This window comes from Physella acuta, unplaced genomic scaffold (assembly GCF_028476545.2).
Source record: "Physella acuta isolate Inbredline_101_S28 unplaced genomic scaffold, ASM2847654v3 ptg001685l, whole genome shotgun sequence".
In the NCBI taxonomy this organism is placed as follows: Eukaryota; Metazoa; Mollusca; class Gastropoda; family Physidae; genus Physella; species Physella acuta.
Window position 1 is genome coordinate 83 of NW_026733198.1, and position 72089 is coordinate 72171.

The following is a 72089-nucleotide window of genomic DNA, read 5'->3' on the forward strand; positions in this document are numbered from 1 at the left end:
GGTGCAAATCGAAAGTTTGAGGGGGGGGGGGGTGCAAATCGAAAATTTGAAAGTTTGTCCCCGGGAAGGTCGTTACGCCTCTGGGGGGTACACCATTAAATGTCGCAACGGCACCCGACCTCGCTACGCTACTGATTAGGACGGTGATAATGATATTTTGTAAGCAACCTCTTGAAGCTGAGCATCATTTCCACAACGTGCTGAGTTTCTTCCAGTCTACCCCCCCCCCCACCCCCGAACAAAATGGAATTTATATAGAAAATGTATATTATTACCAGTGGTCGCCTCCACCCCCCGAAAATATCAACGGTAGATAAAAGTATGAAAGAAACACTTCCAACGTGGTTTATGATCGTGCCATCATTCAGGTCACTTAAATTTAAAACATCGGTTTCTATTGACTTTATGTGTAAAAGATCTTTGCAATCGATTCTTGGTGTATCTCAGGTTTGAGAATGATCTCTTACATGCTACTAGGGTAGACGATAGTCATATTTTAGGCTACGTGCATTAAACAGATGTTTGACCAAATATGTTGTAGCCTATATTTATGCAAACCGGAAAATAACAAAACAGGTTATTTTTTGTGCAAAATTTGCATTTTATAATTTCCTCACTTTTATCCACAGCAACTGGGATTTTGCAGAGCTATGTGGCAAATATTTAGCAATTTAGTAGTTAACATTACTTCTTGTACCGCAGTTGGCATGCACATCTCTAGATTCTGGACATAAGCCGTGTATTTTTTTTAGTCAGTATAGATCAGCCAATCGCCAGCTAAAGTGGGAAATGGCCAGCCAAAGCGTGAACTAGCCAGCCAAGATTTCCTCACATTGACCGACCAATGTCTTATTTATTTTTAAGTTGAAACTGGGCCAGCCAGTTCACGAAATGATGTAAAGCGATCTGCCAAAATTAGGATAAGAGGGTCATCCATAAATGACGTCACGCTTTTTTTTGACGATTTTTACCTACCCCCCCCCCCCCCTCCCCGATGAACGGAAAAAAGTCACAGGAAAAAAAAAACAGAAAAAAAGTCAGTTTTTGCTAGGAAAAAAAGTCACAGAAAAAGTCAAAATGGAAAATATTTATCGGAAAAAAAGTCACAGAAAAAAGTAACAAAAATATATTTAGAAATATTTTGATTTATTTGTTAAGAATTGTAAAATTTTGTATGTTTATTGTTGTGGGTTGTATTTTTTATAGCATAAATTATTTATAGACGTTAAAAGCATTATGGTTTATATCAATTGTAAGTAAAAATACTCTAATTTACACAACAATCTCAACTTTTGTTACGTATTTAGTCAAATACGCGGTAGAAAAGTTAATTCTAAAAGAAATTTAGGCGCAACATGTTTTGCATATGTTTTGCCATGGCTATTCTCTGGTCGGTCTCTCCTCAATAGGCATTGTCCGAACATATTTTGTGTTGGTGACGTTTTGTGTCAATGACAGCCTTTGAACCTTGTCGGCCTCTCTGTTTGGATCTTAAGTTTTGTTATGTAATGAGCATGATAAATGTGGGCAGTAAAGGTGGTTGAACTAAACATAACTATTGTTGCGATGAGCAGAGGGCAGCCAGTGTTTCTTCCAGACTTTTTTCTCCGTGGGGGAGGGGGGCGGTAGACTTTCTTCGGGGGGGGGGGGGGGGGCGGACACTGTTATATATATTTTCTATATAAATTATATAAATTTCATTTCGTTCGGGGGGGGGGGGCGGTAAAATTTTTTCGGGGGGGGGGGGGGGGGGGGGGTGTGCCTGGAAGAAACTCAGAGGGCAGCAAGTCAGATGAACTAAGCATTTCACTGTAATTTAATGTTGGTATTTAAAAAAAAAACACGATGAAAACCGTGGACTTTGGCGCACTCTATTAAATGCTAGTAATATTATGTTTAACATAATTACAATCTACATACTTCACACTAGATAATTTTAGATGAATTATAAAAATTACTATTCTTATACACCCTACACACATTACATTTCATTAATCCTAAATTAATTTGCACTCTCTAAATATTTGATACATAAAAGTATTGACAAATTTCATGCAAATATATATTTGTGACTTTTTAATTTGACTTTTTTTCCTGTGACTATTTTTCCTGTGACATTTTTTCTACAATCCCCTCCTCTCCGTCACACATCGTCACAAAAAGACAGACCCCCCCTACCTAAAATGACGTCACATCTCAGCCTACTATCCCCTCAAAATTGCAGTTGAATTTTTTTAAAAAACATCAATACATTTCCAAAGATCTTGTCTGAACTCTGCCAACATAGAGTATTTTAAACAATTCCTATTACGAATTTTAAAAAAAGTTTTCTAAAACGCGAAATAACGTCAAAAATTTGTTTTCTAAAATTGCTTTTTTATAATGCAAAAATGTGATGTCGCATCATCTGACCCCCCCCCCCTCCTCACAAAATTAGGGACCCCCTCCCCACTACGAGTGTGACGTCATTTATGGACGACCCCTAAGAAGGTGATGCAGTTGCATCGATAATCGAGTGTAGCCCATTTCCTTTTAGGAGTAAAAAAAACTAGTGTGAAACATGTATTTTGTGTGCAGGGTGTTCCAAAAGTTCCTCACAACTTAGACTACATTGGTTGTTGGTAGTGGGTTTTCTTTCAAAATCAACTAGTGCCAATGTGAGGAGCAGATTCTCCCAGAGTTTCTTCCAGGCATCTCTTCGGGGGGGGGGGGGGGGGGGGGCGAAATTTTTTTTACCGCCCCCCCCCCCCCCCCCCTTCCGAACGAAATTTATATAATTTATATAGAAAAAATATATACTTTTAACAGTGTCCGCCACTCCGAAGAAAGCCTACCCCCCCCCCCCCCCGAGAAAAAAGTCTAGAAGAAACACAGGATTTTCCTCAAAAACTCAGTTCTAGAAGACACTCCTGTGAGATCACAAAGTTCTATTGCTATCTAGCTTGTAGAATGCACCCTGTGTTCACGTCATTGGCAGGAAGTTTCATGGATAACCATGACTACCGTCTGGTAGAGGGATGTGTACATTGTGTACAACTTTGGTCCTTTGAGTTTGCAAATTAACAAGAGCTGCTCACCTCCTTCTTCTAATTTGTTTATTATCACCTTGTGTAGCCTAGTTTTCCCCTACTTGATGTAAATGTGTGCAACTCAAGGAAACTAAATGGAAAAATTCAATTTTACACAACTGGGCGTGAAGGGAGGGAAAAAGTATTACTGAAAAAATAGTCACCTGAAAGGTTAATTAATCAGCAATTTGTTTTTAATATTACAGCACTGATTCTGGAGGGGGGGGGAGGGGCGGGGACACTAGGAGAGAGAAACAAGATATCAAGGTCAGGGTACACAACAGGAAAAGCACTGATAAATACCAAAAGGAAACAGCACATTTTATAATCATTCTTTATTAATGCATCACATCAGATCATAACAATAACAAACCTTGATCCACGTCAATAAAGAGTCTGTCTTTATAAAATTTTACTGCATCACATCACAACAAATCTACCTACAGGGAAACTATAAATTTATTCATTTAAAAAAAAAAAAAAAAGTCTGTTAGTGGTATAGGGTGTCAAGTAATAGGGAAGACTTCTTGTTAATAGTGCACTCACCCACCTTCCAATTAAAAATATTTCTTTACACTACATGAAAAATAATACATTAATTTCACACATACAAAGCTAGTCCACTGTTATCTTCTTATGCTTTCATCTAACATTTTACTACACAACAATACTGTTAACATTGGGCTTCCATAATTATAATCTCAGGTTTTCACAAGCTAGGCATTAGATCATCATGTTCTTATAGATGCATTTTGGCAACTCTTTTATTTATTTCAATATCTGAAAGCCAGGTAAACTGGAATAACTAATGCTGAATTACATTTTTAAAATATTCTCAGCAATAGTCAACATCATTGTAAGGGAGGTAAGAGCTGAAATTTTACAACTGAATTGATTTTCTCCCTTATGTAGTTGTCCAGATTCTTTTCACTGTGAAGTTCCATGGATAACAAGTCTTTATGAGAAATCTGAAGGTGTAAGAAATAAAGGTACTGCATAACCTTGTAGGATACATTAATATCATATTTTTAAGTTCGCGAAAAACAATACTCTTTTACTTTACATTGTGATGAATACTCAAAATGCGTCTGGTAATTAGTAATCATTTTCAAAAGACCTAATTATCCAAAGTAAGAAGTAGATAGTATTGATTATAATGCAAGGTCAGGAAGTGTTATTTATTATTTTTAATATAACATATACAAATGTTACGACTTACTACCCCAATGTTATATTAAATACTGCCCCATCTAACAAAAATAATATTTACCTCATCCAACCCCCACCTACCAAAATGACAATTGACCTTTGCCCTCCCTACAACCCCACCCTAACCAAAATGACCTTTACGCTCCCTACAACCCCACCCTAACCAAAGTGACCTTTACCCTTCCCACCCTACCAAAGTGACCTTTACCCTCCCTACAACCACACCCTAACCAAAGTGACCTTTACCCTCCCTACAACCCCACCCTAACCAAAGTGACCTTTACCCTTCCTACTACCTCATCCTACCAAAGTGACCTTTACCCTCCCTACAACCCCACCCTACCAAAATGGCCTTTACCCTCCCTACAACCCCACCCTAACAAAGTGACCTTTACCCTCCCTACAAGCCCACCCTAACCAAAATGACCTTCACCCTCCCTACAACCCCACCCTAACAAAGTGACCTTTACCCTCCCTACAACCCCACCCTAACCAAAATGACCTTCACCCTCCCTACAATCCCACCATAACAAAGTGACCTTTACCCTCCCTACAACCCCACCCTAACTGAAGTGACCTTTAACCTCCCTACAACCCCACCCTAACAAAGTGACCTTTACCCTTCCTACAACCCCACCCTAACAAAGTGACCTTTACCCTCCCTACAACCCCAACCCACCAAAGTGACCTTACCATTATCACATAATATCCCAATATCTCCAGTTGGCGGATGGAACTCAACCTGAATCCAGTGATGTGCTCATTATCCAAACAGAAATCACTTGGGGCAAGGTAGATCACTGCTATCCTGTGGAGAGAAGTATTTCAGAGTTACTCCTTGAGACAGAATTTAAAACAGAGCTGGAATCATTGTTTCACCCATAGCACTTGTTACATAAGTTGTGTTCAAGTCACATGTACATAATGACGTAATAGACAACAAAAAAAAGTATGCCCCATTAAAAAAAAAATCATTAGTTATTAAATTTTAAATCTAATATTAATAAGTATTATTGCTGATGTTTGAAAAAATGTTTCTAGTTTTCAGATATTTTACTACTGTTCTAAAAGCAGCTGTATAGACAAAATACCAAGGGAGATAATTTCGTTACATGTTAATTTCAGGGGAGAAAATTCTAACAATCTTCTGAAAATTGTTTAATTTTTATACATTTAGCTATACTATACCTTTCAACATTCAAGAGCCCATGTGGTTCTTGCAACACATCAGCTGGCTTAACCAAAGTCTTGTTGGAGTCAAAGCACAGGAGAGCATCTATAAGGAGCACACACAAAATATTTTCCCCTTTACATGGGATTTATATATAAAGCTAGGCATGCTGCCCAGCTTCGCTTAGGCTTTCGAAAACATTGAGAATTTGAATGCTTAATTAATTCGCCCGACCTCAGGAGTTATGAAGAGGTTCCTCCGTGGACATTTTTTTTCGATTCATAGCTCATATAAGGCGCCGGTCAGTCGAGGTCAGTTTTGACCCCATCATCGTAGACTTTTCGGCCAACCAGCCCCCATGTTCTGTCGCCCCAAGGCAAGATCCTGCCAAATTTGAAGCGCTTGCGGCGCCGGGAAGTGCCCTATCGGGCACCTGACAACTTTGCTTTATATATTATAGACATTAGCAAATTGCATAGATAAACAAAGATTTCAATAAAGTAATTAAGCCCTGAAATACTTTAGTATAGAAATGTATTATTTGAATAGATTCTAGATCTAGGTAGGGTCTACATCTGTGTAAGTCTAGTTTTTCCGTAGATCTAGATCATCTAGATCTAGATGATCTAGAATCTCTAGATCTAGATGATCTAGAATCTCTAGATCTAGATGATCTAGAATCTCTAGATCTAGATGATTTAGATGATCTAGAATCTCTAGATCTAGATGATCTAGAATATCTAGATCTAGAATCCTAATAGAATTTTTTTTTAAGTTTAGCCCGAGCAAAATAAAAAAAATAAAAAACCAAGTATGACTTGGTGTGTGTCAAACCCGCACCACCTGCGTGGTTTTAAGTACACTATCATCTCAGCTATTAAGGCATCTTACAAAACTCGGAGAATGAAAGACGTATTTTAAAATCTTAACTTAAGCGAATATGCCTATTCTTTCAAATTAATTTTTTTATCCCAAATAAGCCAGTTCCAAACAAAGATTTTGTATAACATAATTAAGTCTTGAAATAGTTTAGTCCTAATATAGAAATTTATTTTTGGAATAGTTCTAGAGTAATTAGAGTCTAAATCTAGATCTTTGCGTCTACGTCTAGTTATTGCTTAGATTTAGATCTAGTCTAGATCTAGAATATCTAGATCTAGAATCCAAATAAATAAAATAAATTTTATGAGTTTAGGCCAGAAAAATTGTATTGTATACATTTCATAGTGTTCGTAGATCTAAATCAAATTTGAATGAAATAGTTCATTTCTTTTTATTCTAAACACAGCAGATGTCGTCATTAGTTAATGTATAAGCAATAGTGACGTCACAGTTTTATGCGTTCTTTTTCACATCTATTAATGCTTTTCCGATTGCATAAATAAAATTGTTTTTCTACATTCGAATACGCCTTTATTTTCTTCTTTAAATAAAATTGTGGTTATACATTTAAAACATCTAACATATTATTTTCAACAAAAGTCAGTATAAAGTTCTCCATATATCGCTGACGTTTCTGACGTGATGTCCGGCGAAAATATTTTGCGGACAGACAGAGAGAGAGAGAGAAGAGCGCACATGGCCTTTTATATATTAGGATAATGAATTAAATTTAAAGAAATTAGTTATATCTTAAGCATTTTGTATAATATGGACATTGGATGAAGTTAACACTTTAAAACAAAAACATATAACTAACAAACAAAAAAAATGAAATTAAAAGTGCAAGGGAGCAAAATAAAACAAGGTCCAGGTAATCCAATAAAAAACATGTTTAAAATATAGTCTGTGATGTAGTAATCTCAAGATTAACAATAGACTTTAAACCCTAAACAACAACAAAGTTCACAGTCACTGATTATTTTATCAGTCAATAAAATATTTGGTTTTGTTCAACATATATGAGGTAAAAAGGTGGAAACATAATGTTACTTCCACAGTGTATGGGGAAAGCTCACCAGTATCCAGATGAAACACAGAAAAAAATGTACATCAAAGTAGAGTAATAATCTATAATCAAACAAAATTTACAGACCTATGTTGTGACCATACGGACTTGTGGTAGGAGACTTGACAAACTCTTTTCCCTCACACACTCTGTGAAGACTGGCTATGATTTTTCCTTCCCTTACAACAGGAGCTTCTTCAACTTCTACAGAGACAAAAACAAAATGTCTGTTACATAGTCTGAATGAAGTGGGGGTCGGCGTGGTCGAGTCGGTAAAGCTCATGGTTGCTAAACCGAAAAGTCTCGAGTTCGAACCCTCGGGCAGATGAGACTCGTTAGCTGGGGACAGCCACTCTTCTAGGAGAGACAACTCCAAAATTAAACAACTGCTGCCTTGTAGTTTGTTCTTAGTTGGACAAAAGCTATGGAAGCAAATCCAAAAAAAAAGCAGGCTGAAATCGGAGTCAATGGCCTCAATGGCGCACAACCAGTTGAACGTACCGCTTAATTGTGTTGAAGGCGTGGTCGAGTCAGCAAAAAGCTCATGGTTGATAAATTCTAACAAAGTCTCGAGTTCAAACCCACTGGCAGATAAATCTCGATCCCCTTCAACACTAATAATTAAGAACGAAGAAGAAGTCTGAATGAAAAGGTAAAAAGTGCACTTTTGGTAATCTTTTGAGTGACGTATATTATGTGATGTAGCAGAACACCATCCCTGTGAATGTGGTTTAAATATACAATTATTTAGGAATTCAGGTTTCAAAGTAACAAAGTACTGTGAATTAATTATGGTAAAACAAAAAAATAAAATAACCTCTGACCTTTTGGTGTTAATAGTTTACTAAAGACTGGGAAGGACAGCTGTGGACATTCTATGGCAATACTAGAACTCAGCTCAATCAGGTGCGACCTTATCTTGTTGGCTTTTACAGTTGTTAATACTGAAAAATTGTCAAAATCATATCATCGAGGTGGAAGTTTTTTTTAAAAAAACCAATGACATAATAAATAAAAAATTCACCATCTCTATATTTCAATTAAAAAAATCCTTGAGCCATGTAGAATGGCATGGTCATGTGGTAAAGCATGTATTGCTATCACAAAGGTTTGAAGTTAATTTTCCAGGTTAGAGCGCATATGATGTACAGGTGGCTGAGCAAGCAGTCGCTTCAAATGCCAAATTCAACTTAAGGGCTGAAAGACTGTTTTACTTACTAATATATTTACCACCCAGGTTTAAGCCCCCCACCATTTTTGCAATTACTATTAACACACGCCAGGTCACATTTGTTTCAGATTTTAGCTTTCTGGTACACATATATGTAAATTTATGTTGTTTAGGATGTCATAAAAAGAGTGGTATCTATAATAAAAATTGGATCAACAGCATTAATTATAATTAAAAAGTCACTTTTCTTCAAGCATGTCTGAAAATAATGTCAACATCTAAACAACTAAATCATGTTACAACAAAAAAATTAAAATATTTTGGCTTACCTAACAAATCTTTCTCCAGTTCAGAAATAAAGTTCAGAGTAAAAACATTGCTGAGAAGGTCATCAAAATATATCCCCATGATTGAAAGACAGTAGATCAGTTCCAGCTAAAAAACAGAAATTATAACTTTATATTTACAACCTCTTTTGAAATGCATATAATACAAGCAATTGTAAAAAAAAAAAAACCAAAAAAAAGTTCAGAAATTTAATATTTTTAGAATCCATGTTATAAAAGTTGCAAATCAAAAGAATATGAAAATTACTTTTTGAGTTTAAGATTGCATTTCTATTGATCTTTATCAAGCCTAACTAAGTTATAACCTAAAGTTACACTTCCAGAAGACAAACATTGATTGGCTGTACATCAACTCGGTGATATTCTGAAATCACACTTCATAAAAAGCTCACCACAGTAACTCAGCTAATACAGTTTTTAAATAAAATTCTTTTTTTTTAAAGCCACATAACCTAGAGCAGCCATTTATTTTGTGCGATAAAATGTAGGCGACTAAAGTGTTTTTGGCTTTTATAAAAAAATGGTGTTTAGTTACAGAAAATACTATTACATTAAATACATTCAACCTTACAATTTAAAGTCCGTCAAAAACCAAACAGTCAGGTTTTAATAACCATATTTATTTTAATAACATCACACCAGATTTAAAAAATATTTTATACATCATTTTGAGACTCCATTAGCACCATAATTATTTATTCATTTGTGGTTAATTTTAATACTGCACCTCCCTCCCCCCAATCCCCTTAATTGAATTATTTAAAAAAATCCTGACCAGACTCTAGCTTTATCTCTCCATTGTCAGTTCTCAAGTATGAATCCAGATCACCCTATTGATCATTTTTTAATTAATATTTTTATCTTCCCTTTTGTTAATGAATATGGTAACCTTAAAATTAATTTTTATTGACTTAAATATTTAATACCTAGATTTGAAATTTTTGCATTGTCGTCAGATTTGAATTAATATTGATGAAAAAGTAGGTCAAATTTGGGTAACAAGATTTACACAAACCAACAAAGTCTCAGACATTGTAACCTAAGTAAAAGCTTCTTCTTTGTTCTTAATTTGTAGTATTGGAAGGGATTGAACCTTTTCTGCCAGAGGCAGAGGGTTCGAACTGGTGACTTTTAAAAATGTTAACAACCATGAGCTTTGCCGAATCGTCCACGCCTCCAACCCAATTAAGTTTACGTGTCAACTTGTTATGAGCCATTGACTCCGATTTCAGCCTGCTTTTCTTTTTGGATTTGTTTTCATAGCCTTTGTCCAACCAAGAACAAACTACAAGGCAGCAGTTGTGTGATTTTGGAGTTGTCTCTCCTAGAAGAGTGGCTGTCCACAGCTAACGAGCCTCATCTGCCCGAGAGTTCGAACTTGTGACTATTCGGTTTAGTAACCATGAGCTTTACCGGCTCAACCACGTCGACCCCTAAGTAAAAGCTTATAAAATAGATTTCAGTTTAAAAAGTTATAGAAAATAAAACAAAAAGAACAAAGCACTTTGATGATAACTTACAGGTTGTGTCTGCCCTGTAACAATTTGAGAATCTAATCTAAAACACAAAAGAGTGCTTAACCATTTCCAGGGAAAAAAACCAATAGAAACAATGCATTTCAAACATTCCAACTATGTAAAAAAAATTCTTAGCTTGTTGCATCAAAGCTTTATTTTTGTAAATTTTGCTGCTCTGACCATATCTCTAAACCTACAAAATCCATGTTAAAATACTGTAGGTCAATCAAACTTCTGTAAAAAAAAAACAAAAAAAAAAAAAAAAACAACAAATAAATAAATAAAAAACTATTTACTTGTATGTATTTAAAACCAAGGTCTTGTTGAAAAACTTGAGTCAAGAGCTTGTGGATCCACAGCTTGAAAGGATCTATGTTTTCTGGGGTGTATCCAGAATAACTCAGTGTTTTCAGTAGCTGAAGGCTTGGCAGGACAAAACATTTGGGGCAGTTCATTAGGAAGTTGATGAGGTTCTCAAACATTTCTTTCTGAATGAAGAAAAAGTTTAGTATAGGCTATTGAAATAAAACAAAGACAAGGTTTATGATAAGTTAGGCGTAAAGACAAGCTTCACATTTAGTTTTCAGATACATGCTTAATCTCTACCATGACAGCCATAATAAAGATGCTAGACCAAGCATTTGGATGATGTGTCATTCTTTCTTGTGATATACGGTTGCTGGCCTTCTGTTAAACTCCCAACCACAAGGACCAGGGTGCTAGATTTTGTCAGAGTACACAAGCTGCCAAGCCACAGTAAGGCTCAAACAACAAAGGCCAGTTCATAATCTAGATTTGAACTCGCTAAATGGTTGCTCAAAAATATAAAACAGGTCTTTAAAGAGCGACAAATGTTTTTATTAAAGAAAGTCAATAAGCTTATTTTCTTATTTTCAGTGCATTTTTAAGCTTATTATTATCATTAAGATTCTTATATATATTTTACTTTCCACTTTTTAGTAATTCATTCAATAAAGTTGACACCACTTAGGCTACAGGTAACAAAATTGGCGGTAAACCTGATCAGTAGCTTGCAACCTCTAAAAGACAGTTATCTCCCCTTCCTAACATCCGTTGTTACAACCAGCCCTCATTGACTAACAGTTCATCATTGTAAATAGGCTGATTGAGTAATCAGTCGAGATTAATTTGGTTGTTATTTCTCTTTAATTACTGAGTGAAGCAATCTTTATGTTAACCTTTTACTACTCATGTAGTAACTAATTAAATAAAAAATTAGATAATCTTGCATTGTTATCGTATTTCTCAAACCTTCCTAAATACCATCAAATAATCAAGTTAGAGCAGCCTTACTAGTTAATATTCTCATTCTCTTTATTACTTTCTATCTATTACTTGTATGAAACGCAAGCACATTTGCTATTTATCCTAAAATTGTGTGTGGCTTTAATGATTTTGCTAAATATTTTGTACATAAATATTTTATGACTTAAGTAAGAGCAGCTGAACACAATAATAATAGTATTTTTAACTCCAAATAGATGATTAAAAAAAAAATCACACATACGTGATAAAAATGAATTTTTTCTGTTGAAAGTTCTAGAATCCTCAGCACCTTGAGGACCTTGGTCTCATCCATGTCTGTGGTAAACTTATCCAGGTGCAGCACGAGGTCCTTCAGCAGATACAGCTTACCAGGCGGTATCAAGCTCAGGATTTTCAGGGATGTCAGCGATTTGGGCAGGTGAGGTGAAGAGGTCAGGCGCTCATTGAAGATTGCTTTGGCTTTAGCTTGCATCAGCATGGTTCCTTGTTTCACTGTGTAGTGCTGACCGGGCTGGGTAGTTTCAACAGGAAAAAATCAAGTAAAATATAAATTAATTATAATAAAACACCTTGGTCGCATGATAGAGCTTACAATTGAAGGGCTCAGTGGAAAAAGTACTTAAGTGTATTTTGAGAGTTTTGAGAAAAATGAGTGCAAAGTTTTTAAATTGAAGCTGAAATACCAAAACAGCTGATGGAAAGTATTCGAATTATCTACTTCGGTACTTTTTCCATGGCCCAAATTTACAGGGATGGTTAAGGGGAGGTAATCAAATAATATACAGGTCTTAACTCATTTTTGAAAAAATGTAACTTTAGTGCTTTTTCCACTGAGCCCTTCAATTGCTAACCTGATAGTCTCGAGTTTGAATCCTGGATTAAAGTTGAGGTGAACCCAGCTCTAATGGGAGCCTCACTCACTTTAGGGAAACAAAGACAGTCGGGTGTAGTACTGACCACGCTATCCCCTCAAATGCTGACGTCAGTGAAACAGATGAACTCTACTTAATTTGCCCCATTTTCTTGGGCACAGATGATAAATTAATTTAGATTTGTTGCAAACAACCCAACAACCACAACATACGGTGGTAAAACAATAGTTGTCCACTTTTCTACTTTTGAGAAAAAGGAAATCCATTTTTGGGTGATGTTAAAATTCTCAATACTGTGTCATAATTGTGTGTTTTTGCTTGCATAATGTCATAAGTAATAATAAAAAAAAAAAGCATTTGTGTACTACTATACAGGGTGAATAGAACTCAATCTTGTGTAAGTAGAATGGAAGTCTTCACTTAAAATTATTTCAAAACAAGTAAACAGCATATTTATCCAAAGAATTGCATGATTTTTACTTTCTCGTATATACGAAGTATAGAGAAAGTCTTGTAATCGTGCAAAAAAAAAAAATCGAGATTTTTGCAAATCTCGACGTTTTACATCTCACTCATGATACGGAAAAACATAATTTTGCAATCTTGTCCATACGTCTGTCTGTGTGTGTGTGTGTGTGTCCGTGTGTAAACACGATAACTTGAGTACCATTACAGCTAGGTTGATGAAATTTCATATATAAGTATTTTATCAAAATCGTAGATCCGTATCAACTTTTGAGCGATTTCCGATAACCGGAAGTGGTACTTTTTCTACTTTGAATTTTTCAAAAGCCTATAACTTTAGTACTATTTCAGATAGATAAATGAAATTTGATATGTAAGTAGAAGATCTAATTCTCTACCTTCTGTCAAATTTTGAGTAATTTCCGTTGACCGGAAGTACTTATTTACGCTATTTCCAATTTCTCAAAAAACGCATGTAAATTTATAAATGACTAATAATATTGCGCACTATTATGCACATCTTTATTTAGCGTTCACTTGGTGTGTATTTCTTTTTTCTACGAGATTATATTCTATTTTTTCAAATTTGAGTATTTAAAATGGATTAAAAATCATGTCTAGAAGTCTATATCCCGAGTTGCCATCCCCCGTAGTGTTATATTAGAATATTCGAGAAAGTTTAGGGGAGATCACTCCCGGTTTATTTTATTATAAACATCAATGTAATTCAACAAGAAATACTCACAATAAAAAAGAGGGATGCGAGACTTCCATATAAGGACATGAGATCATCAGCGCCCAGACGACCAAGAAACTTCAGAATAAAGTGGATGTTACTCCCAGACTTGCTGCCGGCTCTGACCAGGTCAGCGTAGCGGATAACTGCTAATTGAACTTTGACCCTTGGCACGTCCCATTCATCGCCTCTAACACTGCACAGCTTATCACAAAGAGCAGACAAGCTTTTGTGCAATGGAATTTTGAGATATGAAATCTGATTTATGAAAAACAGAGAAAAAAATTTACTATTGATACACAGTTTTTTTCACTTAAAATAGGTTCTGAAATTTGTTTTCAAATTAAATTTTGTGTAAGGAATTTCTTTTTTTTTTTTTGACAAAAAAAAAAAGCCAATAGTAGTCAAAATCAAGTAACAGCTGATACAAAAAAATATTCATTATTCATTGATACAAATTATTATAGCATTACTCAGCAACTATAGCTAAAAGGAGTTATGCCAGACATAATATACTACAAAACAATTCAGTATATAAACAAGATATTGCAAGGTATTCAATAAACAGTATTTGCGTTTATCATCTATACCCAAAGACAAATGCCAATTAAAACTATTTCACAAATACATCTTAATTCTAAGTAACAGTTAAGTATATTCTGAAACTTTGGATCAAATACAACACTTACTCGTCTGATATAGACATAGATTAAAAAAGCTAAATCGCCATCATCATGCAACAACAGAAGCTTGTTCAACTGCTCAGAGTCTAGCTGGGCTACCAGTCTGGACAATCTTTCCTGATAGCTTGCCATCACTGTTGGGTTTAAGTTCACTTGTTTTACATGGGCTAGCAACAGCTGCATAATGAGAAACATGTCTTTTTCAGATATAGGAGTTGTAGGTCATGGTTATTATAATTATCCTCAAATAGTATCTTTGTCTAAAAATCAAAAGGTTGAAGTCCATTAGAACAGGGGTCGGCAACCTGCGGCTCGCGAGCTGCACTCTTTTGATATCAAGATGCGGCTCTCCAGCTCCTTGAACAAATACTAATAATCTTAATAAAAAAATAAAATATTTGAAATAAAAAAATGTTAGTGACTCTTTAAAACCAGGGAAATTTTGAAAATTGTAACTTTTGGCTCTTCCGCTTCAAAAAGTTGCCGACCCCTGCATTAGAATAAAAAGGCTGTCAATAAAGGTATGCAAATTGCAAGTCAATTTAAAAATTAAAGGAAAATCTTAATTTAATTCATAAGAGAAAATCATATTTATACTTAATCCTTAGACATCTTTGCTTTGATTTTATGAATAATATTTAACGCAGAAATCTTGTAAATGTGATTAAAAATTATACAAATTGCAAGTAGAATAACATTATCAAACACTATCCTATCATTTTGTTGATTAGAATTTTTTTTGTTTTTTAAATTAAACACAGTATACAAATGGACCATTATTTGATGAATATTGATAGGCCTGATATTAGAGGAAACAAAATAAGTAGATAAATCAATGAGATGCTAAATGAAACAGTTCTTATTCGTCTTACCTCTTTAAGCAGCACTGTATCAGACTCCTCTATGCATTGGCAGATGGCCGGAAGCATCATCTGCTGCTCTTCTGGTGAGAACTTAGTGTTGATGATGACCATTTTCGCGACTTCGTGATTGGATAATTTGTCCACATGTTGAAGGCCCTCGGAACAAAATGCTTGTATTTCTTTAAGAATAGGACAAATCCAGGTGGCAGAGCCAATTGCTGTTGCCACATCAAAAGTGAATGTTGATTTGTCAATAATAACATGCTGACATGAGTTTTTTGGTAAGCTCATGATCCAGTTTGACAAAATCTCTAGTGAATCGTTGCCTGGTATACTAGCAAAAAAACATATTTTGCTAATGTCATCCAGGGTCATGTGTTCCGCATCCATTTCAAATTTTGCAAGCAATACTTCTGCACTAAGCCTAAACATATCAGAACTAATAACATGTTTCAGATTGTACAAAATCTCACATAAGTCAGATAAATCTATGTTTTCAACATGCTGTGTTGTTAATAATATTTTAGTTCTGTTAGTTACTTTACCCATGGTTAAATAATCTGGAGGGCTTGTTGGAATACATTCAGTAAATAAAGCTAGTTGATGAAAATCGAAGTCTCCAATTTTCTCTGCACAAATGCAATAAAGTTTTTCATTAAGCGGGTGGGAAGCAGACAGCAGTAAGAAATTTAAATCATAGAAAACTTGAAGGCAATCATCTAGAGAAAGGTTATTAATATTCTCTTCTGTTAATGCAAGAATATTTTCAAATCTTGGGTCAGAAATGTATGAACCTAGCAATTGGTGAGATAAAAAATTGAATTCCAACTGCTTTTTCTTCCATTTTTCTTCAGCAATCATCCATGGCATATCCAAACTTTTGTAAACTAGCTTTTTAAATTTTGCAATGACAAATGGTAGTTGGTTAAAAGAAAAGTTACCACTGTTCAAATTTGCCTCGACTTCATTTAGAAGATGACCAGGCGTGACGCAGCAATCAATTTGTTCAACAAATTGATCTGGTTTTGAATGTGCATCACTGTTATTTAGCTGGATGTTATTTGATTTGATAACAATAGACTGTTCACAATCACTATGAAAGCACAAGGATGAAAGACGTGACATCTGATTACAGACACTCATCATTTGTGGTTTAGTAAACAAAGAATTTCTAACAGGTTGGTCTGAATAACTTGTTAAAGAATGACAGAGTTGCCTCCTTTGTTTTGAGTTTTTTGTTAACACATTACAGATCACACTAGAAGGTTTGTTTTTGTTTATCAAGCTACAACATGTAGATACTGGTTTAAGCAGGGGCCACTCACATTTTATAAGGCTTGCACTTGCATCTGTATGAGGCTGATGAGGTCCTGACTGAGATAAACTTTTTGAATATTTAAAAGAACGTGGCTTGGCATTTCTCAGCATTGTTGATGGTTTATGCACTTGCGAACATTACGACAGGAAACATTTTCTGTAAAGGAGAAAAGAATCAGCGTCTTGAAAAATAAAGTATGCATAGTATGCTAAATTAAATTATACTAAAACAATATATTGATTACAAAGTTGATTTGAATTTAGAAAATATGACGATAAAAAGAAAATGAGATTATTCTTTTTTCATAACAAAATAGCAGTTTTTTTAAACAACTGTGATAAACCTTGTATAAGAAAAAATATTGGCAGTTTATGGACCAAATTTTAAAGTGTTTATCACTAAAACTAGTATAAAAGCAAGCCGATTCCATTATTTAAAATTTAGCAAGGATATCAATTATCATTAACTGATAGGCCTAGGCCTATATAATAATATATCATGCAACTGGTTGATTTTAGAGGTGGGAGTAAATTTAATGATTTATCAAGCAACCTCGATAAGTTATAACTTAGGGCTAATTATTACTAATTAATAATTAAAAAATAACAATAATATACAACTATAGGATTAGGCCTATTTGGATGATTATAGATACCGATGTCCGATAATGGAATCTTCTTTTAAAAAAGATGTGTTGGGTTGTTAGTAGTATTGACAGTATTTTAATCTCGACTAATTTTATGGTTAGAAATTAGGGTTAGGCGTATATGGTAGGACCAGGGTTGGGGTCAGGTTAGCATTGACATTAGCCAGCCATGCGTGTATTTATTTAACTACCAGTCAGTAACCTAACAAACACCCCTTTTTTAAAAGAAGATTCCATTATCGGACACCGGTATAAAAATTCTCCCTAATGTTTAAATACAGTTTTTAATATAGTATATTATAGCCAATGGGTAATTATTATAATTAATGGCAATAGGCCATAGCTATGCGGCTAAGTATTTTAAAGTAATTTCTACAATATGACCATCAATCATGAATCATTCATTGATGATTGTCACTAAATTATAAAGTAAAAAAAAATCATTAAAAATCATAAAATGTCACATTGACCATGAGCAATTCATGGCATGCATGATGTCATAGTCATTGATGATGAATATTTTATTATGATGATGATCAAAAAAACTTTAACATAGGGTTAAACTTGCGGAAAATCTCAGCGGACTTTCATGGGATATATTCTGCATATTAATCAAAGATACATTTTACACTTGCAAAGCTTTTGAAGGAAAACTGCAAAGATATTACTACATTTGTTCGTAGAACTAGAATCTAGATTTATAATATATATTTCGTTTTTTGTATATTTCTATGTTGCGAATTTTGTTTCGATTAGCCTAATTTGTCAAAATTAACAAAAAAAAGCATGAATTACTTAGCCCTAAAATCACACAGTATATATTTTATTTCAACACTTTCCAAGTATGCGAAATATTTTATAGATCTAGATTATTCTAGATCTAGAATCCTGGTGTTTTTTAAGCACATTTTAACTTATGTTGATTACTTTCTCCATTTTAAAATTAAGTGTAGATCTAGATCTAGGCCTATTTAAAAAATTTCAGAGTACCTTCACCAGTCATTCCGTAGTTTGTTCATTTTCGGTTTTAGATTTTTTCAGAGTAGCTGCCCTTATTCGCTTTTTCATCATTAGGCCTACAGTACCGAGATAGTGTATTAAATTATTATTAATAATATAATAGGCATAAGCCTATTAAGATTATTAATATAATATGGCAAATATGCTCTTATCGGTTTTAAGAAAGGCATTCAAATGGTCTGTTATAATTTTAATATTTATTTGTTCTATAAATTATTGGCTAAATAATAAAAGTTACGTTTTTGATGAGAAAAGTATTGCCGCAATTTCCCGCAAACATGTTGGTAAGTCTTTAATTTAAGTCTTTAACTTTAATACTACTTTAACTTTTTTAGTTCTTGTGAATGACCTTACTCTTTAATTATAATTAAGATCTAGATTTCTAGAACTTTATTATCTAAATTCTAAACTAGCTCTTGGCGTCTTGGTCTTAGAGTTAGTCTTAGTATCTTAGTTAGAATTAAGTTTGGCTCTTACATTGAATGACATTGCCTTTCTTAACTAATACTAGTTATATTAAGTTTATAGTTAATAAGTTATTTAAGTAGTCTTAAGTCTTAATATTGTAATAATAATATAATGTTTTTAAATGAAATGCTTATAAACTAATATGAACTCCTTGCTAATTCAGAATAATAGCAATAATCCATTATTTTAAAAGCCTATAATAAAATCAAAACATTTGCTTGTTTCTTTCAGATAATGCTTTGAACAAGAACATTTCTTATGCCTACTCAAAAGTTTTGGCTGATCTCAGGGCAAAGTATGCAGGGCACATCCTTCCTGATGACGGTTTGCAGTGGGTGTTTATGAATGCTGGTGGGTGGATGGGAAGTATGTGTCTACTTCACGCATCACTGACAGAATATGTTCTGTTCTTTGGCACAGCTGTTGACACAAGTGGACACTCAGGTGAATGATCAAGCTAAACTGTCTAGCTCAATGTTAGGCATGCTGGGTTCTCATCTAAATATAGAATCTGGGTTGATTTGTTTTGCTTGTAATACTTGTATAACTGATAAAAATACATATTGTATAGGCCTACACACAGAAACATACAAACTCAAACACACTGGAACTAACTGTGAGAGCAATTTTTTATTTCAACATTTTTCATTTCAAGCTTTTATATTTGTGCACATTTTTATGTGTGCAAAAATCTCTCTTTGCTCATCTTTCTGTGTATGCAACTTTCTGTTTGAGCACTTTTTTTGCTAAATTTTCTGCTCACCAATAACAAATCGTAGACCATATACTACTTAACAGTATGCCGTATTTGTACAATTACTTTTTCAAGGTTTAATGTGTTATCAAGATTTTTAAACCAAATTTAAATTTAAAATTGAGTGAACACTCTTAGTTATGTTAAGTGAATTTTTTTTGGTTGTATGGTTTAGGGTTTAAGTATTATTTGCAATACTAGATAGAGCAATGCATGTATGGATAATATACAATCAGTAAATTGTGCCAAATCTATGCATCATATAGTTTAATAATATCTCTAAATAGGTCGCTACTGGGCTAATATATCGGATACAATTCTGACTGGAAACTTCTATCAATGGCAAGAAGGGGCCTTGAATAGAGTGGTCTATAAACCAGGTGAGATCTTTACCCGTGTTAAACTTTATACTAAAATGCTTAGAATCTATAAACTTTACTTTAAAGTGTAGAAATTACTCATCAGTTAAAGTTTGTACTCAAAACTTGGAGTTTTAGACCATTTAGACTCTTAAAAGTATTTTGGAAGTTAAAAGTGCTCACAGCAGTACTTTATAAAGCCAAAAAATAGATAATTGCAAAAGTTTGTTCAAATAAAATATAATGCACATCAAAAGAATCTGTAACATACTAAAGAGAATTTTTATTTCAACTTTAAAATGTTATAAAAATTAAACAAGCTTATTGTCATAAAGATAAAAGATTTAATTTGCACAACATAATTTTTAAAGTGGTATTACATGCAGAAACTTGAAGATGAATTACAATCTAATAATATGTCAGTGTCTAATTGTAAATGGTTCAAACCTTCCATGTTGGAAACGGCATCAATTTTTAAATGGGCATTTTGTTTGTAAATAATTGTCACAATTTAAATTTAATTTTTTTTTCCCAGCAGATTAGAAATCAAAATATAAAAGCATCTATTTCATTATTAGATGGGCATTTTGTTTGCATAATTTGTAAATAATGTCTCAAATTAAATTTAAACATTTTTTTTCAGCCGTAGAGAAGTCAAAATATAAAAGCATTTCTCCGAGAAGTCAAAATATAAAAGCATTTCTCCATTTCTTGTAACAATCTAAATCTCTGTGGCATCATTGTTGTATAGTTTTCTATTGAATGCCATTATTTATGTAGCTATATATTTTTTAGTCAAATGTTTGCTCAATTTTACATTTTGTCCTGACATATTATAAAGACAAATGTTCTTCTAAATTATTTTTCTGTCCAGGTGACACTGTATTTCATGGTGTGGGTGAAGCCACTGCTGTGTCCTGGACCTCTGGGACGTGGATGGTGGAGTACGGCAGAGGTTTTATTCCATCGACTTTGTTTTTTGCACTGGCGGACTCCATCACCAGCACCACCGACTTCATCACTGTGTTCTACATCTTCAGGGTTTACATGAAGGCTATGTGGCAGGAGGTGCTCTTCTATGCTGGAGACTTCTCCAGTATTGTTAAACAAAATTTATGATGAATGTTGTTCTAGGATAATTTACATCTTACTGACATTAGTTTAAATTCATTGTTCCTAAGGATAAATTTTACATCCTATGTATTTTTACTATCCCAAAGTGTTAGGCTACAATTATTAATATGATTTATTCTTTTGCTATCCCAAAAGATAAATTTGTGTACAGAAGTTTTTTTTTAAACATTTCATCCTTTTTTATCAATATTGATTCAATGATTTTCTAAATTTGATGACAAAAATGTAAGGTATCAATATTTTTAAATATTTCAAAATCTTTGCCCAGTGATAAACAAATATCTTATAATTTAAGAATCAGAATTATTTTATATAATTTTAGTGACAAAATAAAAACTCAAAAGCATGAGACAACATTTATTTTTACTTCTGAAATGATTTTAGTTTTTAAAAATAATGTTATAGTTCACTGTAATCAAAAGATTGTAAAGTTAGCAGGTGTCTGTTTCAACAGTTATGTACAAAAAGTATTTTTTATAGATGTGTTTCAATTTCTCACTGGCTAGTTAAAAATTTCACCCTTCATTGTTGAAAGTTATTGTCGGTCTTATTGAGCAATTCATCTGTCTCTGGTCAGCTTCATTGTGTGTCAGGTGTCTGTTTAAATATTTATCTTTGTTTTTTACCTTTGTTCAGAAAATATGTACTTGTAAAATTATGTTGATTGTTATGATTTACTCCATATTCTACATTCCAAGTTTTTTATTATATTTCTTAGTAGTATTATCCCTCTTAATGTAATTTTTGTAAGAGCTATAGATTTTGGATTTTTATAATTATCATAATATATGTTTCAAATAGAGCAGTTTAAAACCTATTTTCCTTTGTAAGATTTCTATATGTAATCAAATGTTATAATTTGTTTTAAAATTCATGTGTAGCAATTTTAATATTGTGTGTGTGTGTGTGAAATACAGGTAATGATTAGGTTTTAAAAGTGAAAAGTAGTAGTCTGTGAGATGTTGCATTATGATTTTGTCTAGCTTTTATGTAAGCTCAATAGATTAAAAATTAGGTATGTTTTGAACAATGTTTGGCCTGTGAGGAAGTAGATTTTTCTCAGTGGCTACATTACAGTTCCTGTATAATAATTACATATTGTCGACAGATACATGAATACATGTGTTAATTATGCCATTCATTACACATTACAGAACTATTGTTTTGTTTAGAGCTGACTTAAAAGTATTACATAAAACTTTGTTTTTCATTGATGAGCATTTTAGACATTTTTACACAATGCATATATTTAAGTACATTTATGTTAACAGTTCAATGTTAAAAAATTTGTAATTTAACAACCAAGTGTATCAAGTTTTTGATGTTTAAAAGTTAATGTATACTTGATTGATAATCCACTGTTTTTAAAGTATTTGTTTTTGATCATCTTGATTTAGCCAACTATTCTTATAAGAAATTATTTCTGCATTTTATACTTGTATTAGTACTGAAAGAGCGGTTTCTACAAGTAGTCGTTGGTGTGATTGTGCTGCTTTTTAATGTAAGGTCTAAAGCTTGTGTTGAGTGTGGAAGCAATGGTTGGCATAATGTTTTTTTTTTTTAAATCTCAATCTGCTTCTTGTTCTATTTAATTGTTTTTCCATGATTTTCCCGTGTACTTCATCTCTAGAAAAATAAAGTTGGAGTGATCTCCCTTAAACGTTTTGGTATAGTATAGTTTTGGTATACTAAGTTATACAACAGTAAAGTTATGACACTTCCCGTTCAGTGCATTTGGACAATATACATGTTTTTTTAATTATTTTGTTAAATACCTGGTTGTTTAAATTAGAATAGAATCGCAAATAATAAAAATTGCACACCAAATGAACGCAAACCATATGTGTATACTAGATCTATAGTGCAAAACTAGTAGGCCTACTTTGTAATGGAAACAATATATTTTTTAAGGTCAGTTTAGCCCAAGTACTACTTCTGGTCACCGGAAATCATTCTAAATTTAACAGCAACCAATGAATTAGACCATTTACCTATTTCTGAAATTTAGTCCAGCTAATTGAAACGGTACTCTAGTTATCAGTATTTTAGAAACCAGAAATTAAGTTAACTACTACTTCCGGAGGTCACTCAAAAATTGAAAGTGATCCAAGTATAAGATCTAATAATTATATGAAATTCCGTCTACCAGGTAGACGAAATTTCATGTAGACTTAGACTCTACCTAACTGAAACAGTGCTCGTTATCATGTTCACGTGGAAATAAAGTACCAGGTAATTCCCCAGTAGGACTTAACTTGACTTAGTCATTTTGCTCGATATGGAACATAGGGCCTCCGCCATTTCCTTCTATTTCTTCCGATCCCCGGCTCTTAATTTTGCCAGTATAGTGTCGGGAATTATCCGGTTTTTAACTTTGTTTTAAAAATAAAAGATGACGACAAATAAAGTATGGTTTACGGTACTTCCGGTGGGTTCCGGAACGGCGTGATTACGCCATTGTTTTTCTGCTGTTTTTTTTTTTTAACTGAGCGCTATACCATTCTGGAATAATAACCGACGCTTTACTGGGGGATTACCAAGTACCACTTCCGGTCCGGTTACCGGAAATCGTTGATAGAAACATGAACATTCAGTTTAATACATATATGTAAAATTTCGTCCACCTAACTTAAATTGTACTCAAATTATCAGGTTTTGAGAAACCGAATACAGTGAACTCACTACTTCCGGTTACTAGAAATCGCTCAAACGTTGATAGAAAACTAACAATTTTATATGCTTGTGATGCATTGTTGCTGCGGATATGGCTCCCATGTACGTACGCCGAGATGTGGAGCACGTTTAACTATGTATTAATTAATTAATTAATTAATTAGAAACCACTCGGGCGTTCGCACTGGGTCTATTACTGTGAAATTGAAGACTCATTCGTTAGAAAATCGAGGCCATGAGCAGAAACTGAAACTGCTGGAATGACTCTTGTGTATCTGTGAGATAAGTATTAAGTGTTCCATCCTAAGAATTGTAAAGGCATATTTACGCCGTTGACTAGTAATTCCCATTTTGCCTTAGGTGTACAAAGGAATTTCGTGACTATCTCACAGAGCCATGAACACGTCCATCAAGTAGATGTGAACTCTAACCTCGATATGTTATTGGTGTACCTTCACTGTTTTTTTTTGTGGCGGTACGCCGCCTAGAAGTGATGGGATGCCTTGTGTGTCCCAGTGAGCCCCAGAGCTATGCCGGCGGGGGGCTGGTGCTCCAGGCAGGTCTAACCAAGTCGGACAGATCTGCGCGGGTGGGGGTCAGACCAAACGTTGTGCCCTGGTCCTCCTGGTTGGGGGTTGTTCGATGGGCTAGCTACTCGTCCACGTAAAACAGTAGTTACAGAAACCGAAGCCAAATCTGAAGTTAACAGTTTACCGGAAGAACAAGAACTCCAACTAGAAGAAGTATTACTCAATACAACTAAACCACCACAGAAGCTACAGAACCGACGCCCATTCTTCAAACGAGGAAAACCAAGATTGAAGCCACAAGAGAAAGCTATGCTCTTTGTAACAACGAACCTCAGAACACTATGGGAAGCAGGGAGTTGTGCACAGAGAATGAAAGAAATACAGCCCTGGATCCAGGACGAAACAATGCAGCGGGTCGAAAAAAGAAAGCCTAAAGAGCCAGCTAAATCAAGGAAATATCCGGCACCAAGCAGACATCCTAGAGCAGACGATCGCATCCAACATTGTGGAACAGACGCTAATCTGATTAGCCTAATCTTGACTCTGAAACAAGGTCCTTTTCAGGGCCAGTTAATTTTTTTTTACCGTTCAAAAGGATTGTGTTCATTGTTTTACTAATTTAGTGAGAAGGTAAAATAAGTTTGAAGTGAGAAATATGTTGCTATGTTTAAAATTTTACAGTAGGTTCAGTGTCTACAGTCAGTGTAGTTGAACCAGGGGCGGAACTACCATACCGCCAGACCCCGCAATGCGGGGGGGCCCATGACGTTTAGGGGCCCAGTTCCGACCAAAAAACAATGAATTTTTTTTTTCAAAAATTATGTTTTTCATGCATCTTGAAAGTGGTTTTGTAAAAAAAAAAAAAAAAAAAAAAACAGGTCTACTATAGCAGAGATTGTTGCGTAGAAAAATATTTTAAAATCTACAAGAGCTACAGTTTGAAAGGTAGGTAAACATTCACACTACTTCCATGACTTACTGCCCTTCTTTAAAATAGGGATGCCCACGAAGCTCATTTAAATAGTTTTGTACTATGTACATTAAAAAGCAATTAAATCTCTGAATTGTTATTTAAATAAGACGTACTATACAATAGTATAGCTATAAAAATCAATGTTTTCAAAATTGATATTACAAAAGCCAAAAATGAAAAAAATAAACATAACGCGAGAAACCATTCACGAATCAAGTTAATGTCTTTATATATTTCTGACCAGCATGTTTGGAAACATTTATAACTCAAAAAGAGTTTGGACTAAATGTTTTCTGTTTTGATATCTCAGAATGGTTATATATTGCAATGAAGTAGACTAAATTACTCAGTTAGGATATAGCTTTTATATATATATATATATGTATATAAATATACATATATATATATATATATATATATATATATATATATATATATATATATATATATATGGGGCCCTAGCTTTTTTCTTTGCGGGGGAGCCTTTGATTTCTAGTTCCGCCACTGAGTTGAACAGGTGTAAACGCAAGGCCTGTAACTCGTGTTGGTACTGGACGTCAATCTCGACATTTCAATGTTTTCAGGCCAGATCTTCAAAGGTTTATACTATAGGCCTACTCTTTTTTTTAAACAGTGGCGTCACTAGGTCGGCTGAAACTCGGTGCGGTAAACCAGGATGTCAACCCCCTCCCCTAATTATGTACTCACACTTTAGTATAGGCAATATGTGGTCATCCTTGTGACAAATAGGGGACGGAGTGGTCTAGCGGTTGAGAGCTGGACTGCTAACGTAATGTTTGAGTTCGAATCCGGATTCAAATCAGTAGACCGTCTATGAGTCCACCCTATCTCTTCATATGCCGAGGTCACAGAAAAAAAGTGAACTCTACTTCACTTGCCCTAGACCGTCAGCTTTGAAAAGGGAACTTTACTGTGACAAATGGGTATGTAGCGATGAGTAATTGACTTATTTTTTGCCATCTCAAAACTGTAATTTGTCAAAGGAAAATGATAAGTTTAATCTCTTTTTCAATAAATATTGTTTCACTGATTTTCAAAATTAGATAGCATACTTCACTGCAACTGAAGAGTTGGCAGGTATTAGTTTTAACAGTTAGACCTACATATAAATCACATTTTTAAAGATGTTTCATTTTCTTTCATGGGTGTTACAAAACTATCACTTAATAATTCCCATCACCTTTGGTCAGCTGCGTTGTGAGTCAGGTGCGAGTAAATATTTCTTTTTGCTTTGTGATCAGCTGTTTTACTTTTTGCTCAGAAGTGTAATTGTAAAGTTGTTATCAACATCATTATTTCTATGCTTTATATTCCAAGTGTTTTTTTTATCTAAATGTTAACAACCCATTATGTTTTATCACATAACCCCTTCGTATTAGATTTTATTAAATTATCATTGTTTTCAATAGAACAGTGTAAACGTTTTATCTCAACTGTATAATCAATAATTTATATTAAAAAAATGTGTGGCATATTTGCATAGTATGTGTTTTTTATGTAATTTTTATGCGTAACATGTTTTGTTATGTGTGTTAATAATAATTTTGGTGTAACACATTTTTTTCTTCATAAATTATTTAAATGTTTTGTGTGTGTGTAAAATGTATTGATTCATTTTCAAAATTAAAGGTTACTTTGTCTGATGTGAATGGCCAATAGCAGTATGATTCTTAACAAAAACTTTGGTGTTTTAGACAATGTTTGTCCTGTAAAGAACCATCTATCAAAATGGTATTCCTTTGTAAGCTTTTACCAGTAATTGCTTTCATCTACAAGTATGTGAATACACCTGTTATTTAAGACATTCATTAACATTTACAAGACTATTATTATTTATAGTTTAGAGCTACTTTGAAGTTCTTATAAGTTTACTTTTTTAAAATTTATGTACACTTTTGAAATCTTAACATAATGTAATGTATGCATTATGTAAACTGTTTCTGTTCAATGTTATAAAAAAAAGTACTTCAATAGCCAGCTGTATCACATCTTATCTCTAATCCTTGTGTTTGATTTATAGATAGTTTTTTAAAAACGTCTTTGTATTTAACAAACTATTCACATCAAAAACTTTTTGTGAAAATTCATACTTATATTAAGTGTTAACAACAGGTAGCTAAGGGAATAAAAAAACTTAAAACTCCCAATCGGCTCTTTTCATCAATCTCTAGAAAAATATAAACGATAATTTTTTGTTTCATTTTTTATTAAACCACCAGATTATAAAGGTTACATAAAAAAATTAGTACATAGTATTCTACAGAACAGAATAATACTTTAGAGACACATGATCAGAACAGTAAGCAGCCCAGAAGGCTGGTCAATAAGGGTAGTTTAGTTTTGTAGGGGACAACAAACTTCCATCATATATTCCATCTAAGAGGTTTTTAACATAACTAGGACTTAGTTCCATCATTAATTGATGTGCCTATAAAATAAATCCAAACAATATGAGTGCTAAAATATCTTTCAGCTCAGGTCTTTCATAACATTTTAAATTGAATGCCTGTGAATAATTACTGTTCAAATAATACTCAATGTTGTAAGCTGGTTCATCAGTATAATAACATCTATCTATCCAAGCATTTAGGTTTTTCCTTTTAAAATTTAAGGAATATTATATATTGGACACTAAATTACAGATTAACAATAATAAGAATAATTAGTGCATTATAAAAATAATCTAAGTAAATAAATAAATAAATAAATAAATAAATAATATATATATATATATATATATATATATATATATATATATATATATATATATATATAATGATAATTTAAACACAGCCAAATGTTCAGATGTAGCTTTTTGTGTGTCAGAAATAAATACATTTAATAGCTTAATTTCTTCATAGCTTGTTTTTAAAAAAAAATATACCAATAAAACTTGAGCAACTACGATTATTATTTTTTTAAAATTCAAAATATTTTTTAACAACTTCCTGCATAATGCTTAGATACTAATACTACTAATACCAAGTAGTTAAGTTATAAAGGTTATACCAAAATGTCTTCTAGGGTAACTCAAATTAATAAAATATCCATTTTAAAAAATGAAACGCTTTAAAGAAAGAATACACAATTTTTGTAGCAGTAATGTGAATTTGTTTATAAGCTGTTAACAGCTGACTTCTGCAATATGAATCTGTGGCATTATAACTACCTTAAATACAATAACACAGAGCTACTTAGAATTGATATGGTAGAAAAAGACAAAATGTGATGGAAAAATTACAGCAACATAATGAAAAATGTCATTTATATATAAAGCTCCTTTGCTGGATATAATGTTTTCTAGTGACTCTTTAATCGAATGGCATGGAACTGCTAACCCTGACTTGTGTTAGGGTGAGTAAAAGTGGTTGGATATAGTGCTGACCACACAATCCTTTTATATGCAGAGATCACACACACGTGAACTCAAATAGCCCTATGGACCCTCAGGTTCAAAAGGGAACTTTAATTACCTGTCAATCAAGATTTAAAGAACATTACAAAATTGGTATAAAGAGGAGGCTAAGATTTTCTTAGCAATGTTTAGCCTAGCTTTACTAGAGTTGGTGACCAAGCATGGTTTGATAATACAATTGGGCAGATAGATCAGTGAATGGTTTGGTGGCTCTGGATCAATACAGCTGATATCTTACCTGCCTTCAGGGCTCCCAATAAATTGTCAAGTGTCCAACGTTGTGTTGACCAGAACAGGTGTTGGCTTTTATTTTTTCAGATCTATGTTGATCAGCTTGCAAGTTAGACTAGTCAGGAAACCAGAGTTTCTAACCAAGTATGTTATTCAATAACCATAAGATAGTCTCATGACATTTTAAATTATGAGCAACACAAAACAAAGAGTCCCATGAAGCTGTGCGGTTGCACATTGGTTTTGAACCTGCCTCAGTCATTTTGTAAATTCTGTATATACCTTGTATAAGACGTTTAGAGGGAACGTTGCACAACATGACCAAAGCCAAAATTTCCAAGGTTTCTATTCACAACTTCTGTTCCACAAATTCATATTGGCTTTCAGAAGCCCCACTTGCTTTCCTCTACTGCTTGCAAACCTGAACAGAAAATTTTAAACATTAGGCTAATGAAACAGTAACAATTTAACCGATTCATTTTAAAAAGTCAAGAGTTATAAATTTTTAAAGAACAGACTGGTCTAGATATATTCAGCAATATTTTTTTAGCATGAAAATTTTCACCTAAGTAAATTTAGAGTTAGTTTTTATTTGTCAGAGAAAATATAACACGGCTTGTTCCAAACTGCATTTCGTTGAGGCTCTTTTCCTTTCGGGTTTTCTTGACATGATGGAAAATTTTAGGCGGTTGATATTTATTAATTTAGTTTTTCTTTCTTTGGAAAATCGCAGTCAAATCTTGACGTTATCTAAGCATATTTTTCTATTTGATTTAGATTCTTGTTAAAATTTTGGTAGTTCAACAGATTTCTGCAAATTTTCTATAAATTAAGTCTGAAAAAGGATTATTTCCCACAAACAAGGCGTTTAGGTGTACCTACTAAGTCTGAATCGATAGCTTTGTAACCGCCATTTTTCTTAAAAAAACATTCAAAAAATAATAAATATCTTATGTGTATTAATTTAAAAAAAAAAGCATTATTAAAAAACATTTTATGAGAAAAAAGTAATTTGTAGAGTTCTAGTCTAGACTAAACAAAAGGCCTAGCAAATTAGCTAGATCTAGGTCGACTAGACAAGATCTTAGATCCACAGGATTGTCTAGATCAATTTGTGAAACAGGTAGATCTAGGTCTAGTACTATTACATCTAGAATCTAGATCTACTATAGAATACTTTTTTGTCAATTTCAGTCAGTGGTCTTGCAGCTCTATGAATGAAATAGATCTGAGCAGTGGGGTAGCTAGGATTTTTGGGCCCCTATGCAAAAGTTATCAGTGGGCCCTTTGCTAATGTTGTCTAAGTATTTTTCAATACTAGATCTAGGTACTAGCTCCAGAGCTCTTTGAGCGATATTAGAGTTTTCTAGCCAGTGATGTTTGCAAAAGCAAAGAGGAAATATAGAAGATCCAGTTGTTTGTTAAATCTTCCCTCCTAGCTGGGTGTCTTCAAAAAGTTTGTGCAGGTTTTTAGCCTAAATAGCTGCTTTACCATCTCCATGAACCTTGTGTAACCCACAACTTGCAACACTTCTTGGTCATTTTGCATTAAAACATTCTACTTATCATGAAATGGCCAATTGACATAAGCAGGGATGCCTACCCCAAAAAATTTTTTTCAGTAACTAGAACAATAGATTTTCCGTAATAATTGGATACTGTCTGTAACTTTCAGTATTTGTTCTCATTTTTTATACAATGTAAATAAGTACAATTTTATTTTATCGCACAAATTCTCAGCGTAATGATGGTAATGGGCTGCGTTACTCATACTCATACTACTTTTTTTTTTTTTAATTGACTAATTAAAAAAAAAACGCCGCGAAATTATGTGTGTAAGTGTAAGGCGACAAGGGAAAAATCTCATATAGGAAGTGTTCTTTGCTTTGATATAGTCCTACACTGCCCAATGTGAACTCAGTGACCCATCGACCATGTCAGGATTCCCTACCCCCGCTTTCAAGAAAACGTGAGAGGCCGATCACATTAGAGACAATCCTTAGAATTAGCATATTTCTTGAATATTTTTAAAAAATCTAGATTTTATCTGGGTAATATTTAGAAGAAATTTTGTTTTTAATACGACCGGTGATTGATTTATAGGTTCGTAAAAACGTGTCTTATTGCACATCTAAAACAACAGAACACAATTAGATCTATCTGATAAATTTGAAATCATAGAACCAGATAGGCCTAATACAGAAATTTACCACAAGAAAAATATGTCGACACTAAATCTATTTTGAAGTTTACTGTAGGCTAAAGCATAACCTATTTGTGTGGTATAATTCCGCAACATGGGTGTAAAAATTGAAAAACTACAGACAAAACCGTACAAGATGCTAAATTTAGCCCTTGGCTATCGTTTACGTCATGATCTAGGTTAGGCAGAGCCTATGCAAAACTGGTCAGGATGAGGTCACACTGTGCAGCACAGTGAAGGAGAGGGTTGGAAATAATAGACTTTACGAAGTTAACGCAGACTCATGGCAACAACAAAAAAGGCCAGAAAAATAAATTTTAGATTAATCAAAATTGAATTAAAAAGAAATTCAATTTATGCACGGTTTTCAAGGTTTACCTATAAAATTCAAGGTTTTTGTCCATTTTTGGTGAAATTCAAGGTTTTTTCAATGCCTTGAAATGTTTTTCTTCTCTTCTTCGTTCTTAATGTTTGTGTTGGAAGGGATCCCCTCCAACACAATTAAGGATACGTGTCAACTGGTTATGCGCCATTGACTCCTATTTCAGCCTGCTTTTCTTTTTGGATTTGCTTCCATAGCCTTTGTCCAACCAAGAACAAACTACAGGGCAGCAGTTGTTTGATTTTGCAGTTTTCTCTCCTAGAGGAGTGGCTGTCCCCAGCTAACGAGCCTCATCTGCCTGAGGGATCGAACTTGAGACTTTTTGGTTTGGCAGCCTTGAGCTTTACTGACTCGACCACGCTACGGACCCTGCGGTAAGTAGGGATAGACCTAGAAAACAATCTAAGGTGGCAGTGACTGAAACGTCCTCTAATGTCGGGTAGACAAAGGCCATTAAAGTGACGGCGTTATAATTATGTTTATTCTAGGTTTACGCAGCAGTGGATATTGTAATGTTGACGCATGCTCGAAAGGGCCCTTAGCGGGAGTATGACGATAAAAACTATTGTGATAACGCCAAAATAAAATTTTCAAGCTTAAAACGATCTTATTTTTACATCTCTTGAAGAGTGTGGCCCGTAACGAAGTGACTACGCGTCTCACAGGTTGGATTTGCCATCTTGTTATTGGAAATGCTTATTTTTTCCTTTTCCAACACATTCAGTGTGATTGAGTCAACAGTGTGCCAGCTGTAGAATGCTCCAAGTTCGAACCAGAGGTTAGCACGACCGATACTGGTTTCTTTTTTACATTTTATGTTTTTTCATATCGAAAACATGACATTATTTTTTTTAAAATAAAATTTCTAAACATTGTCGCTGGCGTGATTGCTTGCATACGTTTACAATCGCATGATTGAAAAATCCCACCATGGCAGTGGCGTGCAGGGGGGGGGGGGGGGCACCCGCCACTGCCATTGTGAATCTGTGTAGTAACTTTCAACACAACTTACTTGTTTTTTTTGTGGGCACCTAATTAAGCAATATATAGCCTATATATATATATATATATATATATATATATATATATATATAGTATGGGGGCATCTTCCCCATGAGTTGGCCCCGGCATCTACATAGGTCTGCACGCCACTGCACCACGGCCCACTGTAAGTTCAGCCTAAAGAATACGTCATAGAATAAACACTAGTTCACAAGATCATCTGTGTCTTCACTTCTCCCTTAGCTGTTGAATACACTTAAACTAGATCTAGATCTATGTCAACATAAAATTGCAAAAACATGGGGGAAAAAAATCGGGCAGTCCTGATATCTATTTGTTTTAGATCGCGTGCCACCTAGGGTAAAGATTTAGCATAACGCGGAGCGAACCACACAAATGCGGCTTTTTTTTAAAACTGCAAACCCTGAAATTTTCAAACTCAAATCTTGCGAATCCGGAAAGAAATATGATTCTCGAATCCGGAAATCCTGAATATCCCGGAAAAGTGGCACCCCTGTAGACGTGAGGTTAGAGTTCACATATATTTGTTAGACGTGTTCATGGCAAAATGGGAATTACTGATCAATAGTGTAAGCCCTTTACATCGTTAGGAAAGAAATGTAAAACTAAAAACATACTCTCCAATACATGAATCATTCCAGCAATATCAGTTTCTGCTCATACTCTCGACTACAGAGACGTGAATTTCACAGGGAAGCTTCAGATAAACTTCAGAAGAAAGTGCGGTAAAATCACGATATAGCGTCGGAAATTATTGGGTAATGTTCGTTGAGTTTCGGTAACATTCGTTACTGTAAACCATAGTTTATTTGACCGTTGAAAGAAAAATAAAGTCAAGTGCATTAAATTAATGTTTTAACTTAATTTAATGTTTGACTGACAAAAAATTAGCAACAATTAGTAAATCTAAATATTATTATTAAAGTCGAGTGTAGTAATTAATGTTTTTTTTTTAAGAAACAGAAAAAAACTTGCAGAAGATTTGCGACAACCAGCTCTAGTTATGTTAGTAAATAAGAGTATTAGATTTTCTAAAGTTAAAAGTAGTAAGAATAACTAGAATAATGTTTAGTAGCAGCAATAATTAGCACATACACTTAAAATAATTAGAAATACAAAATAATTAGCAAAACAATATTTAAATTGCAACTAAAATCAATCCTTGCACATTTTTCAACATTGCGTATTAAAAATAATATGGCGGCAAATAAATGATGGTTTACAGTATTTCCGGTGGTTTCCGGAACGGCTCGACAGACTACGCCATGGTTTTACTGTTTTTTACTGCTGTACAGTTCCGGAATAATAACCGACGCTATATCGTGATTTTACCGAAAGTGCGAACGGCAGGGAAAGCACGACAATCACTGTCACTCACTGTGACTGGTCACTGATTGAATCAGCTGACATTGGCTGACAATAATTTGTCAATAACTTGTGGTTCCTAATTTAATAATTTTAATAGTATTTATCAACAAACAACATTGAATTGTAGACTCTAGACCTATGGTCTAGATTGATCTAGATTTTAGATCTAATAACTAGATCTAGATCTAAATCAAATCTTAGAAAATTATTAGAAGACCCAATACTAGATTCTAATTCACGTCAGTAGGTATTTCGAACTTACACTCTGCTCCGAAGTTTGCTTTAATCTTACTTCCGGATTTACGGACAATTCATTATTCATTCATATAGCCTTTAATTAATTATAATAAAATAATAATAATAATGATTTCTCACTAGATTTGTATTATATACAGTATATACATGCTGCAAGTGTAACAACAATTATTGAATTATTTGACACCAAATAAATATTAAAATTAGGGTGAATAAGGATCCTAGTGTGAGATAATGGTTGCATTAATTCAGTATCGTAGCGAGGGGGGGGGGGGACATATGTCCCTGGGCGCCGACCTTAGGGGGCGCCAAAATGGGTTGGAAAAATAAATTGAAAGGTTGAGGGGGTGTAAATCGAAAGTTTGAGGGCGGGGGTGCAAATGAAAATCTCGAGGGGGGGGGGGGGTGCAAATCGAAAGTTTGAGGGGGGGGGGTGCAAATCGAAATCTTGAGGGGGGGGGGGGGTGCAAATCGAAAAGTTTGTCCCCGGGCGGGAAGGGTCGCTACGCCTCTGCATTAATTAGTTAATATTAGATCTAGATCTAGTATCACTAGCTTAACTTAACAGAAGAATTTGTATCACTTGCTATACTTTAATCATGTCGTATTCAGGCCAGGTTAGTATTAATAATCGATAGGCCTAAGTAGTAGCTGACACCTTTGTTAACCCTCTTAAGACGTAGCTTTATTTTTCTTAATTACCTCCCATGGCAGAATTATTACCCTACAAATGTATTCATTTGACGTCATAAAGGAATGACCCCAAAGTTAGGGGGATATCACTCTCGATTTATTTTCTTACTTATATCTTGGAAGCTATGCTATCTTTCAATCTTTTTTTCAAACTTTCTAAAAGTTTGTAATAAAATGTTGCTACATATATGCTCTCGTGTACGCCCGCCAAGATTTTAAGCTTTTTTTTTTATTAAAAAAAAACATGATTAAATTAAGTAATTAATTAAGTAGGAATCACTTGGACGCTCGCCATTAGACTAAGTATCACTGTGAAATTTATTTTATGTCTTATTCGTTAGAAAATCGAGGCCAAGAGCAGAAACTGAATTGCTGGAATGATTCGTGTACCTCTGAGAAACGTTTTAGTGTTCTATCCTAAGGATTGTAAAGGGTTTTTATGCATTTGACTAGTTAATTCCCATTTTGCCTTAGGTGTACAAGGGATGCTAGGACTATCTCACTGACACATGAACACATCCATCAAGTTAATGTGAACTCTAACCTCGATATGTTATTGGTGTACCTTCACTGTTTTTTTTTGTGGCGGTACGCCGCCTAGAAGTGATGGGATGCCTTGTGTGTCCCAGTGAGCCCCAGAGCTATGCCGGCGGGGGGCTGGTGTCCAGGCAGGTTTAACCAAGCCGGACAGGTCTGGAGGGGGGGGAGGGGTCAGACCAAACGTTGTGCCCTGGTCCTCCTGGTTGGGGGTTGTGCGATGGGCTAACTACTCGTCCACGTAAAATAGTAGTTACATAAACCTAAGCCAAATCTGAAGTTAACAGTTTACCGGAAGAACAAGAACTCCAACTAGAAGAAGTATGACTCAATACAACTAAACCACCACAGAAGCTACAGAACCGACGCCCATTCTTCAAACGAGGAAAACCAAGATTGAAGCCCCAAGAAAAAGCACTATAGGAAGCAGGGAGTTATGCACAGACAATGAAGAAAATACAGCTCTGGATCACGGATGAAACAAGGCGGCAGGTGGAAAAAAGAAAGCCTAAAGAGCCAGCTAACTCAAAGAAATATACGACAGCAGCACCAAGCAGACATCCTAGAGCAGACGATCGCATCCAACATTGTGGAACAGACGCTAATCTGATTAGCCTAATCTTGACTCTGAAACAAGGTCCTTTTCAGGGCCAGTTAATTTTTTTTTACCGTTCAAACGGATTGTGCTCATTGTTTTATTTTATTTAATGATAAGGTAAAATAAGTTTGAAGTGAGAAATGTGTTGCTACGTTTAAAACTTTTTATTTTAGGCTCAGTGAGTGTCTACAGTCAGTGATGTTGTTGCAGGTGTAAACGTAAGGCCTGCGAATTGTGGTAGTACCGGATGTCAATATTGACACGCCAATGTTTTAAAGCCAGAAGTTCGTCAAGAGTTCTTACTCTTTAAACAGTGACGTCATTAGGTCAACCCCCTCCCCCAATGATGTACTCACGCTTTAGTATAGGCACTATGGGGTCAGCCTGTGACAAATAGGTAACGGAGTGGTCTAGCGGTAGAGAGCTGGACTGCTAACCTGTAAGTCTCGAGTTCGAATCCGGGTTCAAGTCAGTAGACCGTCCCTGAGTCCACCCAACTCTGATGGGTACCTAACTCACGTTAGGAAAAGTAAAGGCGGCTGGGCATATTGCTGACCACACTATCTCTTCATATGCCGAGGTCACAGAAACAAGTGAACTCTACTTCACTTGCCCAATATTAGTATAGACCATCAGCCTTGAAAAGAGAACTTTACTGTGACAAATGGTGTATGTAGCGAAGAGTACTTGACTTTTAACTAACCGGTAAATGCAAACTTTCTTGTTATAATTTTCGTTTTGATGTCGTCCCCCCCCCCCCCTTACTCACGGTGCGAACCCTCCGATCCCACCTTGTGAATGTACAATCTAGGTCATTTAATCTCTGGATGCATTTAACAACTGAATGTTTGGTTTGCAAGATATTTTATATGATAACAAATTAACATTTTTGTTGAATATTTTAAATTTAAAAAGCAGTCACATACAGTTTATAAAAAAAAAAAAGTTATTTATTGGCTTAAAATAATTGTTTTTTAAAAAGTACATTTTAAAAAGTATGCAAAAACAACTTTTATGTGTACGAACGCTAACTTAAATATTGAATTCAGATCCCTGACTCTTATAAGAAGAATATCCCCTAGTCCACCCAGCTCTGATGGGTACCTGACTGACGTTAGGGAAAGTAAAATCAGCTGGACATAAAACTAACCAAACTGTCAGGGACTTTGTGCTGAATCTGCTCCAGCGCTTCCAACATCTTTTAGCCTTGGTAGGATGAAGGTTAAATTATGTTCATATTCAGAGATTAGCGTCAAGATTAGCGTCAAGATCATGTGCTGTAGATGACATCGTGATCTGGTATTAGCGTCAAGATCATATGCGATAGATACAATCAAGATCTTTTGATTAGCGTGAAGATCATGTGTGATAGATGACACCAGTTAGCTTCAAAATCCTATGAGATAGATGACATCAGGATCTGATATTAGCGTCAAGATCCTATGAGATAGATGACATCAGGATATTTGGATTAGCGTGAAGATCATATGAGATAGATGACATCAGGATCTGATATTAGCGTCAAGATCATGTGAGATAGATGTCATTAGGATCTTTTGATTAGCGTGAACATCATATGAGATAGGTGACATCAGTATATGGTACTAGCGTCAAGATCATATGAGATAGATGTCATCAGGATCTTTTGATCAGTGTGAAGATCATGTGAGATAGATGACATCAGTATCTGGTATTAGCTTCAAGGTCATATGAGATAGATGACATCAGGATCTGGTATTACCATCAAGATCACGTTATATAGATGTCATCAGGATCTTTTGATCAGTGTGAAGATCATGTGACATATATGACATCAGGATCTGGTTTTAATTTTAAGATCATATGAGATAGATGTCATCAGGATCTTTTGATCAGCGTGAAGATCATATGAGATAGATGACATCAGGATGTGGTATTAACTTTGAGATCATGAGATAGATGACATCAGGATCTAACACATTATCTTCACTCGCTGGGGAAGAAAAAAAAACAAATATTTTTGCGGATTTTTCAGATAAGAAAAAAATATACATACTTTCGTTTTAGTTTTCAAAACTCTTAGACTGTGTTTTAATTATATACTTGCATTAATATTCTTATAGGCACAATTATTTATGCAAATTTTAAATAAATAGTAGAAGAGTCGGCCCACAAATTGCATTGACGGCCCACCCTGTTTTGCCAGCCCACAAGATTGTAATGTGGCCCACCTAATGGTATTGTGGCCCACCAAATTGTATTGCTGGCCCACCTAAATGTATTGCCATTCCACCAAATTGTACTGTGGCCCACCTAATTGTATTGCTGGCCCACCAACTTGTATTGCCGGCCCACCTAAATGTATTGCCGGTCCACCAAATTGTACTGTGGCCCACCTTATTGTACTGTGGCCCACCAACTTGTATTGCTGGCCCACCTAAATGTATTGCCGGTCCACCATATTGTACTGTGGCCCACCAAAAACGTATTGCTGGCCCACCTAAATGTATTGCCGGTCCACCATATTGTACTGTGGCCCACCAAATTGTATTGCTGGCCCACCTAAATGTATTGCCGGTCCACCATATTGTACTGTGGCCCACCAAAAACGTATTGCTGGCCCACCTAAATGTATTGCCGGTCCACCATATTGTACTGTGGCCCACCAAATTGTATTGCTGGCCCACCTAAATGTATTGCCGGTCCACCAAATTGTACTGTGGCCCACCTTATTGTACTGTGGCCCACCAAATTGTGTTGTGGCCCACCTAAATGTATTGCCGGTCCACCAAATTGTACTGTGGCCCACCTTATTGTACTGTGGCCCACCTTATTGTACTGTGGCCCACCAAATTGTGTTGTGGCCCACCTAAATGTATTGCCGGTCCACCATATTGTACCGTGGCCCACCAAATTGTGTTGTGGCCCACCTAAATGTATTGCCGGTCCACCAAATTGTACTGTGGCCCACCTTATTGTACTGTGGCCCACCAAATTGTATTGCTGGCCCACCTAAATGTATTGCCGGTCCACCATATTGTACTGTGGCCCACCTTATTGTACTGTGGCGCACCAAATTGTATTGCTGGCCCACCTAAATGTATTGCCGGTCCACCAAATTGTGTTGTGGCCCACCTACTTGTATCGTCGGTCCACCCTCTCTAGGTCGCACCCAAGAGATCCTCGTCACTTGCTTCACAAGAAGAGTCAGAGTCGCCACTGTCCTCACTTAGAGTCAGGTCTGTATTCGTCTGACTGCCCACACACACATAGGTTGCGTTGTTAACGTTGATTCTGTACATTGAAAAAAAAATATGTGGAAAATATGTAGATTTCAAGGTCTTAGTCCTTGTATAAGTTCATTGGAATATTGACACAAAAACTGTATATTTGGCATGTTTTAAGTGGTTCCAATTTTTGAGACAATGAAATTTGTACCTTCGTTTGATCTAGTGGTTTTGGAAGGGTAAATAAGGTACCGCATACAACGGTCTGGTCGAAAGTATAGACTAAAGGCGTATCTGAGTTCACCCAGCTCTAATGGGTACCTGACTCAAGTTTACGAAAGTAAAGCCGGCTGGGCATAAAAACAGATGAAATCTACTTCATTTACCATACACGATGAAAAGTGTAAACCAGTGCTTCCGAACATTTTTGTGGGTAGCAAAACCCATTATATTTCATCTGCACATTATCCGAACCGTTCTTAATAGTTGTTTTATCGTTCTTACTTACAAGTTCCAATACTGAAATATATAGGTCTATGTCTTGACCCCGTCGAACCCCAAAACTGACTCGCCGAACCCCTGGGGTTCAGTCGAACCCAAGTTAAGAACCACTAGTGCAAACATTCTCTATGCAAATTGTATAGTTCACTCCGATGTACGCAGTGACATAAGCAGGCTGTGGCAACTCAACAACTGAATAACTTCCGCTCCACCCTTTCGCGGCCCCTGAACGAGCATTCAAAGACAAAAAACACTTACGTGACTTTACTAGTATCCTGCGTCAATACATACACTCTGGAAAAAAAAAGATGGTTTATGGGATCCAGTGGCGTAGGCAGGTTGGGGTTAGGGGGGTCATAACCCCCCATAGACCCCTCGGTATATAGAAAAAGTATGAGGGGGGGGGGTGCAAATCGAAAGTTTGAGGGGGGTGCAAATCGAAAGTTTGAGGGGGGGGTGCAAATCGAAAGTTTGTCCCCGGGTAAAAATTGGAACCCCCCCCCCCCTTGAGACGATCCTGGCTACGCCACTGATGGGATCAACACATACGGGACTATTAGGATATTAAAAAAAATTACACTCCTTTAAAACGGAGATTTGTTGAAGTGTGTGTACCTAAATATATTTCAAATGAAACAAAAAAAAAATTAGTTTTAACTAAGCAAGCTAACACAGTGGTTCTAAAAATAGTCAACCAAACAATGTCTTACTTACTTCTTCGTTTTACATTTATTTTTGCACTTCCTTTTTTTTCTTGGTTTTTTCTCTTTACTTTGCCTGCAATATTCGAATATTTGTAGATTTTTTTAAAAAAGTCTAAATACGATTAAAATAGGGTATGACCAAATTTTGAATTGAAAATTGGACACTGCTAAGATGTAGTCAAAAATGTCACGCTGTTGAAGTCAATTATTACCCCCCCCCCATCCCCCCCCCACAAAAACACACACACAAACACACATTTCAAAGCTTACACCACACTCAATCACTATACTTCTAGGGAGAATCAACAAAGTGAAAGCTAAGTATCATATAAACACCAGAGAGGAACAATGTGTATCCTCTTTTCCTAAGCTGTATCAGCTGTAACAATACTGTTTTTTAAATTATTATACTAATGAAAGTAGATCTACATACCATTATGAATTTTTGCTTAGATTTTGTGGTTTATAGTTTTTTTTTTAATTAATTAAAAAAAAATAATTTGAAAAGTCAAAGTGTAATAATTTACTCATGTATACGTGTCTTGAATTGAATATATTTAGATTTACCACCACTGTTAAATTATATATTTTAATAGCAATTACAATTTTGTTCGGGGGGGGGGGGGGCAGTAGACTGAATTCGGGGGGGGGGGGGGGTGTTTAAAATTGGATTTAAAGATTACTAAATTCAATTAGAAAAGGAGAGATAACTAGGTAGTGCGACCACCCAATCAGTCTGGTGAGCTGTGGTTCACGTTGAATGTTTGGTCACGGTTGGTTGCATGAGCATCGACCACGACATAGGGCCTATAACTTTTTTTTAGTGCTATTGGTGGGTTTTCAACGCAAATATTTTTAGTCATTTAAAACGAATGACAAAAAAAAGTGGAAAATTAAAAAAAAAAAATGGAAATCTTTGATCGATAAAAGATGTAAGAGATCTCATGAGCGACAAAATCATTTATTAAAAATAACAACTTTGCTTAATTTTCATATTTTCAGTGCATTTAAAAGCTTGTTATTAATATAAAGGTTTTTATATTTATTTTTAGCAGTGTTACCATTTAGTATTTATTGAATATTCCATCTTAGCTGAAAAATTTTTTTCAAATTTTAAACTTACTTTGCGCCAAACTCATTATCGTCGCTGCCAATTAGCGGTGTCGTCTGCTGTGCCTTATCCTCTTTTCTTGCCTGTGACGATGGTGCTGTGACTGGCTCGTCTGCCCATTTCGGCAACGACCTCGCCGGGAACGTCTTAGGGTACCGCCAATCTAACAGCAAGATATAACGTGGATTATGGAAGTTTCAGACATAAGTTGCAGGTACAAGACATGCCGGATGTAGTTTATTATTTGTACAGGGGGGTGGGGGGGGGGGGGGGGGGGGTGGGTAAACAGTGGGTTGTACAGTGGCGTAGCTAGGATTTTTGGGGCCCCTATGCAAAAAGTGTTAGTGGGCCCCTCAGAGGCGTAGCGACCCTTCCCGGCGACCGGGGACAAACTTTCGATTTGCCCCCCACCCCCCTCAGACTTTCGATTTGCACCCCCACTCAGACTTTCGATTTGCAACCCCCCCCCCTCTCAGACTTTCGATTTACACCCCCACTCAGACTTTCGATTTGCACCCCCCCCCCCTCAAACTTTCGAAAAAGGGCCCCTATTTGCCTTGGGCCCCTATGCCTTGCTTACGCTAGTTTAACGGTAGCTACGCCACTGGGGTTGTATAGAAAATAGAAGCACAGAAGTGACGTAATGGTATCGTACAGAGCCATCTTTCTTCCTGTATCGATACTACTGTCTATTTATAGTTGGGGGCTCGACTTCTAGGATTAGTTAGAGTTAAAATCCAGACTAGGGTTATGGAGAAGGTTTGCGTTTCAATTTAACCATAGTTAATATACAATTTAATTTACATGCGACTATCAAAAAAATTAAAGCAGTAAAACTTGTTTTCCCGCTTTTAGTTTGTAAAGCTATTTGGTTTCAGTATTTGGATTTCGCTAAAAAAATTTGCAATAATTTTTTTAGCGAAAACTTGCAATTAATAATAGCAGTGATTAAGGCCATAATGATAGTGTACGTTGATTTTTAACTGATTCCTATTAAAAACATAGTAAAAAAATAATAAAGTATTGAACTGACCTTTGAGCTCTATAGTTTTCTTCTGTTTACATTGCTCGTTGCCTTCTTCCGACTCCTGACCGCAGACGTCAATCTCCGCATCCGTGCTGGTATCAACCGGAAGTGCCAAGAGACGTTCGGTGTCCGACGCTTGAGATTCTTTGAACTGCTGACCAACGTTGTCACCTGCACTGGTAGTATCTACTTGACCATTGGTCAGTATATCATTAGATTGGTCGCACGCTGATGACTTGTTAATGATGTTACTGCTATTGACGTGACATGGAGATGGGACCCTTTCAATGGTTTGATTGACTAGAGTGGTGACGGGGTCACGATGTGGGTGGGGATCTGCGATAGGCTCTGGATGCTGGAGGGGTAGGTCAAGGTTGTGTTGGACACTACTAGTGAGCACTGTATTGAGCTGGTGAGTTGAATTAGATTCAACGCATGTGTGTGAGTCAGCGTTGTTTTCTAACTTGGGACTTGCGTCATCCACATGGGCAGGGATAGCGCATAATCCATCAGATGATTTTATATCAGGGTTTGATACACCAGTGGATGCCGTTGGGTCACATAATCCACAGACAGATGAATTCCTTCGGGAACATGATCCACCAGACGTTGCAAGGCTGTGATTTGATCCACCAGTGGATGCCGTTGGGTCACATAATCCACCGACAGATGAATTCCTGCGGGAACACGATCCACCAGACGTACCAAGGCTGTGATTTGATCCACCAGTGGATGCCGCTGGGTCACATAATCCACTAACAGATGAATTCCTGCGGGAACACGATCCACCAGACGTACCAAGGCTGTGATTTGATCCACCAGTGGATGCCGCTGGGTCACATAATCCACAGACAGATGAATTCCTGCGGGAACATGATCCACCAGACGTACCAAGGCTGTGATTTGATCCACCAGTGGATGCCGCTGGGTCACATAATCCACAGACAGATGAATTCCTGCGGGAACATGATCCACCAGACGTACCAAGGCTGTGATTTGATCCACCAGTGGATGCCGCTGGGTCACATAATCCACAGACAGATGAATTCCTGCGGGAACATGATCCACCAGACGTAGCAAGGCTGTGATTAGATCCTCCAGTGGATGCGACATGCTGGTATAATCCACCAACATTTTCCCCGCCGTGGTTTGCTCCACCAGCACACACAGCCACGGAACAAACTCCACCAACGGACGCAGTCCTAGCAGACGATCCACAAACCGACGCGGTCCTTCGCATTAATCCACCGACTGACGCACGCTGCTCATATTCACTAATCCGCTTAGCGATCCCCTTATGTCCACGCCGGCTTGCCCTTATCACAGCCGAGTCTCCTAAACCATCAACAGCGTTCACATCGCATCCATTCTCCAACAGCACACCAACCACCTCTTCATGCCCGCACTCACTAGCTCTCATCAACGGAGTTTCCCGTTGGCTATTTCCGGCGTTGACGTCACACGTCGAACTCCGACACAAAACCTCCGCGACTTTACTGTCGCCTCTCTCCGTGGCGATCATCAACGCATTGACGCCATTACTGTCCGCCTTACCGACATCAGCGCCGGCTTGAACGAGGATTTCAACAATGTCGTGTCGACCTAGCCTCGACGCTTCCATGAGCGGCGTCACCTCTGAAGCGTCAGCGAGATCTACGTTTGGAGTGTACGCAAGTAGGAACTTCACAGCAGGTATATCACGCTTATGAACCGCCCACCACAATGCTGTTCTTCCTTTCTCATCCGTGCAATCAACTCCCACATACCTCATGATGTAGTTCATCACATCGTCATTCCCTCTGCTAACCACAGCTAAAATGAATCGAACTCTCTTTTTGCTGGTTCTATGGCATTTTCTGTTCAGCCAGGCCTCAATTTTGTGACTCTGTCTTTTGGTGATTAGTCTCTCCAGACGTGTGACGTCAGAACATGACGTAGTACACGCGTTTCCCATCTGCGAGGTCTATATCCTTGTTGCTATGGTGGTGCTTTTTAAAGAGGAGATAAGCAAATCTACAAAGGGTGTTTTGTATACAGCCACTGCAAAGAAGGGAATGAAAACGATAGAATGTGTCAGGAAACCAGTTTTTTTCAGACCTCTCTCTGGGTAGGGTGGGTTGAAGGGAGGCGCTACCCCCTGAGCACGTTGACCCCCCCTTCCCCCACCTTCCAGACGAAATACAAAATATATAACATTTATGAAGAAAATATATTTTTTTAACCAGTGTTCGCTCCACCCCCACCCCTACACCCCCTAAGTGCGCCTCACAGATATTTAAAGTCCCCGCCACCCCGGAGATGATGTTTCAAAGAAACCCTGAAATAAACTCTAAATATCCTCCTCAACGTCACAACAACGTTGCCCTGCGTGTTGGACTCACATGCGTGCTCGTGGATTCAAGATGTACTCAACATATTAAGACAACTTGGTGTTATCGGGTCGGTAACGAAATAAATTTTAAAATGTGTTAAACCTATGAAACTGATGATTCGGCGGTCGAACGGCGTCATGGACGTGGTAAAGTTCGTTAAACGAGACATCACTGTAAGCTGCTGGACGATGACTCAGTATACGTGGTTGTGGTGAAAGCTTCAGACAGACAAGCATGGGTAAACAGCAACAAAAATAGAGGGAAATGGCTTCAGTCAATCTCGGGCAGATGAGGCTCGTTAGCTGGGGACAGCCACTCTTCTAGGAGAGACAACTCCAAAATTAAACAACTGCTGCCTTGTAGTTTGTTCTTGGTTGGACAAAGGCTATGGAAGCAAATCCAAAAAGAAAAGCAGGCTGAAATCGGAGTCAATGGCCTCAATGGCGCATAACCAGTTGACACGTAACGCTTAATTGTGTTGGAGGTGTGGTCGAGTCGGCGAAAAGCTCATGGTTGATAAATTCGAACAAAAGTCTCGAGTTCAAACCCACTGGCAGATAAATATCGATCCCCTTCAACACTAATAATTAAGAACGAAGAAGAAGCTTCAGTCAATGTCCTATGTAACTGTAACGCAACTATGTTGGAAGCTTCAGTCATTGGCCTAATTCTACGTCTTTGTGTACGTGTCTGCGTCTGTGTCTGGCTGTCTGTCTATTTGTTTATATATATATATATATATATATATATATATATATATATATATATATATATATATATATATATATATATATATATATATATATATACGTGTGTGTGTGTTCGTATTCATACAGCAACAAATATCCGACTAGATTAAAATGTGACCCCTGGATGTGTTGCCCAAGATTTCAGTCTATCCCCTACTGCCCCCCCCCCCCCCCCACCTAAATCCAGTTAATATATTTAACACACAAAGTGACAAACCCGCCTAGGTGTGGTTTAGCTACATTATCAAATATTGACTGCGCGCGACAAGCAACAATAAATTTAAAAGTGGGCTCGTGACTGCTGTACAAATACGGAAGTAAAATAACAAACTACATGTGAGAAAGGTAAAGGTGTGGTGACCGATTTAAATCCTTGATTTACAAACGGCATTTCGCTAAAACCTATTCAACAAAAAATTAGCTATTGTAAAATGTTATAAAATAGTTTTGTGTTATTATATATTGAGGAAAGTTATTTATTTTCTTGTTTTAAGGAATATTTTAAAAGCTTGTTATTATAAACTTTATTTTTTTGTGTGCTAATTTTTCACATGAAACGGGGAACAAAAACAAAAGTGAAAGATTTTTAGCTGCCTATTCTAGCCTTCAAGTTTTTAACGATTTCCTAACACAGGACTTAGAATAAAATCAGCTATATTGTTGTATAGCAGATCAATCCATATCGATTGTATCGATTTTATTTATTAACCTGCCTGACGATGACTTATTAATAATGTTAAAAAAAATCAATACTGCATTTTTTTTTCCAAGTTCTAAAAAAAATGGCAGTTATTGAAGATTGTACTATACCCTAGCCAAGTGATGTCTACTTAACTTAATCTTGACCACTGGATGATACACTATCTAGGTCCATCATTTACCTTGTTACTGCCAGTGGCGTCACAGTGTGTGTGTGGGAGAGGGGTGCGGGGCGCACGGGTGACGCCATCCAAATGAACCGAAACGAACAATGGCTAATATAAATAAGAAACCCGTTTTTTTTGTATTTTGTTTAATGGATTTTTCAAGATATCCTCATTATTAGGCAAGGAGTTATACCATTCGAGAAGGGGGGGGGGTGACAAAAATAGACAAGTTGTAGTAGACCTACATCATACATGAGACATATAGTCACATCATGGAAGGGAGGTGACACACTGGGTTACGGCCAGAGGCGTGGCGTCGGGGGAGGTGGGGAGGTTCGTATGTCCCCGGGTGCCAACCCTAGGGGCGCCAAATTGAAAGTTTGTCCCCGGGCGCCGGTAGGGGTCGCTACGCCTCTGGTTGCGGCACCGACATAGTGACGCCACTTATTATCAGAGCTATGCGATAAGAATTAGGAGCTGAAAATATTAAAAAATCTGGCATCACAGACTAGACCCGGCGAGCCTCTTTTATATCCGCCCCACTCAAGGGGTGGGGGGGCGGGGGGGGGGACATATGTCCCCGGGCGCCGACTTTAGGGGGGGGCGCCAAAATGGGTTGGAAAAACAAATTGAAAGTTCGAGGGGGGGGGGGGTGCGCAAATCGAAAGTTTGTCCCCGGGCGCCGGGAAGGGTCGCTACGCCTCTGGCCCCATCCAGAGGCGTAGCGACCCTTCCCGGCGCCCGGGGACGAACTTTCGATTTGCACCCCCCCTCGAACTTTTCATTTGCATCCCCCCTCAAACTTTCAATTTTGCGCCTACCCCCCCCCCCCCCCCCCCCCAAGGTCGGCGCCCGGGGACATATGTCCCCCCCCCCCCCGCCGTCCCCTCCCCCCTCGCTACGCCTCTGGCCCCACCCACAGTATTTCAGCAAGTTTAACAGGTTACAGTTGATACCCTGTTTACTAAAGACTACACCCCCCCACACACACACACTCACTCAACAACATCGCTGTAAAAGGCTGTATTAAAAATGTTGGCCCTTCCACCCCCCCCTATTTTTGCGAATACAGTCATTCTTATAGTATACAAGACTTCACACAATCTTTGCTGACTTTATTTCCCTTACAAAAAGTAGGCTATATAACCCCCTCTTCCTATTTAACTAAACTGCAAAGTGTTTCAAAGCTGTTTTTGTTTTCAGACACTCCCCCCCCCCCGCCACTATCTGTTAAACGTTAAGTTCCCGCTATGGTTCGATAAATGACGGTTTAGCCCCCAACCTCACCCTTGCCCTCAAAGCCGTTGTCATTCTAATATTAGTAATTATTTAAGCCAGGGGTCTCCAAACTTTTCAGTCCGAGGGCCGCAATAACTATCAAATTTTAGTTCGGGGGCCAGTTTCTTCCAGGCATGTCTTTGATTTTTCTGCGCAAAGTTCCTCAGCCATCACCAACAAACAATTTTTCCTTGGACAAAAAGATCTCCGCGGGCCGGATAAGAGGACTTCGCGGGCCGCATCCGGCCCGCGGGCCGTAGTTTCAGACCCCTGATTTAAGCTAATTCCGAAGTAGTACGAGTGTGAAAAGAAAGCGTGCAGAAAAAAAAATCTTGTAGCATTCTTTCACTGGCGCATTATGTATGGCCTGTTTCTATATCTGGTGGTGTTTACATACTTATGTCATGCTCGGTCAGCCGTAACGATACGTTCAAAATGTATGTCGTATAGGGGCTTGGGTGTGTGTGTGGTGTGGGGGGTCTTAGAAAAATGGGAGGGGCAAGACAAGGAAGGAAACAATTTTATATAAAAAAAAAAGTTTCTAATCTAGAGGTGAACATTTGGTCTTTTCAAGTAGGTGTGTGGGTGGGTGTGGTGTTTTCAGAAGCCTTCATTAAATGAAGTGTAGGTTTTTGTGGAGCGGCAGACTGGCCGAGGAAATAAGCATACTTGTAAAAGTGTAGGCTTAAAGATAGATGTATGAATCTGAAAAGAGGTATTTGGTCTAATGGTAGGGGTACAGACCTGGAAATGGGTATATTGGTAACTTAAGAGGTATGTAAAGTATAGGCCCAATGGTAGAGGTATAGGCCTAGCGGTAGAGGCTTAAGCCTAGTGGTAGAGGAATAGGCCTAGTTGTAGCGGCATATGCCTAATGGTAGAGGCATATGACTAATGGTGGAGATATAGGCCTAGTTTATAGACTTAGTGGCAGAGGTATATGCCTAATTATAGCAGTATTTGCTAAGTATGAAGTATAGGCCCAATGATAAAGGCATTTGCATAGTATGATATATATATATATATATCTATATATATATATATATATATATATCTATATATATATATATATATATATATTTATATATATATTTATATATATATATATATATATAGGCCTATATATATATATATATATATATATATATATATATATATATATATATATATATATATATATATATATATATATATATATATAGGCCTATATATATATATATATATATATATATATATATATATATATATATATATATATATATATATATATAGGCCTATATATATATATATATATATATATATATATATATATATATATATATATATATATATATATATATAATAGTAGAGGCAAGCTATATTTCTGATGATATAAGTATTAGCTTAATATGAGGTACAGGCCTTATTGTAGATGTATAGGACTAGTGGTACAGGTATAGGTCAATAGGCATACATGTAGAAGAATGACCTTACCGTGCTAAATATGACTAGTTCCACCTGTCATATACTTATCTTAAACTTACTGTTTTCACTATAGAAATTTTCCCCCCACTTATCTGTGTTATATGGTGGTTTTGTTTCGTGTGAGTTTTATTGTGACTATGTGTAGCAGAGTATTTCTAAACAACATCTCAGCATGAATTCGTAGCAAACACAAGAAACAAAATATTCTATCACACGTCCAAACTTCGAACAATAGATCAATATTTGTTCAACGTCTCGAGTTGATCATACCTCGTATAGCAGGTCAATATTTGTTCAACATCTAATGCAACTATTGAACCAACTTGTAGGTTTACCCATTGTCATTTATAATTCTTTAAGAGAGTAAAATCCGAATATAGATAAGACCTACTAGAATTGTTTCATTCTAAATGTATTTGTCTTGTGTAAAAGAATCAGCAAGAAAATAATTGAACAAAAATCATGACCCTCCTACCTTAGCCATTTATAGAACACACTAAAGGAGGCTTCATCATTGTCGATGCTTCGGGTATACCCGTTTGAAACTTTTTACTTATGACTGAGTAATCGTTATGGTTCTGTTCTATTATCATATCCCATAATTTCTTCTCCGTGTCTAGAAGCTAACACATAAAATAAAAATCTAACTTCAAAAACATGAAATAACAGAATAAAAGCTTGTAAAAATCGAAATGCTGCAGAGTAAAAAAACTAAAATAACTGTATACGTTTCTATTTATGTATTCCGGAATTTTTCACTTTAAATTTAGAATTGCAATTCATGTCCGCGAAACAAGACATTATCCGGGTAGCTGTCGAAGGTCAAAGTGTCAAGAAAAGTGTAGTAGCTTCAAAAAAATACAAGAAGGGAAACAATCGGGTATTTGACTGTTTATGTAAGTCTTAGTTTTATTATTACCCTTGGATTTAGTTTTTTTTTTTGTATGTAGGCCTACACTTTGTACGTTTATTTTGTTGCATTAAAAATATGCAATGTTTTATCAATACTAAAAGGCAAGCAATGTTTGTTCAGTAAAGGAAAACGCTAGACTGCTAACCCGAAAGTCTGGAATTCGAATTCATGTCAATAGAACGTCCCTGAGTCCACCCAGATCTGACGGGTACCCTAACTCACTTTAAGGAAAGCAAAGGCGGCTGCTGGGCATAGTGCTGACCCACTATCCCTTCATATGTCGAGGTCACAGAAACATGTGAACTCTACTTCACTTGCCCCATGGACCAGCATGTTCGAAAAGGGAACTTTACTCTCAAGAAGACAAGCAATAAAATCAGTGGCGTACCCAGGAATTTGTTACGGGAGGGTTTCAAAAATATTTCCATATGTATACAATCCATATATATATATATATATATATATATATATATATATATATATATATATATATATATATATATATATATATATATATATATATATATAAGAGTGGGGGTCTATGGGAGGGGTTACTTATCCCCTCCCCCCTAACCCCTCCCCCCCCCCCTTGCCCACGCCATGGAATACAATCAAAAAATCAATGTTTGATAAATAGGCCTACAAGAAAACAAGCGGTGTTTGTTAAGTAAAAGAAAACAAGCAGTATTTTTTACAAAACAAATAAACCGTGAGCGATCTCTCCTAAATTTTCTCGAATATTCTTTATAAAAAAACAGGGGATGGGAACTCGGGATATAGACATGAATTTTAAACCATTTTAAGTACTTAAACTTTTAAAAATAGAATAAAATCTCGTAGAAAAAGAATTGCACACCTGTGAACGCCAAATAAAACGTGCATAATAGTGCGGAGTACTTTTAGTACATTATAAATTTACTTTTTTTTTTTGAGAAATCGGAAGTAGCATAAATTAGTACTTTCAATAAAACGGAAATTACAAAAGAATAAAATCTCGTAGAAAAAGAATTGCACACCTGTGAACGCCAAATAAAACGTGCATAATAATGCGGAATATTATTAGTACATTATAAATTTACATTTTTTTTTGAGAAATCGGAAGTAGCGTAAATTAGTACTTTAAATCAACGGAAATTACTCAAAATTTGAAAGAAGGTATAGAATTAGATTTTTTACTTACATGTGAAATTTCATTTATCTATCTGAAATAGTACTCAAGTTATAGGCTTTTGAAAAATTCAAAGTAGAAAAAGTACCACTTCCGGTTATTTGAAATCGCTCAAAAGTTGATCAGGATCTACGATTTCGATAAAATACTTATATATAAGAAATTTCATCAACCTAGCTGTAACGGTACTCAAGTTATCGTGTTTACACACAGACACACAGACATACGGACATAATTGCAAAGTCCAGTTTTTACGACTCGATAACGCATAAAACGCCAAAATGTTTATATATTTGTATTTATAATTTTTGCCTGATTAAAATAAGTCCTCTATACTCCGGATGTGATGAAGGACTGAGGAGTAAAACGGTGAAAACTGTCAAAATTTTATGTTATTTTTGTGCACGATTGCAATACTTTCTCTATACTTCGTATATACGAGAAAATAAAAAAAAAAACACGCAATGTTTTAACATAACAGAAAATACAAGCAATATTTTAACATTACATAAAAAAATAAACCGGGAGTGATCTCCCCTAAACTTTCTCGAATATTCTTATTTAAAACAACAGGGGATGGGAACTCGGGCTATAGAAATGATTTTTAATCCATTTTAAATACTTAAAGTTTTAAAAATAGTATAAAATCTCGTAGACAAAAGAATTCCACACCAAGTGAACGCCAAATAAAAAAGTGCATAATAGTGCGCAATATTATTAGTACTTTAAAAATTTACATTAGTTTTTTGAGAAATCGGAAGTAGCGTAAATTACTACTTCCGGTCAATGGAAATTACTCAAAATTTAACAGAAGGTAGAGAATTAGATCTTTTACTTCCATGTGAAATTTCATTTATCTATCTTAAATAGTACTCAAGTTATAAGCTTTTGAAAAATTCAATGTAGAAAAAGTACCACTTCCGGTTATCGGAAATCGCTCAAAAGTTTATACGGATCTACGATTTTGATAAAATACTTATACATGAAATTTCATCAACCTAGCTGTAACGGTACTCAAGTAATCGTGTTTACACACGGACAGACAGACACACACACAGACACACAGACATACGGACAGAATTGCAAAGCCCAGTTTTTCAGACTGGATTACGAATAAAACCTCTTAATTTTGATAAATCTGGATTGATAAATTTTGCCCGATTAAAATAAGTTCTCTATACTTCGGATGTGATGAAGGACTGAGGTGTAATACGGTGAAAATTGTTAAAATTTCAAGTGATTTTTGTGCACGATTACAATACTTTCTCTATACTTCGTATATACGAGAAAGTAAAAACAAGCAACATTTTTTTTAATACAAGAAAACAAGCAATGGTTGAAGCTAAATTTGAACAAAACAAGGAAACAAACAGTATTTTAATAATACAAGAAAACAAGTTGTTGTTTTTTTTAGTTGACCACTTCGCCATTGTAAAATCTAGTATCACATATTTACGTTGTTTTAGGCGAGTAACAACATTTTTTAAAGGTATCCAATAGATACTAAAGTGACCCGCGCTTTTCTTTATAGTAATTTAAATAGTAGTGTCTAATATTTAGGAAGAGGCCCACGCTTTTCTTTACAGTAATTTAAATAGTAGTGTATAATTTATTTTCTACTTTTTAGTGTATTATTACTTAAAAGCTTGATATTAAACGTTTTTATGAAAAAAAATATTTAAAATTAAAAAAATATTTGTCTTACTCAAGGTTAGCTCCCCTTATTCGTTGATTCCCCTGAATGTCGGCTGAATGTTTCAGTGTAAACAATCCCCGTAACTCGTGTAAAACGATTAAGATTTATTAAACAACAAGAACCGATTACTTCCCTTCATTTAAATACCTGATTTAGCCTACGTGAAATAATAAGAGTGATTCTCTTACCAAAAATTGCAGATTACACGTGGTCATTAAAGATAATTAAAAGCTAATGATAATTAGCAATATTAAGACTTTTTTAAAGGCTCACATAGACTAGACGTTTAACGTATAACTAACGGATTCAATCTACAAACACCAGCGTGCTAAATCTTGCTTAAGTGTAATGATGTTTTTTTTTCTCCTCTTCAGATGGTTGTAGTGGTTGGGAAGGTTGAGATGTGTGTTTTCTATGTGTCAGATGGTTGCGATGTTTGAGATGCACAACATCGCAACTCTTTACCAATCGCTGACTATATAATTTCTGATTAGTGTTTCCGTGATGACTCTGATGCAGTGTTTCTTCCAGACTTTTTTTCTCCGGGGGGGGGGGGGGGGAGGGGGCACTTGAAATTTTCGGGGGGGGGGGGCGGTAAACTTTCTTTGGGGGGGGGGGGGGGCGGACAATGTTAAAAGTATATATTTTCTATATAAATTATATAAATTTCATTTCGTTCGGGGGGGGGGGGGGGGGGCGGTGAAAAAATTTCGGGGGGGGGGGGGGGGACCTTTATGTCGTCGTGCTTTGGGATGAACTACTGAATGGCTAGACAGAATATAATGGTAGTGTAGAACCTCTCACTTCATAGTTGCGGGACACATAGATCCAGGTATAACATATATACACACACACACACACATATATATATATATATATATATATATATATATATATATATATATATATATATATATATATATATATATATATATATATATATATATATATTTATGGGTAGGTGGGTAAGTGGGTGGGTAGGTTGTTAGGTGAGCCCTACATTACATAGTTAATCAGTTTAACAATGTAGATGCCATTGGAGTAGGTGTAAGTTAAAGCCTGATGTTATTATAAAACTTCATCTCTCTTTGTTTCTTTATAAAAAGGTTATCTCTCTTTGTTTCTTAATAAAAAGGTTATGGAAGGTTTTTAAGGTATTTTACTGAAATGTTTACCGGACGAATGCAAAATGATATAAACAACCATAGCTCTTCTGTTATATAGGCTACATGCAATGTTTCTTCCAGACTTCCCCCCCCCCCCTCAAACTTTCGATTTGCACCCCCCCCCCTCAAACTTTCGATTTGCAACCCCCTCCCCTCATACTTTATATATATATATATATATATATATATATTGTTTTGCGCTTTTTTCCGTTGCGCTTTTTTCCTTTGCGGTTCTTTCCGGCCACCGTCATGCCGAACCCCCCCCCCCCCTCCCCCCGCAGACAATCTGGAACGTAATATTAAAATCAAATATTAAATTTATAATTCAACCATTGTCCACCCACACTATGGTAAACTGATGGGGCGAGTAGTTTGGGTGTGGAAAGGGGGGGGGGGGAAGAGAGCTTACAAAATAAGTAAAATAAGGCTCCTCGTTAGAGGCATCTTATTTATCTAATAAAATACATCAAGTTTCAAAGACTAGTTCTCTCTTTCTTCGTGAGCTGTTTAAGTGTTTAAGAAGCATTCTTAAATTTAAAATCCACCTTCGGTTTAAAACAATTCAAAGAAAATAATGCAAATTGAAACGTGTTGGATTTGTGTGATGTAGTATTACATTTTTAAAACAAGTTACGAGAAAGAATTCCGAATTATACTCTAAGTACTTCACAATGTTGATAGATACTTTAGTTATACAAAACAGTTTTAAAAAGATCTAAGCTAGGTTAACAAATATATAGATACTGATATATGTATATGTTGTATGGTGACTACAGTTACATCGGTTGTGTGATGACGTAGTTTTGTGTGTACGTGAAAGTGCTACGTGTAAACAATGTGTAGTGAGATGGTGTAAAAATCGTGTATGTTCGATGGGTGTAGGACAGTATCTAGATTCTAGTGCAAGGTTAACATTGGCTGGTGTGTTTTGACATTTGGGTGGCTGAACTAGTGTTCACGCGACGACCAATGGGAGATGGTCAAAGGGAAACTACTGGTGGCACGGACAACCGAGAGGGGAGGGGAGATAAATGAAACAACACGCATGTCAAAACCCATGGCATGGTGTGTTCAACAACTATTTCCCTTTCTTGTGAAAACAGGCCGGTTGTGTTAATTATTGATGTAGGAATTTTTTTGCAGTGTGTTGGCTATTGTAAAGACCTCACAAGATAAACTAGCTCAACTGTATAACGTAACTATCTTTGGTACACACATTTAAATGGGCAAAGTTGTGTGGATTCTGTGTGTGGATTATGATTTGTTCGTGGAATAAGCAAGGACTGTTTATTTTTGAACATCGTCACTTCGTAGTCAATAGAACCCATCAAAAAGAAAATCAAACATGAGGAAACATCAACAAGAGGCTTCATCAACTAAAGGACCGTTTTAACTTGAGAACCCATTAAATACTGGACCCATCAGCTAGAGGACCCGTCAGCTAGAGGACCCACCAACTATAGGACCCATCAGCTAGAGGACCCATCAGCTAGAGGACCCTTCAGCTAGAGGACCCATCAGCTAGAGGACCCATCAGCTAGAGGACCCATCAGCTAGAGGACCCATCAGCTAGAGGACCCATCAGCTAGAGGACCCATCAGCTAGAGGACCCATCAGCTAGAGGACCCATCAGCTAGAGGACCCATCAGCTAGAGGACCCATCAGCTAGAGGACCCCTCAGCTAGAGGACCCATCAGCTAGAGGACCCATCAGCTAGAGGACCCATTAGCTAAAGGACCCATCAGCTAGAGGACCCATCAGCTAGAGGACCCATCAGCTAGAGGACCCATCAGCTAGAGGACCCATCAGCTAGATGACCAGAAATGGTGAAAATCAGATAAGTGTGTAGCATAAGTGTATATGTACACAATAAACAAAAACATATCACAAATAAAATAATACAAACCAACGAACATAAGCTACCACCATTAACCGACAACAGACCACGATAGACCACAAAACTACGAACCACAACAAACACCACTAACCGACAACCGACCAACCAACGACAACTAATCCACTAATCGACGACCAACCAACCAACGACCACAAAACTACGAACCACAACTAACACCACTAACCGACAACCGACCAACCTACGACAACTAATCCACTAATCGACGACCAACCAACCAACGACCACAAAACTACGAACCACAACTAACACCACTAACCGACAACCGACCAACAAACGACAACTAATCAACTAATCGACGACCAACCAACGACCACAAAACTACGAACCACAACTAACACCACTAACCGACAACCGACCAACCAACGACAACTAGTCCACTAATCGACGACCAACCAACCAACCAACCAACGACCACAAAACTACGAACCACCACTATCACCACTAACCGACAACCGACCAACCAACGACAACTAATCCACTAATCGACGACCAACCAACCAACCAACGACCACAAAACTACGAACCACAACTAACACCACTAACCGACAACCGACCAACCAACGACAACTAATCCACTAATCGACGACCAACCAACCAACGACCACAAAACTACGAACCACAACTAAAACCACTAACCGACAATCGACCAACTAACGACAACTAATCCACTAATCGACGACCAACCAACCAACCAACTACCACAAAACTACGAACCACAACTAACACCACTAACCGACAACTGACCAACCAACGACAACTAATCCACTAATCGACGACCAACCAACCAACGACCACAAAACTACGAACCACAACTAACACCACTAACCGACAACCGACCAACAAACGACAACTAATCAACTAATCGACGACCAACCAACGACCACAAAACTACGAACCACAACTAACACCACTAACCGACAACCGACCAACCAACGACAACTAGTCCACTAATCGACGACCAACCAACCAACCAACCAACGACCACAAAACTACGAACCACCACTATCACCACTAACCGACAACCGACCAACCAACGACAACTAATCCACTAATCGACGACCAACCAACCAACCAACGACCACAAAACTACGAACCACAACTAACACCACTAACCGACAACCGACCAACCAACGACAACTAATCCACTAATCGACGACCAACCAACCAACGACCACAAAACTACGAACCACAACTAAAACCACTAACCGACAATCGACCAACTAACGACAACTAATCCACTAATCGACGACCAACCAACCAACCAACTACCACAAAACTACGAACCACAACTAACACCACTAACCGACAACTGACCAACCAACGACAACTAATCCACTAATCGACGACCAACCAACCAACGACCACAAAAATGCGAACCACAACTAACACCACTAACCGACAACCGACCAACCAACGACAACCAATCCACTAATCGACGACCAACCAACCAACGACCACAAAACTACGAACCACAACTAACAACACTAACCGACAACCGACCAACCAACGACAACTAATCCACTAATCGACTACCAACCAACCAACCATCGACCACAAAACTACGAACCACAACTAATACCACTAACCGACAACCGACCAACCAATGACAACTAATCCACTAATCGACGACCAACCAACCAACCAACAACCACAAAACTACGAACCACAACTAACACCACTAACCGACAACTGACCAACCAACGACAACTAATCCACTAATCGACGACCAACCAACCAACGACCACAAAACTACGAACCACAACTAACACCACTAACCGACAACCGACCAACCAACGACAACTAATCCACTAATCGACGACCAACCAACCAACTACCACAAAACTACGAACCACAACTAACACCACTAACCGACAACTGACCAACCAACGACAACTAATCCACTAATCGACGACCAACCAACCAACGACCACAAAAATGCGAACCACAACTAACACCACTAACCGACAACCGACCAACCAACGACAACCAATCCACTAATCGACGACCAACCAACCAACGACCACAAAACTACGAACCACAACTAACAACACTAACCGACAACCGACCAACCAACGACAACTAATCCACTAATCGACTACCAACCAACCAACCATCGACCACAAAACTACGAACCACAACTAATACCACTAACCGACAACCGACCAACCAATGACAACTAATCCACTAATCGACGACCAACCAACCAACCAACAACCACAAAACTACGAACCACAACTAACACCACTAACCGACAACTGACCAACCAACGACAACTAATCCACTAATCGACGACCAACCAACCAACGACCACAAAACTACGAACCACAACTAACACCACTAACCGACAACCGACCAACCAACGACAACTAATCCATTAACAGACACAAAAAACTACAAACCACAACACCGTAAATACAACTGACAGACAAGCTAACCAACTTACCGACAACAACAGCACGTTATCGAGAAAACAAAAAGCAGACCAGCAATATCCAGATTGAAAATGGAAGCCCGTAAACTACACCTAAGTCATCAGAAGCCTCTGCCCTAGTCAATTATATCACGCAAGAAAGCCTTCAATTCAACAGAAAACCAAAACCAAGTCATAAATCGCCCGCGAAATAGACTTCAAAATTACAGCTGCAAGCTAATTAGCAATCATATTACTCGCAGCCCGCTAACTCGTAGCATCTAAACAAAATCCGCTAAAATAGCTATCATGCCATCAACATTCCGCTAACTAGCTTATAAGTGAAACAAAAGCTAGCCCAATAACCCTCAAGACATTAAACAGCAAGACAAATAGCATTAAGGTCAAAGGCAGCCCGCCGAAAAGCCTAAAGTCAACTCCAAGCCAAATGGCTGTCTATTAATCAGCAGCATCTCAACTAGCCGTCAACAGCTCGCAAAAGAGGCTTGTCGTCTGCATAAAGCCAAATACCCTACAACTCATTAACTGAAAACCAATCAGCGATTATTATCTAGTAAACTTGCCGTCAAGTCATCATAACCAAGCCAAATAACTGTCAAGCCATCAATAAAATCCTAAATCGTAGTCCAGTAATCATTAACAAGTCAAATAGTCGTCAAGTCATCAGTAGCAAATGAAAAAGTCGTCAAGTCGTTAGTAGGAAACAAAAAAGGCAAGTCATCAGTAGAAAGGCATATAGTGGTCAAGTCAAAAAACCGCCAAGTAACCAGTAGCAAGCCCAAAAGTCGTCAAGTAATAAATAGTGAGTAAAATAGTCGTCAAGTAATAAATAGCAGTCAATCTTGTCGTCAAGTTATCAGTAACAGTCCTAAAAACCTTCAAGTCATCAGCAGTAAGTCAATAGCCGTAGTCATCGTTAGCAAGCAAAATAGTCGTCAAGACATCAAAAGAAAGCAAAAAAAGTCGTCAGGTCATTAGTAGTCATATAGTCAAGTCAGTCGAGAAAGCCAAACAACCGCCAAGTCACCAGTAGTAAGCCTAAAGCCGTTAAGTCATAATTATGAAGCCAATCAGCCGTCAAGTTTTCATTAGCAAGGCAAATAGCCATCAAGTCATCAGCAGAATTTAAAGTAGTCGTCAAGTCATCACTAGCAACGTATAATGCCACTAAGTCATAAGCAGCAAGGGAAAAAGTCGTCAAGTCGTCAGAAGAAAGAAAAAAGTCAGCAAGTCATTTGTAATAAGTCAAGTCACCAGTAGGAAGCCCAAAAACCGTCAAGTAATAAATAGTTAGTCAAATAGTCGTCAAGTCATAAATAGCAAGTCAATCTAGTCGTCAAGTTATTAGTAACAATCCTAAAAACCGTCAAGTCTTCAGTTAGAAGCCAAACAGCCACAAAGTCATCAGTAGCAAGCAAAACAGTCGTCAAATCAAAATCAGTAAGTCAAATTGTTGTAAAGTCATCAACAAAAAGCAAAATAGTCGTCAAGTCATCAGTAGAAAGTCATATAGTCGTCAAGTCATGAGGAGAAAGCCAAATAACCGCCAAGTCACCAGTAAGAAGCCAAACAGCCATCAAGTCATCAGTTGCAAGCAAATTAGTCGTCAAGTCATCGTTAGCAAGCAAAATAGTCGTCAAGTCATCAAAAGAAAGCAAAATAGTCGTCAAGTCATCAAAAGAAAGCAAAATAGTCGTCAAGTCATCAGTAGAAATTTAAAAAGTCGTCGTCATCAGTAGAAAGTCATATAGTCGTCAAGTCATGAGGAGAAAGCCAAATAACCGCCAAGTCACATATAAGAAGCCAAACAGCCATCAAGTCATTAATAGCAAGCAAATTAGTCGTCAAGTCATCAGAAATAAGTCAAATAGCCGTAAAGTCATCGTTAGCAAGCAAAATAGTCGTGAAGTCATCAAAAGAAAGCAAAATATTCGTCAAGTCATCAGTCGAAAATCAAAAAGTCGTCAAGTCGTCAATAGAAAGTCATATAGTCGTCAAGTCATGAGGAGAAAGCCAAATAATCGCCAAGTCACCAGTAAGAAGCCAAACAGCCATCAAGTCATTAATAGCAAGCAAATTAGTCGTCAAGTCATCAGAAGTAAGGCAAATAGCTGTAAAGTCATCGTTGGCAAGCAAAATAGTCGTCAAGTCATCAAAAGAAAGCAAAATAGTCAAGTCATCAGTAGAAAATCAAAAAGTCGTCAAGTTATCAGTAGAAAGTCATATAGTCGTCAAGTCATTAGGAGAAAGCCAAACAACCGCCAAATCAGCAGTAAGAACCAAACAGCCATCAAATCATCAGTAGCAAGCTAAACAGTCGTCAAATCGACAGCAATAAGTCAAACAGTCGTAAAGTCATCGTTAGTAAGCAAAATAGTCGTAAATTCATCGTTAGCAAGCAAAAAGTCGTCAAGTCATCAAAAGAAAGCAAAATAGTCGTCAAGTCATCAGTAGAAAGTCATATAGTCGTCAAGTCATGAGGAGAAAGCCAAATAACCGCCAAGTCACCAGTAAGAAGCCAAACAGCCATCAAGTCATTAATAGCAAGCAAATTAGTCGTCAAATCATCAGCAGTAAGTCAAATAGCCGTAAAGTCATCGTTAGCAAGCAAGTAGTCGTCAAGTCATCAGCAGAAAATCAAAAAGTCGTCAAGTCATGAGGAGAAAGCCAAATAACCGCCAAGTCACCAGTAAGAAGCCAAGCAGCCATCGATTCATCAATAGCAAGCTAAACAGTCGTCAAATGAACAGCAATAAGTCAAACAGTCGTAAAGTCATCGTTAGTGAGCAAAATAGTCGTAAATTCATCGTTAGCAAGCAAAAAGTCGTCAAGTCATCAAAAGAAAGCAAAATAGTCGTCAAGTCATCAGTAGAAAATCAAAAAGTCGTCAAGTCATCAGTAGAAAGTCATATAGTCGTCAAGTCATGAGGAGAAAGCCAAATAACCGCCAAGTCACATATCAGAAGCAAAACAGCCATCAAGTCATTAATAGCAAGCAAATTAGTCGCCAAGTCATCAGAAATAAGTCAAATAGCCGTAAAGTCATCGTTAGCAAACACAATAGTCGTCAAGTCATCAAAAGAAAGCAAAATAGTCGTCAAGTCATCAAAAGAAAGCAAAATAGTGGCCAAGTCATCAGTAGAAATTCAAAAAGTCGTCGTCATTAGTAGAAAGTCATATAGTCGTCAAGTCATGAGGAGAAAGCCAAATAACCGCCAAGTCACCAGTAAGAAGCCAAACAGCCATCAAGTCATTAATAGCAAGCAAATTAGTCGTCAAGTCATCAGAAATAAGTCAAATAGCAGTAAAGTCATCGTTAGCAAGCAAAATAGTCGTGAAGTCATCAAAAGAAAGCAAAATAGTCGTCAAGTCATCAGTAGAAAATCAAAAAGTCGTCAAGTCATCAGTAGAAAGTCATATAGTCGTCAAGTCATGAGGAGAAAGCCAAATAACCGCCAAGTCACCAGTAAGAAGCCAAACAGCCATCATGTCATTAATAGCAAGCAAATTAGTCGTCAAGTCATCAGAAGTAAGTCAAATAGCCGTAAAGTCATCATTGGCAAGCAAAATAGTCGTCAAGTCATCAAAAGAAAGCAAAATAGTCGTCAAGTCATCAGTAGAAAACAAAAAAGTCGTCAAGTCATCAGTAGAAAGTCATATAGTCGTCAAGTCATGAGGAGAAAGCCAAATAACCGCCAAGTCACCAGTAAGAAATCAAACAGCAATCAAGTCATTAATAGCAAGCAAATTAGTCGTCAAGTCATCAGAAATAAGTCAAATAGCCGTAAAGTCATGGTTAGCAAGCAAAACAGTCGTGAAGTCATAAAAAGAAAGCAAAATAATCGTCAAGTCATCAGTAGAAAACCAATAAGTCGTTAAATCATCTGCAGAAAGTCATATAGTCGTCAAGTCATGAGGAGAAAGCCAAACAACCGCCAAATCAGCAGTAAGAAACCAAACAGCCATCAAGTCATCAGTAGCAAGCTAAACAGTCGTTAAATCGACAGCAGTAAGTCAAACAGTCTTAAAGTCATGGTTAGCAAGCAAAATAGTCGTCAAGTCATCAAAAGAAAGCAAAAAAGTCGTCAAGTCATCAGTAGAAAGTCATATAGTCGTCAAGTCATGAAGAGAAAGCCAAACAACCGCCAGGTCACCAGTAAGAAGCCAAACAGCCATCAAGTCATCAATAGAAGGCAATTTAGTTGTCAAATCATCAGCAGTCAGTCACATAGCCGTAAAGTCATCGTTAGTGAGAAAAATAGTCGTAAATTCATCGTTAGCAAGCAAAAAGTCGTCAAGTCATCAAAAGAAAGCAAAATAGTCGTCAAGTCATCAAAAGAAAACAAAATAGTCGTCAAGTCATCAGTAGAAAACTAAAAAGTCGTCAAGTCATCAGTAGAAAGTCATATAGTCGTCAAGTTATGAAGAGAAAGCCAAACAACCGCCAAGTCACCCGTAAGAAGCCAAACAGCCATCAAGTCATCAATAGAAGGCAAATTAGTCGTCAAGTCATCAGCAGTAAGTCAAATAGCCGTAAAGTCATCGTTAGCAAGCAAAATAGTCGTCAAGTCATCAAAAGAAAGTAAAATAGTCGTCAAGTCATCAAAAGAAAGCAAAATAGTCGTCAAGTCATCAGTAGAAAATCAAAAAGTCGTCAAGTCATCAGTAGAAAGTCATATAGTCGTCAAGTCATGAGGAGAAAGCCAAATAACCGCAAAGTCACAAGTAAGAAATCAAAAAGCCATCAAGTCATTAATAGTAAGCAAATTAGTCGTCAAGTCATCAGAAGTAAGTCAAATAGCCGTAAAGTCATCGTTGTCAAGCAAAACAGTCGTCAAGTAATCAAAAGAAAGCAAAATAGTCGTCAAGTCATCAGTAAAAAATCAAAAAGTCGTCATGTCATCAGTAGAAAGTCATATAGTCGTTAAGTCATGAGGAGAAAGCCAAATAACCGCAAAGTCACCAGTAAGAAGCCAAACAGCCATCAAGTCATCAATAGAATGCAAATTTGTCGTCAAATCATCAACAGTAAGTCAAATAGCCGTAAAGTCATCGTTAGCAAGCAAAATAGTCGTCAAGTCATAAAAGAAAGCAAAATATTCGTCAAGTCATCAGTAGAAAATCAAAAAAGTCTTCAAGTCATCATTAGAAATTCATATAGTCGTCAAGTCATGAGGAGAAAGCCAAATAACCGCCAAGTCACCAGTAAGAAGCCAAACAGCCATCAAGTCATTAATAGCAAGCAAATTAGTCGTCAAGTCATCAGAAGTAAGTCAAATAGCCGTAAAGTCATCGTTAGCAAGCAAAATAGTCGTCACGTCATCAAAAGAAAGCAAAATAGTCGTCATGTCATCAAAAGAAAGCAAAATATTCGTCAAGTCATCAGTAGAAAATCAAAAAGTATTCAAGTCATCAGTAGAAAGTCATATAGTCGTCAAGTCATGAGGAGAAAGCCAAATAACCGCCAAGTCAGCAGTAAGAAGCCAAACAGCCATCAAGTCATTAATAGCAAGCAAATTAGTGGTCAAGTCATCAGAAGTAAGTCAAATAGCCGTAAAGTCTTCGTTAGCAAGCAAAATAGTCGTCAAGTCATCAGCAGAAAATCAAAAAGTCGTCAAGTCATGAGGAGAAAGCCAAATAACCGCCAAGTCATTAGTAAGAAGCCAAGCAGCCATCGATTCATCAACAGCAAGCTAAACAGTCGTCAAATTAACAGCAATAAGTCAAACAGTCGTAAAGTCATCGTTAGTGAGCAAAATAGTCGTAAATTCATCGTTAGCAAGCAAAAAGTCGTCAAGTCATCAAAAGAAAGTAAAATAGTCGTCAAGTCATCAGTAGAAAATCAAAAAGTCGTCAAGTCATCAGTAGAAAGTCATATAGTCGTCAAGTCATGAGGAGAAAGCCAAATAACCGCCAAGTCACATATAAGAAGCCAAACAGCCATCAAGTCATTAATAGCAAGCAAATTAGTCGCCACGTCATCAGAAATAAGTCAAATAGCCGTAAAGTCATCGTTAGCAAACAAAATAGTCGTCAAGTCATCAAAAGAAAGTAAAATAGTCGTCAAGTCATCAGTAGAAAATCAAAAAGTCGTCAAGTCATCAGTAGAAAGTCATATAGTCGTCAAGTCATGAGGAGAAAGCCAAATAACCGCCAAGTCACATATAAGAAGCCAAACAGCCATCAAGTCATTAATAGCAAGCAAATTAGTCGTCGAGTCATCAGAAATAAGTCAAATAGCCGTAAAGTCATCGTTAGCAAGCAAAATGGTCGTCAAGTCATCAAAAGAAAGCAAAATAGTCGTCAAGTCAACAGTAGAAAATCAAAAAGTCGTCAAGTCATCAGTAGAAAGTCATATAGTCGTCAAGTCATGAGGAGAAAGCCAAATAACCGCCAAGTCACCAGTAAGAAATCAAACAGCAATCAAGTCATTAATAGCAAGCAAATTAGTCGTCAAGTCATCAGAAGTAAGTCAAATAGCCGTAAAGTCATGGTTAGCAAGCAAAACAGTCGTGAAGTCATAAAAAGAAAGCAAAATAATCGTCAAGTCATCAGTAGAAAACCAATAAGTCGTTAAATCATCTGCAGAAAGTCATATAGTCGTCAAGTTATGAAGAGAAAGCCAAACAACCGCCAAGTCACCCGTAAGAAGCCAAACAGCCATCAAGTCATCAATAGAAGGCAAATTAGTCGTCAAGTCATCAGCAGTAAGTCAAATAGCCGTAAAGTCATCGTTAGCAAGCAAAATAGTCGTCAAGTCATCAAAAGAAAGTAAAATAGTCGTCAAGTCATCAAAAGAAAGCAAAATAGTCGTCAAGTCATCAGTAAAAAATCAAAAAGTCGTCAAGTCATCAGTAGAAAGTCATATAGTCGTCAAGTCATGAGGAGAAAGCCAAATAACCGCAAAGTCACAAGTAAGAAATCAAAAAGCCATCAAGTCATTAATAGTAAGCAAATTAGTCGTCAAGTCATCAGAAGTAAGTCAAATAGCCGTAAAGTCATCGTTGTCAAGCAAAACAGTCGTCAAGTAATCAAAAGAAAGCAAAATAGTCGTCAAGTCATCAGTAAAAAATCAAAAAGTCGTCATGTCATCAGTAGAAAGTCATATAGTCGTTAAGTCATGAGGAGAAAGCCAAATAACCGCAAAGTCACCAGTAAGAAGCCAAACAGCCATCAAGTCATCAATAGAATGCAAATTTGTCGTCAAATCATCAACAGTAAGTCAAATAGCCGTAAAGTCATCGTTAGCAAGCAAAATAGTCGTCAAGTCATAAAAGAAAGCAAAATATTCGTCAAGTCATCAGTAGAAAATCAAAAAAGTCTTCAAGTCATCATTAGAAATTCATATAGTCGTCAAGTCATGAGGAGAAAGCCAAATAACCGCCAAGTCACCAGTAAGAAGCCAAACAGCCATCAAGTCATTAATAGCAAGCAAATTAGTCGTCAAGTCATCAGAAGTAAGTCAAATAGCCGTAAAGTCATCGTTAGCAAGCAAAATAGTCGTCACGTCATCAAAAGAAAGCAAAATAGTCGTCATGTCATCAAAAGAAAGCAAAATATTCGTCAAGTCATCAGTAGAAAATCAAAAAGTATTCAAGTCATCAGTAGAAAGTCATATAGTCGTCAAGTCATGAGGAGAAAGCCAAATAACCGCCAAGTCAGCAGTAAGAAGCCAAACAGCCATCAAGTCATTAATAGCAAGCAAATTAGTGGTCAAGTCATCAGAAGTAAGTCAAATAGCCGTAAAGTCTTCGTTAGCAAGCAAAATAGTCGTCAAGTCATCAGCAGAAAATCAAAAAGTCGTCAAGTCATGAGGAGAAAGCCAAATAACCGCCAAGTCATTAGTAAGAAGCCAAGCAGCCATCGATTCATCAACAGCAAGCTAAACAGTCGTCAAATTAACAGCAATAAGTCAAACAGTCGTAAAGTCATCGTTAGTGAGCAAAATAGTCGTAAATTCATCGTTAGCAAGCAAAAAGTCGTCAAGTCATCAAAAGAAAGTAAAATAGTCGTCAAGTCATCAGTAGAAAATCAAAAAGTCGTCAAGTCATCAGTAGAAAGTCATATAGTCGTCAAGTCATGAGGAGAAAGCCAAATAACCGCCAAGTCACATATAAGAAGCCAAACAGCCATCAAGTCATTAATAGCAAGCAAATTAGTCGCCACGTCATCAGAAATAAGTCAAATAGCCGTAAAGTCATCGTTAGCAAACAAAATAGTCGTCAAGTCATCAAAAGAAAGTAAAATAGTCGTCAAGTCATCAGTAGAAAATCAAAAAGTCGTCAAGTCATCAGTAAAAAGTCATATAGTCGTCAAGTCATGAGGAGAAAGCCAAATAACCGCCAAGTCACATATAAGAAGCCAAACAGCCATCAAGTCATTAATAGCAAGCAAATTAGTCGTCGAGTCATCAGAAATAAGTCAAATAGCCGTAAAGTCATCGTTAGCAAGCAAAATGGTCGTCAAGTCATCAAAAGAAAGCAAAATAGTCGTCAAGTCAACAGTAGAAAATCAAAAAGTCGTCAAGTCATCAGTAGAAAGTCATATAGTCGTCAAGTCATGAGGAGAAAGCCAAATAACCGCCAAGTCACCAGTAAGAAATCAAACAGCAATCAAGTCATTAATAGCAAGCAAATTAGTCGTCAAGTCATCAGAAGTAAGTCAAATAGCCGTAAAGTCATGGTTAGCAAGCAAAACAGTCGTGAACTCATAAAAAGAAAGCAAAATAATCGTCAAGTCATCAGTAGAAAACCAATAAGTCGTTAAATCATCTGCAGAAAGTCATATAGTCGTCAAGTTATGAAGAGAAAGCCAAACAACCGCCAAGTCACCCGTAAGAAGCCAAACAGCCATCAAGTCATCAATAGAAGGCAAATTAGTCGTCAAGTCATCAGCAGTAAGTCAAATAGCCGTAAAGTCATCGTTAGCAAGCAAAATAGTCGTCAAGTCATCAAAAGAAAGTAAAATAGTCGTCAAGTCAACAAAAGAAAGCAAAATAGTCGTCAAGTCATCAGTAAAAAATCAAAAAGTCGTCAAGTCATCAGTAGAAAGTCATATAGTCGTCAAGTCATGAGGAGAAAGCCAAATAACCGCAAAGTCACAAGTAAGAAATCAAAAAGCCATCAAGTCATTAATAGTAAGCAAATTAGTCGTCAAGTCATCAGAAGTAAGTCAAATAGCCGTAAAGTCATCGTTGTCAAGCAAAACAGTCGTCAAGTAATCAAAAGAAAGCAAAATAGTCGTCAAGTCATCAGTAAAAAATCAAAAAGTCGTCATGTCATCAGTAGAAAGTCATATAGTCGTTAAGTCATGAGGAGAAAGCCAAATAACCGCAAAGTCACCAGTAAGAAGCCAAACAGCCATCAAGTCATCAATAGAATGCAAATTTGTCGTCAAATCATCAACAGTAAGTCAAATAGCCGTAAAGTCATCGTTAGCAAGCAAAATAGTCGTCAAGTCATAAAAGAAAGCAAAATATTCGTCAAGTCATCAGTAGAAAATCAAAAAAGTCTTCAAGTCATCATTAGAAATTCATATAGTCGTCAAGTCATGAGGAGAAAGCCAAATAACCGCCAAGTCACCAGTAAGAAGCCAAACAGCCATCAAGTCATTAATAGCAAGCAAATTAGTCGTCAAGTCATCAGAAGTAAGTCAAATAGCCGTAAAGTCATCGTTAGCAAGCAAAATAGTCGTCACGTCATCAAAAGAAAGCAAAATAGTCGTCATGTCATCAAAAGAAAGCAAAATATTCGTCAAGTCATCAGTAGAAAATCAAAAAGTATTCAAGTCATCAGTAGAAAGTCATATAGTCGTCAAGTCATGAGGAGAAAGCCAAATAACCGCCAAGTCAGCAGTAAGAAGCCAAACAGCCATCAAGTCATTAATAGCAAGCAAATTAGTGGTCAAGTCATCAGAAGTAAGTCAAATAGCCGTAAAGTCTTCGTTAGCAAGCAAAATAGTCGTCAAGTCATCAGCAGAAAATCAAAAAGTCGTCAAGTCATGAGGAGAAAGCCAAATAACCGCCAAGTCATTAGTAAGAAGCCAAGCAGCCATCGATTCATCAACAGCAAGCTAAACAGTCGTCAAATTAACAGCAATAAGTCAAACAGTCGTAAAGTCATCGTTAGTGAGCAAAATAGTCGTAAATTCATCGTTAGCAAGCAAAAAGTCGTCAAGTCATCAAAAGAAAGTAAAATAGTCGTCAAGTCATCAGTAGAAAATCAAAAAGTCGTCAAGTCATCAGTAGAAAGTCATATAGTCGTCAAGTCATGAGGAGAAAGCCAAATAACCGCCAAGTCACATATAAGAAGCCAAACAGCCATCAAGTCATTAATAGCAAGCAAATTAGTCGCCACGTCATCAGAAATAAGTCAAATAGCCGTAAAGTCATCGTTAGCAAACAAAATAGTCGTCAAGTCATCAAAAGAAAGTAAAATAGTCGTCAAGTCATCAGTAGAAAATCAAAAAGTCGTCAAGTCATCAGTAAAAAGTCAAAAAGTCGTCAAGTCATCAGTAAAAAGTCATATAGTCGTCAAGTCATGAGGAGAAAGCCAAATAACCGCCAAGTCACATATAAGAAGCCAAACAGCCATCAAGTCATTAATAGCAAGCAAATTAGTCGTCGAGTCATCAGAAATAAGTCAAATAGCCGTAAAGTCATCGTTAGCAAGCAAAATGGTCGTCAAGTCATCAAAAGAAAGCAAAATGGTCGTCAAGTCAACAGTAGAAAATCAAAAAGTCGTCAAGTCATCAGTAGAAAGTCATATAGTCGTCAAGTCATGAGGAGAAAGCCAAATAACCGCCAAGTCACCAGTAAGAAATCAAACAGCAATCAAGTCATTAATAGCAAGCAAATTAGTCGTCAAGTCATCAGAAGTAAGTCAAATAGCCGTAAAGTCATGGTTAGCAAGCAAAACAGTCGTGAAGTCATAAAAAGAAAGCAAAATAATCGTCAAGTCATCAGTAGAAAACCAATAAGTCGTTAAATCATCTGCAGAAAGTCATATAGTCGTCAAGTCATGAGGAGAAAGCCAAACAACCGCCAAATCAGCAGTAAGAAACCAAGCAGCCATCAAGTCATCAGTAGCAAGCTAAACAGTCGTTAAATCGACAGCAGTAAGTCAAACAGTCTTAAAGTCATCGTTAGCAAGCAAAATAGTCGTCAAGTCATCAAAAGAAAGCAAAAAAGTCGTCAAGTCATCAGTAGAAAGTCATATAGTCGTCAAGTCATGAAGAGAAAGCCAAACAACCGCCAGGTCACCAGTAAGAAGCCAAACAGCCATCAAGTCATCAATAGAAGGCAATTTAGTTGTCCAATCATCAGCAGTCAGTCACATAGCCGTAAAGTCATCGTTAGTGAGAAAAATAGTCGTAAATTCATCGTTAGCAAGCAAAAAGTCGTCAAGTGATCAAAAGAAAGCAAAATAGTCGTCAAGTCATCAAAAGAAAACAAAATAGTCGTCAAGTCATCAGTAGAAAACTAAAAAGTCGTCAAGTCATCAGTAGAAAGTCATATAGTCGTCAAGTTATGAAGAGAAAGCCAAACAACCGCCAAGTCACCAGTAAGAAGCCAAACAGCCATCAAGTCATCAATAGAAGGCAATTTAGTTGTCCAATCATCAGCAGTCAGTCACATAGCCGTAAAGTCATCGTTAGTGAGAAAAATAGTCGTAAATTCATCGTTAGCAAGCAAAAAGTCGTCAAGTCATCAAAAGAAAGCAAAATAGTCGTCAAGTCATCAAAAGAAAACAAAATAGTCGTCAAGTCATCAGTAGAAAACTAAAAAGTCGTCAAGTCATCAGTAGAAAGTCATATAGTCGTCAAGTTATGAAGAGAAAGCCAAACAACCGCCAAGTCACCCGTAAGAATCCAAACAGCCATCAAGTCATCAATAGAAGGCAAATTAGTCGTCAAGTCATCAGCAGTAAGTCAAATAGCCGTAAAGTCATCGTTAGCAAGCAAAATAGTCGTCAAGTCATCAAAAGAAAGCAAAATAGTCGTCAAGTCATCAGTAAAAAATCAAAAAGTCGTCATGTCATCAGTAGAAAGTCATATAGTCGTTAAGTCATGAGGAGAAAGCCAAATAACCGCAAAGTCACCAGTAAGAAGCCAAACAGCCATCAAGTCATCAATAGAATGCAAATTTGTCGTCAAATCATCAGCAGTAAGTCAAATAGCCGTAAAGTCATCGTTAGCAAGCAAAATAGTCGTCAAGTCATCAAAAGAAAGTAAAATAGTCGTCAAGTCATCAAAAGAAAGAAAAATAGTCGTCAAGTCATCAGTAGAAAATCAAAAAGTCGTCAAGTCATCAGTAGAAAGTCATATAGTCGTCAAGTCATGAGGAGAAAGCCAAATAACCGCAAAGTCACAAGTAAGAAATCAAACAGCCATCAAGTCATTAATAGTAAGCAAATTAGTCGTCAAGTCATCAGAAGTAAGTCAAATAGCCGTAAAGTCATCGTTGTCAAGCAAAACGGTCGTCAAGTCATCAAAAGAAACCAAAATAGTCGTCAAGTCATCAGTAGAAAATCAAAAAGTCGTCATGTCATCAGTAGAAAGTCAAATAGTCGTCAAGTCATGAGGAGAAAGCCAAATAACCGCCAAGTCACTAGTAAGAAGCCAAACAGCCATCAAGTCATTAATAGCAAGCAAATTTGTCGTCAAGTCATCAGCAGTAAGTCAAATAGCCGTAAAGTCATCGTTAGCAAGCAAAATAGTCGTCAAGTCATCAAAAGAAAGCAAAATAGTCGTCAAGTCATCAAAAGAAAGACAATAGTCGTCAAGTCATCAGTAGAAAACCAAAAAGTGGTCAAGTCATCAGTAGAAAGTCATATAGTCGTCAAGTCATGAGGAGAAAGCTAAATAACCGCCAAGTCACCAGTAAGAAGCCAAACAGCCATCAAGTCATTAATAGCAAGCAAATTAGTCGTCAAATCATCAGCAGTAAGTCAAATAGCCGTAAAGTCATCGTTAGCAAGCAAGTAGTCGTCAAGTCATCAAAAGAAAGCAAAATATTCGTCAAGTCATCAGTAGAAAATCAAAAAGTCTTCAAGTCATCAGTAGAAAGTCATATAGTCGTCAAGTCATGAGGAGAAAGCCAAATAACCGCCAAGTCACCAGTAAGAAGCGAAAAAGCCATCAAGTCATTAATAGCAAGCAAATTAGTCGTCAAGTCATCAGAAATAAGTCAAATAGCAGTAAAGTCATCGTTGTCAAGCAAAACGGTCGTCAAGTCATCAAAAGAAACCAAAATAGTCGTCAAGTCATCAGTAGAAAATCAAAAAGTCGTCATGTCATCAGTAGAAAGTCATATAGTCGTCAAGTCATGAGGAGAAAGCCAAATAACCGCCAAGTCACTAGTAAGAAGCCAAACAGCCATCAAGTCATTAATAGCAAGCAAATTTGTCGTCAAGTCATCAGCAGTAAGTCAAATAGCCGTAAAGTCATCGTTAGCAAGCAAAATAGTCGTCAAGTCATCAAAAGAAAGCAAAATATTCGTCAAGTCATCAGTAGAAAATCAAAAAGTCTTCAAGTCATCATTAGAAATTCATATAGTCGTCAAGTCATGAGGAGAAAGCCAAA

The 72089-nt window shown here is 36.7% G+C and overlaps 2 protein-coding genes across 3 annotated transcripts; one reads left to right on the plus strand and one right to left on the minus strand.

Moving 5' to 3' along the window:
- Positions 1 to 3417: 3417 nt before the first annotated feature.
- LOC131929841 (FAST kinase domain-containing protein 1, mitochondrial) lies at positions 3418 to 18045 on the minus strand. 2 transcript variants are annotated; one of them, XM_059286234.1, is made up of 12 exons: positions 17973 to 18045; positions 15347 to 16811; positions 14481 to 14651; positions 13801 to 14049; positions 11960 to 12229; positions 10728 to 10919; positions 8897 to 9002; positions 8221 to 8340; positions 7484 to 7600; positions 5466 to 5553; positions 4971 to 5085; positions 3418 to 4036 (listed from the first exon to the last, which is right to left on the minus strand). In XM_059286234.1, the coding sequence occupies exons 2-12, from the start codon at positions 16763 to 16765 to the stop codon at positions 3920 to 3922; spliced, it is 2964 nt and encodes a 987-aa protein (XP_059142217.1). In that variant the 5' UTR covers positions 16766 to 16811; positions 17973 to 18045; the 3' UTR covers positions 3418 to 3919. The 2 variants fall into 2 exon arrangements, with proteins under 2 accessions (XP_059142217.1, XP_059142216.1); XM_059286233.1 differs by having other exon boundaries at positions 17870 to 18029.
- Positions 18046 to 18368: 323 nt separating this feature from the next.
- LOC131929840 (sigma non-opioid intracellular receptor 1-like) lies at positions 18369 to 22700 on the plus strand. The gene is made up of 4 exons (XM_059286232.1): positions 18369 to 18605; positions 19021 to 19233; positions 19831 to 19923; positions 20777 to 22700. The coding sequence occupies exons 1-4, from the start codon at positions 18455 to 18457 to the stop codon at positions 21019 to 21021; spliced, it is 702 nt and encodes a 233-aa protein (XP_059142215.1). The 5' UTR covers positions 18369 to 18454; the 3' UTR covers positions 21022 to 22700.
- Positions 22701 to 72089: the final 49389 nt, after the last annotated feature.

Coding starts and splice junctions, on each gene's coding strand:
- LOC131929841 (XM_059286234.1), bottom strand. CDS start 16,765: ATGCTGAGAAATGCCAAGCCACGTTCTTTTAAATATTCAAAAAGTTTA. Junction 14,652..15,346: donor ATACAGTGCTGCTTAAAGAG/GTAAGACGAATA, acceptor CTCATTATGCAG/CTGTTGCTAGCCCATGTAAA. Junction 9,003..10,727: donor TTGGTTTTAAATACATACAA/GTAAATAGTTTT, acceptor TCTGTTTTTTAG/CTGGAACTGATCTACTGTCT.
- LOC131929840 (XM_059286232.1), top strand. CDS start 18,455: ATGGCAAATATGCTCTTATCGGTTTTAAGAAAGGCATTCAAATGGTCT. Junction 19,234..19,830: donor TGACACAAGTGGACACTCAG/GTGAATGATCAA, acceptor ATCTCTAAATAG/GTCGCTACTGGGCTAATATA. Junction 19,924..20,776: donor TAGAGTGGTCTATAAACCAG/GTGAGATCTTTA, acceptor TTTTCTGTCCAG/GTGACACTGTATTTCATGGT.